At 40.3% G+C, this 69,769-nt stretch overlaps 1 protein-coding gene, 1 long non-coding RNA gene and 1 pseudogene across 4 annotated transcripts in view; all 3 read left to right on the top strand.

Annotated features, from left to right (window-relative positions):
- The window catches only part of LOC120544065, a 1,296-nt gene extending 16 nt beyond the window's left edge, over positions 1–1,280 (top strand). The window contains exons 1-3 of one of the 2 annotated variants that reach the window (XR_005636436.1): positions 1–16; positions 899–984; positions 1,262–1,280. The exon at positions 1–16 is cut by the window's left edge and continues 16 nt beyond it. This is a non-coding gene — a long non-coding RNA (uncharacterized LOC120544065). Of the gene's footprint in view, positions 17–898; positions 985–1,258 lie in introns of both variants that reach the window. The other variant, XR_005636435.1, reaches the window with a different exon arrangement.
- Positions 1,281–9,530: 8,250 nt separating this feature from the next.
- Positions 9,531–50,244, top strand: LOC120543635 (NACHT, LRR and PYD domains-containing protein 3-like). Of its 2 annotated transcripts, none has more exons than XM_039776786.1 (10): positions 9,531–10,443; positions 10,596–10,700; positions 10,860–11,027; positions 33,166–33,460; positions 34,300–36,109; positions 36,210–36,383; positions 36,469–36,642; positions 37,539–37,712; positions 37,830–37,876; positions 49,989–50,244. In XM_039776786.1, the coding sequence occupies exons 4-10, from the start codon at positions 33,175–33,177 to the stop codon at positions 50,060–50,062; spliced, it is 2,739 nt and encodes a 912-aa protein (XP_039632720.1). In that variant the 5' UTR covers positions 9,531–10,443; positions 10,596–10,700; positions 10,860–11,027; positions 33,166–33,174; the 3' UTR covers positions 50,063–50,244. The 2 variants fall into 2 exon arrangements, with proteins under 2 accessions (XP_039632720.1, XP_039632713.1); XM_039776779.1 differs by lacking the exon at positions 49,989–50,244 and adding an exon at positions 44,024–45,467 and having other exon boundaries at positions 9,534–10,443.
- Positions 50,245–63,099: 12,855 nt separating this feature from the next.
- Positions 63,100–69,769, top strand: part of LOC120543658 — a 20,687-nt pseudogene continuing 14,017 nt past the window's right edge.

The following is a 69,769-nucleotide window of genomic DNA, read 5'->3' as shown; positions in this document are numbered from 1 at the left end:
GCTCACTGGACTTACTGTAAGTTTTGAATGTTAATATTCATTCGCTTTTACTTCTTTTATACATTTTGTATGTGTTTGTCTCAGAGAGCGTGAGACCTTCTCCAAGCCCCCGCCCTTCACTGGCTTATCACGGAGTCTTGTAGGATTGGCAACTTGTCAGATATAGGTTAGCTGCTAAAGAGCTAGCTAGCCACTTAGCGCACCAATAACGTTACTCAGAGACTATTTAGAAGGACTTTGACGCTACGCACCTCCAGCAGCACAACTAGCGACCTAGCTACCACTAACCGAATTCTTCTGGAAGAATTTGACGACGGATGAATCTAGTAATCACACGTCATTCCCCGCTTAAAGGTGGTGTTAGAAAATTAGTTGTTAGTAGAAGCACTAACAGACACCTCGTATATAGTTAGTTTTTGTTGCTGGAAACTTTCAATAGTGCACAAAAGAGCATAAACGCCTCAAACTGAGTTCCTACACTGCAAGTCCGCCCTCTGTGTAGCTTCTAGGGACGCTAGTTTTAAATTCTGTGTGAGCAGACTGTCTGAGACACGGAGATTGCTGTTAACAGAACGAATTCAACTGCCCGGCCGCCTGCCTACTGTTGCCTCGGTTTTAAAACAAACGACCCTGCTGGAGGCAAGCTGCTTTTCATGACAAAGATGAATAAAGTAAAACCCTTAACAGTAAAGCTTTGGTTTGTAGAAATGGTATTATTGTTGATTAACCATGCACTAAGGTTCAAGTGTGGCTGCTTTTCTTTACAGTAATGTTAATTTTGCTTGATGGCTTTAGTAACTTGACACTTATGGGGATTAAATGAAAAGATCATTAACAGGGAACATTTATAAATGGAAGTATTTATAATTTGACACTCTTTGAATCTTTAATTGTTCAGTTTCAGATCAGTTTATGCCTTTGCATCTTGCTGTTCCAGTTTCAAGAAGTTAAGGAAGATAACTGGAGATGTGATAACGATACCAGGTAATCCAATGAATGTGAATTCCTCTTATCACCCCCGCCCTCTAAATACCAATAACTTGAATTGTTGTTTTTCTCAGACAAGGTTTTAGTGTGGTAACCCCAAATCATACGCACTCCCACATACACAACATCATTGTTTTTCTACTTGCCTGTTTGATCAAAATAAAAGTGTTTTGCTGTATTTAAGTCAACAAATAATGAATGTGTTCTGTTCTACTTAATACTACTAATCATATTTTACTTAACTTTGTATTTGCTTGCAAAATTGTTGAAGAAGACTGAGAAGAAACTGACCCCTCATTAGAAAGATGATGGAGACCAATTTTCCCCTTACAGACCATAGTGATGTCCTGCTCCACCAGTGAACGACCTCATGGATCTCTGGCTTGCTCTTAAAAATAGAGTCTGAGGTAATATGGATCAGCTCTCTCTTTTAAAGTGAAAATTGTGATTCTTACTCATTTGGCATTGATATTTTGCTTTATGAATGTGTGCAAGATTCTTCAAATTGAACTGTTTTTTAATAAGTGTTGTTGCTGTATTCTCCTCTGGCTGTTATTTCTATGTAGTTGTATGCAGAGTTCCAGCGGGATTACAAACAAACCTGCTCCAACACGTGCTATGTTGAGCTTTGACCGCTATCTTCCTCGACTGATGACCTTATTCAGACGGAAGCGCATCAAAAACTGGGAAGACAGCAGATGCTCTGGCTGAAATTTTTAAAAATCCATGATGAACAGGTAAATAGATTTTTACACATTTCATAGGTTGAATTCAAGTAGAACATTGAACAGGTTCAATGATTGAAATGAGCTTTTGACTCTTTGCAATTAGTCCACTTTGTTTGCCATTTGTCTGATTGACATTAAAGATGTTACCAGGTTATTTGTGGACATATGTTCTGTTTGGACTGTTTAAAATCAGCTTTATGTAAACTCTTCTAGTATATGCAATTCTGTTTTTATCTGAATAGGAAATCCATGACATACACACCAAGCGCACTACTGTTCTCCACGCTCTTCCTGTGTATTGCGTGAGGACGTCTCTCGGATGTTTAAGAACCTGCACAGTGAGTCTCCCTTAAGTCACTAACAGATTCCTGTGTATTATCTAACCCCGTAAATATTAACATTTTATTCAATGTTCAGTAAAACATTTTCTTGTAAATGTCCTTGGTTTCAGTCAGCACCTTAGATTCTCTGGTATTTGGCTGATTCATGTGTGCAGAACATGGATCTTAAGTTTTTCAACTCCTTACAATGAGACCCAGGTCCTTTTGTAAAAGTGGGTATTGGATTTCAATGGGACTTGGTTAAGGAAAAGACAAATTATGTCATCTGTTCTGTTCCATGTGTTAGTTTGTGATTAGTATCTCTTTTTCTTCATTTCAGGATGAGTCTGATGAGCCAGAGCTTGATGGTGTTGCAGTGGGCCTCATTACTTTCATCGGTGACCATGACGTAAGTCCAGTTCACTACCACCCTGTGAGAATCACTGTCGTCATTGAAAGTGATGCCGGTCAGCCTTCCCAGACTTGGCGGTAGCCTTCCTGGTAATCCTGTGGAGTGATCTATGCACTACACCCCAGCTATCCCAAAGCACTGACCAACACTTTTGAATTCACTCTAAAGATTTAACTTGGTCTAGAAAGTGGTAAACTATCCCCGAGGTTGCAGACCCTCAAGAATGAATTAATGATGTAGAAACTCATCTGGAAAAAAGGCTGCAGGGTAAAGCATTATAAAAGGCTAGTTCAAAGTTATCTCCTTTGTCTAAATAATGCCTCAAAAAGTTACTGCACTACTGCAGGTGTTCAGCCAATAGGCCCAAACTACTCAATATGCCTTTGTTCTTATTAATATAATGCAAAAGTAACGCTAATGTTTTCTATGTTTTAATGTTTTTCTTAACCATTGTGGTCCCCCGCAAGATGACTCACATTTCACTGTGCATTTTATTATGGGGAGAAACATTTACATTTTAGAGTTTTAAGTGAAAAATGTTCTTAAACTCTATAGAATATTTGAAATTTCATCCAAATTGGCGGCCCGTCGCCTTACTCTGGAATTAGCAAGGAAGCCAAAAGCAGTGTTTTTCTTTTATAGCTGTAACTAACGATAACTTCAATTTTTGGTATTATTGTTTTTGATTAACTCCGATTATTTTCCCTGACTATCTGATTAGTTGTCTGGTCAATATCAGAAATGTGTGATAAATATTTATTTCCTAGGGCCTTAAAGAAACATGCCTACCGTATTTTCCCGGACTATAAGTGCCTCCGGAGTATAAAGCCTGATCAGTCAAAATCAGCGTCATGAAGAGGAAAAAAACATATATAAATCGCACCGGACTATAAGTTGGATTTATTTAGAAATGTATTTCACAAAATCCAAAACTACACAATAGCACCCAGAACAACAGGCTGAATAATGTAGGTGTCCGGTATGTTAACGTAACACATTAACAGTTATTAAACTATACAATAGCACACAGAACAACTACCAGGGGTGGCGACGTAGCGAGCTAACTGCAACCGTTGACAAGCTCTCTCCCAGCAGCACGTTGTTCAAGCACCCATGTGTGACTTCGTTCTCCAGCTCTGGCCATCTTGCTTTCAGCCCGATACGGCCGATTAGCTTTCTTTGTTTCTTCATTCATTGCATAAGAGTCACCTTTCCGCCAGTCCCTCACAAGTTTCTCCCTTTGCTTCAAACTTTCTTTCTGCTGCACGCATTACGTTTCTCGGCTGCATATTTTACTACCTGCAGTTTATCTCTTTTCTCTTTCTCAGTTGTCTGTAGGAGCGCAGCATTCTAGTTGTCACAAGCATAGAGCCCTCTTGGCGGCTGTAGATGGTAATGTGTTCAGTATGAATTAACATTTAAAAACATGTTAAATTATATATATTTTGATATACAAGTCGCATGTCACAGGACCAGCCAAAGTAGGAAAAAAGTGCTACTTAATAGTCCGGAAAATACGGTACTTATTGGGATTTATTCACAGTATCCCCAGAGTTAGATAAGTCCATACACACGCCTTCTCATCTCTGTGCGTCGATCTCTGTGTCTCAACCTTCCATGCCTAGCTTAGCACAGATCCTGGAGGTATCTGGCTCCATCTATGCTCCTAATAAGTGACAAAATAACGCCAACATTTTCCTATTTACATGTTGTGATTTGTACAACATGTGCTAAGCTAGGCTAGCAGTGGGTGCTTCAGACAGAGTTACAACACACACTGAGATGAGAAGGTATTTATGGACTTCTCTTATTCTGGAGGATACGGTGAATAAGACAAAGTCCCATTAAGTCGGCGTGTTCGTTTAAGTGACCAGGAACACATTTGGAAGGATAGGATCAGAGAATTTTGAGTTTTTCTTCTTAAAATCTCTCAAATTTATTTATTTATTTAATATACAATTAAAGTATATAAGTATATTTTAAAATTATTTTTTATTTTAATTTATAAATGTTTTTCTATTTCATTTTAACATGTAACTGTTCAAAAGCAGACGTTCACGACTTTAAGATATATTAAGTTAGTTAAACTTAATGTAAGTGAGGCAATCCGGTTGCCTAAAAATTTTTAAGTTTTGAATCACATGTTTTAAGTAAACAAACTCAACATATTTGACTAATGTGTACTTAAAAACAATGACAAAACAAACTAATAAACATTGAGTTTTATTAACATAAAAATGGTGTGGTTGTGTAATTTATTTTTTAAGTTCTGTGAACTTATTCCTGTGGTTTGAAAACTCCAAACTGTAAGTCATAATAACTGAAAATAATTGAGTTCCCTTAACAGAAAACTAAGTCATATTAACTGCAAATATTTGAGTTGAGCTAAATGAGCACTTTTAATTTAACTGTTATCAAAAGGTACAAGTAGCAATTCAACCAACCTTTTAAGTTCGAAAAATTTTGACTTTTAAGTTTATCAACTTAAAAAAGTGAGGCAACTGATTGCCCTAACATTTTTGAGTTCTGGTAACTCTATTCGGGTTTACAGTGTGAGTAAAGTTATCATTGTGTTGGTGTTTAGTAATTGAAAATGTTGTCTGACATGCCGGCAGTTCTGTCAAACTCCCTTGTGTGGGAGGGGTTTAGGAGGCCGTTTGGACTTCAGCAGAAAGGGGGGAGGGACTGAGAAGTTGTCGATGTTCAAATTTGTTGGCAAAGTACTGGATCTTCACAATCTTACCTACAGCAACTTTAAGTCAACTTTAGCATGGGTGTGTAAACTTATGAGCACCACTGTATATTCCTGATGTAGTGTCTCCACCTGGTGGCCTCAGTCTGTAATTACAACTGATATATTCCTAATGTAGTGTCTCCACCTGGTGGCCTCAGTCTGTAGCTACAGCTGAAGCAACAACAACAGATGGAAACCTGACGTGTTGAAGGCCTTTAAAAAAGTTGCTCTCATGTCTTCCTGCACTGTAACAACTTTTTGTAGTTTTTGGAGCATTGCTAATACACAATCAGATACTGTGTAGCTACCACTTTAACTTGTGTGTGATGAAATTGGTGTAGTCATCATTTGACTATCTATATGTGCAAAACTGTGCACCCTTGTTTGAGTATGCTGCTTCATTCAGTTTATGCAAATACAAATTAGATAAATATCATAGATTAAATAATAGTTAGATAAAATATTAACTGCATGCCTACAGTATATTTCTCATATGTACAATGTACATTAAAGGTCTATGGTAAATAGTAAACAGTCTTAAACCTGGCTTTTCATGGGGAAGCAAAGTAAATGCCTCCTGCATCTGTGTGATTCAACTTCAATAAATATGTTTGTCATAAACAGGGTAGGGCAAATTACTCAGAAAGAAAACAAAACACAAAATAAGAACGCACAACCTTAAGGGCTGAAATATGTGCCACCAGAAACTGAATTAGTATAATTTGAAATTGAATTTATTCGTTCGGAACTGAAGTCCAATCAAATTTGATCCTCACTGAAAATTCAACTCTCTATATATCTTCACATTCAGTTCTCACAATTCAGATTCAAATTACTGTGAGCACTAAAGATGCCAGACTGTTGTGCTGTTTATGGATGTTCGAACGAAAGAAATGAAAAAAAAAAACAGCAAGGGCATATACAGTATGCCGTCTTGGACCTGCAATCTGAGCTCCGGCGGCAGCGGGAGGTGGAGAGTTCCGTAGCGGCAGTGTCTCTTCCCCCAGGCAGGAACACTGCTACGCCTCGCTGCTGCGCTGGTCCCCGCTGATCCAAATGGGACCGGCCAAAGACAGAGTGGTGATCGGCAGGATCTTCCACGTAGTCCAGGACGACCTGTACGTAGATTTCGGCTGGAAGTTCCACTGCGTTTTCTCGGCGGCTGGCGGACGGAGAGACGCTAAAGCGGGGCATTAGAGTCCATCTGCGGCTGCAGGATCTGGAGCTCACTGCCCGCTTCCTGGGAGCCAAAACCGACACCACACAGCTGGAGGACAAGGCCATAATGCTGAGCCCGCTGGAGGGAAGGGAAGCCAGGGAGAACTAGAACCAGGACTCAGCGGAGCAGACTGTCACAGCCTGCTGAAGTTTAAATCACAGGTTTCCTAAAGGGAGTCTGGCGGGACTCGGAATGTAGACGAAGAAACATGACTTTAAGTCTCGTTAAATAAATAACTACAGTGCCTTGCGAAAGTATTCGTCCCCTTGAACGTTTCGACCTTTTGCCACATTTCAGGCCGCAAACATAAAAGATATAAAACTGTAATTTTTTGTGAAGAATCAACAACAAGTGGGTCCCAATTATGAAGTGGAACAAAATTCATTGGCTATTTCAAACCTTTTTAACAAATAAAAAACTGAAAAGTGGGCGTGCAAAATTATTCAGCCCCTTTACTTTCAGTGCAGCAAACTCTCTCCAGAAGTTCAGTGAGGATCTCTGAATGATCCAATGTTGACCTAAATGACTAATGATGATAAATAGAATCCAGCTGTGTGTAATCAAGTCTCGTATAAATGCACCTGCTCTGTGATAGTCTCAGAGGTCCGTGTAAAGCGCAGAGAGCATCAGAAGAACAAGGAACACAACCAGGCCGGTCCGAGATACTGTTGTGGAGAAGTTTAAAGCCGATTTGGATACAAAAGATTTCCCAAGCTTTAAACATCCCAAGGAGCACTGTGCAAGCGATAATATTGAAATGGAAGGAGTATCAGACCACTACAAATCTACGGACACCCGGCCGTCCCTCTAAACTTTCAGCTCATACAATGAGAAGACTGATCAGAGATGCAGCCAAGAGGCCCATGATCACTCTGGATGAACTGCAGAGATCTACAGCTGAGGTGGGAGACTCTGTCCATAGGACAACAATCAGTCGTATACTGCACAAATCTGGCCTTTATGGAAGAGTGGCAAGAAGAAAGCCATTTCTTAAAGATATCCATAAAAAGTGTCGTTCAAAGTTTGCCAAAAGCCACCTGGGAGACACACCAAACGCTGGAAGAAGGTGCTGTGGTCAGATGAAACCAAAATCGAACTTTTTGGCAACAATGCAAAACGTTATGTTTGGCTATAAGCAACACAGCTCATCACCCTGAACACACCATCCCCACTGTCAAACATGGTGGTGGCAGCATCATGGTTTGGGCCTGCTTTTCTTCAGCAGGGACAGGGAAGATGGTTAAAATTGATGGGAAGATGGATGGAGCCAAATACAGGACCATTCTGGAAGAAAACCTGATGGAGTCTGCAAAAGACCTGAGACTGAGACGGAGATTTGTCTTCCAACAAGACAATGATCCAAAACATAAAGCAAAATCTACAATGGAATGGTTCACAAATAAACATATCCAGGTGTTAGAATGGCCAAGTCAAAGTCCAGACCTGAATCCAATCGAGAATCTGTGGAAAGAACGGAAAACTGCTGTTCACAAACGCTCTCCATCCAACCTCACTGAGCTCGAGCTGTTTTGCAAGGAGGAATGGGCAAAAATGTCAGTCTCTCGATGTGCAAAACTCATAGAGACATACCCCAAGCAACTTACAGCTGTAATCGCAGCAAAAGGTGGCGCTTACAAAGTATTAACTTAAGGGGGCTGAATAATTTTGTTGTACCCAATATTTCAGTTTTTATTTGTTTAAAAGGTTTGAAATATCCAATAAATTTCGTTCCACTTCATGATTGTGTCCCACTTGTTGTTGATTCTTCACAAAAATTACAGTTTTATATCTTTATGTTTGAGGCCTGAAATGTGGCAAAAGGTCGAAAAGTTCAAGGGGCGAATACTTCTCAAGGCACTGTACATACAGAAATAAATGAATAAATAGTGGAGGGGTGAGCATGGACATTTCAGTCTGTTTGAACCTCACTTTGAAGCAGAAGCTCTTAGTTCAGAAGGGTGAAGTTTCTGTTTGGACTCAGATCTGTGAACTGATTATAATAAATATTCTTTGACACATTAAATATTCTCTTTGTTTTGTTTGTTACTGCACATGATGATAAAGCTACACTTTTAAATCACAAACAAAACTAACTTTAATATTTATATAAACGATCTAAGGAAGGAGACAAACTATCAGATATTAATTGTTGATTAAAAAATAGAGTCAAATAATAATGTGCATTTTAATGTGGAAATATCTTGTATAAACTCAGGGGGCAGGCTCTTACATCACATTGTATTGCACTGTAAACCCGAACGTTCAAAGTACTTAAATAGATTAAGTAGTGTATACTCAAAGTTTTAACTTAATTTTTTAAAGTTGGTGTAACATGTTCTTCCTTAACTTAAAAAGATAACTTAAGTACAACTTAATAGAATTGAGTAATAACATACTAACAATGATAAAGTCCTGCACTGTTAATTTTAACAAGTTGACTTTACTTAAAAAATGTATGGAAACTCATTGCCTTGAAAAAAGTAAGTTCATTGAACTTAGTAATGGTAAATTAGTGCAACTTAATTGTTCTGAGTAAACAATACTTAATAAACTTACATTTTTTAAGTGAACACAGCTTGTTTATTCTGAGTAAGTAACACTCAATAAGCTTATACTTGTTAAGTGAAAACAACTTGTTTTTTTTAAGTAAATTACACTTAATTAGCTCATGGTTTTGAAGTTAATGCAGCTTGCTTTTTCTAAGTAAATACTTAATTAGCTCACATTTTTTAAGTGAGCTCTTCTTAATAGTACTGACTTGTTTTCTGGTTCAGTTTACAGACTGAAATGACTATACAAGTAGCATATACATCTATTTAAAAAAATCTATCTAAAAGAATGAAATGAGAATGTTGTTTTAGATGAATCACATCAGTTCTTTATTTTTAATTATCTGGCATTCGCCCTGCCATTTAACATATTTATAATATTTCTATTGTTTAAAATAGGGATAAATAAACTCACAAAAAAAATGTATATAGCACATGTTAAAATACAATAAAATCTCAAAGTGCTTCACCAAATTAGTAAAATCGATCATAATAAATAAATTGCAATCAGCAAATGGTCTGAAATGCATTAGACATTAGTGGAGGACAAAATGTATTTATTTTTATTATTTTTTGCTTTTTTATTGTCATCGGTTTAATGTAGCCTATATTTTTTATTTTTATTTAAGCAGCTGCAGGGATAATTTTGTATGGCAAGTTAATCTCTGATTCAACGTGAACAGAAGGTGGCGCTAATTTGCATACTACACTGATTCCTTACCGCTCTTTGGAAAAACACAGACGAAGAAAAGTTTGAACAACGCAGCAAGGCGGGATGCAACAGACTGTAGGCTTGTTGTAAGTTTTGAATGTTAACATTCATTCACTTTTAGTTTATACATGTTTTTATGTGTTTGTCTCAGAGAGAGTAGACCTTCTCCAAGCCCCCGCCCTTCACTGGCTTATCACGGGAGTCTTGTTGGGATTGGCAACTTGTCAGATATAGGTTAGCTGCTATAGAGCTAGCCACTTAGCGCGACCACTAACGCTACACACTCCAGCCATAGACAGTATAGACTCCAGCAGCACAACTAGCGACCTACCACTCCCAGACTCACTGAAGAATTGTACAACGGATGAACGAGTCAACTGCCCGTTCCCGCCCACTTGTGTTGCGTCGGTTTTAAAACAAATGACCCTGCTGGAGGCAAGCTGCTTTTTATGACAAAGATGAATAAAGTAAAAACCCTTAACAGTAAAGCTTTGGTTTGTAGAAATGGCATTATTGTTGATTAACAATGCAGTAAGGTTCAAGTGTGGCTGCTTTTCTTTACAGTAATGTTAATTTTGTTTAATGGCTTTAGTAACTTGACACTTTGGGGCTCAAATGAAAAGATCATTAACAGGGAACATTTATAAATGGAAGTATTTATGATTTGACACTCTTTGAATGCTTTTAATTGTTCAGTTTCATATCAGTTTATGCCTTTGCATCTTGCTGTTCCAGTTTCAAGAAGTTAAGGAAGATAACTGGAAATGTGATAACGATACCAGGTAATCCAATGAATGTGAAATCTTTTATCACCCCCCCTCCTCTAAATACCAATAACTTAAATTGTTTTTTTTTCTCAGACAATGTTTTAATGTGGTAACCCTAAATCATATGCACTCCCACATACACATATCATTGTTTTTTCTACTTGAAGATGATGGAGACCATATTTCCCCTACGCCGACAGACCATAGTGATGTCCTGCCCACCAGTGAACGACATCATGGACCTCTGGCCTGCTCTCAAAATAGAGTCTGAGGTAATATGGATCAGCTCTCTCTTTTAAAGTGAAAACTGTGATTCTTACTCATTTGGCCGATATTTTTGCTTTATAAATGTGTGCAAGATTCTTGAAATTGAACTGTTTTTTTAATAAGTGTTGTTGCTGTATTCTCCTTCGGCTGTTATTTCTATGTAGTTGTATGCAGAGTTCCAGCGGATTACAAATCAGAACCTGCCCAACACGTGCTATGCTGAGCTTGACCACCATCTTCCTCTAATGATGACCTTATTCAGACAGAAGGCACCAATAACTGGGAAGACAGCAGATGCTCTGGCTGAAATTTAAAAAATCCACGATGAACAGGTAAATAGATTTTTACACATTTCATAGGTTGAACCAGTGGAACATTGAACAGGTTCAATGATTCAAATGAGATTTGTGAATTTTGCAATTTGTCCACTTTGTGTTTGCCAAGATGTTAACAGGTTATTTGTGGACATATGTTCTGATTGGTCTGTTTAAAATCAGCTTTGTTCTGTAAACTCTTAAGTATATACATGTTGGGGACTAAGAGTCTGGTTAAACCCGATTTTAACCAAAAGGCCTCAGATTAAACTGACCTCTGGATACAAGACACACATGTGCTCAGAGACAAGGGGACATGTGGCCAAGACAAAGGAATCTTGGCCTGTATGTAAACCTCAAAGCCTGGTTAATTCACACCTCTATGTGAAAGTGCCAGCCAGAAGGGAAACGCATCACAACTGGCAGGAAGTCAAAGGACTACACGACTGTAGTTTTCACCCTTTCAAGAATTTCGAGTCATCCTATTGGTTCAGCGGGACCATAAACACAGCAGGGGGTCTTAACCTATAAATAACCTGACCCTAGGAAACCCCCTCGTCTTCACCTGCAACTCCCGTTGCTGACAGGAGACACGCAAGCGCTTGTGCTCAACTTCTATTTTCTGTAGAAAGTGGATTTAATTTCAGAGGATCCTATGAAAAACGCACCAGTGTTTTTCATAACTGCAGTGAGAAGGAAACAACGTTTTACTTCTCAAAGTCGACCAAACTCTTCCCCTTACTGCCTTTTTGGAGGGAGTTTCTCCGTGGCCCTGACGAGCGCCCGGGATTCGTTCCGTTTCATTTCTGTGGGAATCTATCGACAGGAACAAACGGACTGAACACACCGTAAAAAGGGCTGACGTCTGGGCAGAGATAAGTAGTGTGTTTACTAATGAGCAAAAGGGTTCACTACCATTGTTGCCATTAATGTGATCTGATTTAATCATGTACTGGTCCATATGTGATTATTAATCTGTGCTGTGAATGTATAAACGATCAATTATTCCGTTGATTCATGTTGTGTTTAAGTAGCTGGGTATAACTGTAATCGCTACCTGCTAATTCATTCCTTTCATGGAATTTACTGTCTGCGATAGAATCGCGAAAATCAGCTGCTAGCTACTGGAGTGGTTATAGTGACGTTTCCCTCAGCAAAACCAAAAGTCTCAGTCTGTAGGACACAGGGGCTGAGGGGAACTAGGTCATTATCGATAATTAAGATCAAAGTGCCTCTTTTCTTTACTCTTCTTCTCTTTAATAATAATAATAATAATAAATTGAATTTATATAGCGCTTTTCATGGACTCAAAGTTGCTTTGAGTCCATTTTGAGTCCTTTTCTTTCTCCTCTTACTAACACACAGACACACACACACACGACACAGGCTAGCCGCGTATCTCCCGAGCTAACGCGGTAGGCTAGCTTCACACGTGGAGTCGGCATCACCTTGTACAGAGCTAACACATGACCTAGCATACTAGGCTAAGCGTGCGCGTTGCCTAGCAACCCCCTCGGCTTCTTCAGCTCCTCCCCTTGCACGCAGCACCACTACCGCCCTCTTGAGGCTAAATAGTTTTGTGCAGCTCACAGGAGTAGCCAGTTTGGTTTTGTGTTAGGCCTACATTTTGACACCGCCCCTCCTCCTTCGCTCACACACACACACACACACCCACACACACACCCACAGACGTGTCCATGACACATGCTGCTTTGTTTTGGTTTTGTTTTGGTTGTGATATGGTAAAAGATATATGTTTATTATTGAAGGATTATTGATTAGCTACTGATAATTGTGACGTTAATAAATCTTATTATACTTAATTAGCAGTTGCTTGTGATTATTTGTGTACTTGTTGTAATAATTGCTGGTCAATCAGGTCCGTGCTTGGATTCACCCCTTCCTTTCTTTCCTTTTTAAAGGATTAACACAGAAATGAGACTGTTCCACAGTTTGATTATTGGTCCCTGACTAGCGTGGTGGTGCCCCGTTTTGATTGTTTGTCGATTTGATAAAGTTATTAATAACCATATTCATAACTTTATTAATATTGATAAAACATCTTTGATAATTTGCCAATGATCAAATCTGTCCCCTACGAGAATCCTACATACAATTCTGTTTTTATCTGAATAGGAAATCCATGACATCCACACCAAGCGCACTACTGTTCTCCAAACCCTTGTGTATCTGCGATTTTTAAGAACCTGCACGGTGAGTCTCCTTAAGTCACTAACAGATTCTACTGTGTATTATCTAAACTGTATTGGCATTTTATTCAATGTTAAGTAAAACATTTTCTTACAAATGTCCTTGGTTTCAGTCAACACTCTGTTCTCTGGTAATTTGGCTAATTCATGTGTGCAGAAAACGATCTTATGTTTTTCAACTCTTACAATGAGACCCAGGTCTCTTTTGTAAAAGATGTATTGGATTTCAATGGGACTGGAAAGACAAATTATGTCATCTGTTCTCTTCCATGTGTTAGTTTGTGATTAGTATCATTTTTTTCATTCATTCATTCAGGATGAGTCTGATGAGCCAGAGCTTGATGGTGTTGCAGTGGGCCTCATTACTTTCATCAGTGACCACGATGCAAGTCCAGTTCACTACCACCCTGTGAGAATCACTGTCGTCATTGAAAGTGATGCCGTGGTCAGCCTCCCCAGACTTGACGATGCCTTCCTGGTAATCTGTGGAGTGATCTATTCACTACACCTCAGCTATCCCAAAGCACTGACCAACACTTTTGAATTCACTTAAAAGATTTAACTTGGTCTAGAAAGTGGTAAACTATCCCCAAGGTTGCAGACCCTCAAGAATGAATTAATGATGTAGAAACTCATCTGAAAAAAGGCTGCAGGGTAAAGCATTATAAAAGGCTAGTTCAAAGTTATCTCCTTTTGTCTAAATAATGCCTCAAAAAGTTACTGCACTACTGCAGGTGTTCAGCCAATAGGCCCAAACTACACAATATTCCTTTGGTCTCATTAATATAATGCAAAAGTAACGCTAATGTTTTGTATGTTTTAATGTTTTTCTTAACCATTGTGGGCTGCGCAAAATGACCCACATTTCACTGTGCATTTGATACTGGTTATGTAAAACATTTACATTTTCGAGTTTTAAGTGAAAATGTTCTTAAACTCTATAGAATTTTTGAAATTTCATCCAAATTGCTACACTGTTGCCTTACTCAGGAATTAGCCGGGAAGCCAAAAGCAGTGTTTCTGATTAGTTGTCTGGTCAATATCAGAAATTTGTGATAAATATTTATTTCCTAGGGCCTTAAAGAAACATGCCTACTTATTGGGACTTATTCACCGTATCCCCCAGAGTTAGATAAGTCCATACATACCCTTCTCATCTCCGTGCGTGTCGTAACTCTGTGTGACGCACCCACCGCTAGCCTAGCTTAGCACAGATCCTGGAGGTAACTGGCTCCATCTATGCTCCTAATAAGTGACAAAATAATGCAAACATTTTCCCATTTACATGTTGTGATTTGTATAGTCACAGCGTGTACGAATAACAAGGTCACATGAGACACAGCCATCTTCTAACCGTATGCAAACTGGGAACTATATTCTCAGAAGGCGAAGCACTGCTACTTGGGCGGAGCGATTTGCTTGCAGAACTCTAGGTGAACTCTCTGCTCCTCACCACGGGGCTTCTCAGGTGCAAATCACTCTGCAGAAGTAGCAGTGTTTCGCCCGTTCTGAGAATATAGTTCCCAGTATGTATACGGTTAGAAAATGTCTGTGTCTTATGTGACCTTGTTATTTGTACACGCTGTGCCTATACAAATCACAACATGTGCTAAGCTAGGCTTGCGGTGGGTGCGTCTGACAGACTTAAGACCTGCACGGAGATGAGAAGGGTATGTATGGACTTATCTATCTCTGGGGGATATGGTGAATAAGACAAAGTCCCAATAAATCGGCGTGTTCCTTTTAAGTGACCAGGAACACATTTCGAAGGATAGAATCAGAGAATTTTGAGTTTTTCTTCTTAAAAATCTCTCAAATTTATTTATTTAATATACAATTTATTTAAGTATATTTTAAAATTATTTTTTTATTTTAATTTCTAAATGTTTTATTTATTTTTCTATTTCATTTTAACATTTAATTGTTCAAAAGCAGACATTCATGACTTTAAGATATATTAAGTTAGTTAAACTAAATGTCATTTTTTAAAGTTTTGAGTCACATGGTGTGGTTGTGTACTTATTTTTTAAAGTTCTGTGAACTTATTCCTGTGGTTTGAAAACTCAAAACTGTAAGTCTGGTAACTTATTCGGGTTTACAGTGTACTATAAATATGTTAAATGGCAGGGTGGTTTTCTATGTGAATGCCAGATAATTAAAAATAAAGAAATGATGTGATTCATCTAAAACAACCTTCTCATTTCATTCTTTTAGATAGATTTTTTTAAATAGATGTATATGCTACTTGTATAGTCATTTTCAGTCTGTAAACTGTACCAGAAAACAAGTCAGTAGTATTAAGTAGTGCTCACTTAAAAAATGTGAGCTAATTAATTATTTACTCAGAAAAAGCAAGCTGCATTAACTTAAAAACCATGAGCTAATTATGTGTAATTTATTTAAAATAAACAAATTGTCTTCACTTAACAAGTATAAGCTTATTGAGTGTTACTTACTCAGAAAAAGCAAGCTTAATTAACTTAAAAACCATGAGCTAATTAAGTGTCATTTACTTAAAATAAACAAGTTGTCTTCACTTAATAAGTATAAGCTTAATGAGTGTTACTTACTCAGAATAACAATTTACAAATTTACAAATAGTAAATAACGATAGTTCATTTTAAGTTTACTTAAGTGGAAGAATGTGACTTATAAACCTAGGCCTACTAACACCAGGCATTACATTTTGAACATTGTGAACAGGTAGATTATATTATCTATGAGTCTCTGGGTCAAGGCAGGGATGGACCGGGGCTAAAAACCAATCCTGGACTTTCTCCCAAATAGGCCCATCATCTGGCCATTCACCCCTAACCGTGTGCGACAGACAATAGCCAGGAAGTCCTGATACTATGTCACAATACACAGCAAGTAACATCTCAAAACCAATGATGATAATTGGGGTTGTGTTTATTAGCCATTTGCGGTTGGTACCATCTTTACAACTAAACACTCTCTGTAGAGACAGGTGTTTAGGCTTTTGCTGAGGGTGGTAAGCAAACAATTGTTCCAGGCTGTGACTATCTGACTTGGGCCGTGTGAAATATTGCGATGTAGAGCAACCTGGGACATACTGGCACTTCCCTGCACTTTTGTGCTGCAACTATCTTCAACCTGAATAAAAAAATCATTTTAAAGATAGGTTATTAGCTATTATTGATGATATAATGTGTTGCTTTGTGTTAAAGAATTAGCATTGAATAACCTATTTAATATTTTGTCAATGTCATATTACAGTTTTGATTCATATTAAGGCTGTGAAATGATGAAAATGACTAGGCCCTATCAATTCTGTCTGCGAATCTTTCACAAACAACCACCAGATCTTTGCCTTTTCCACAATAGTAAACACATATATGAAAGACTAGGAAAAACTGCACTCTGATGGAAGACAGACAGAAAGTGCAAGCTAGGATTTTTTGGTTAAGCTTTTGGTTAACTTTGGTGAATTATTTAGCCCCCTTCCCTGTTTGTTAGCATGTTTAGAGTGGTACCAATGCATGCCTGATGTTTTCCCGTTTAATTTAATACCATAGTCTTCATCCTAGCAGCAAAAGTGAGCTCACTACAACCTCTCAAATACAACCAAGTGAAATCGCGGTCAACCCGCGATTAATTTCTAACGCATTTAATGTTTCAAATTAACCTAACAGAAATTATTAAACACCTTAAGTTTTACAGCACTAAATGGCACGATAATTTTCATAATCATGATGCACACCTCCTGGCACTTACCAGTACATCTTGCTGATGTGAAATTAACTCTGCTGCCTGTCCCTCATCATGACCCGGCTGTGGATTGGTGATAGCCAGACTAGTAGGCCTACTCTTTTTCCTTAGTTTTTTTTACACACAGCATACAGTAAGTGATCGTATTAGCGCCCCCTGCTGTTGGCTGTTAATATCGCTTTATTAGACTTTTTTTGTGGTCTGCGCTATATTGCTCTTCCTTTATCCTCCAACTACCCGGATGTCTGTCACAGTAATTTGAATCTGAATTGTGAGAACTGAATCTGAATTGTGAGAACTGAATGTGAAGATATATAGAGAGGTACATTTTCAGTGAGGATCAAATTTGATTGGACTTCAGTTGCAAACGAATAAATTCAATTTCAAATTATACTATTCAGATTCAGTTTTTCAATGCAATGATTCAAATTAAACAATATAATTTCAAATTATGTGATTCAAATTCAGTTTTTTAATGCAATTATTCAAGTTTAGCAATTCAAATTCAAATATAAATGATTCAAATTCAGTTTCTGGTGGCACATATTTCAGCCCATACAACCTGTTTAGCAGCTTCTTGGAAACTGATTTCATTTTATTTGTACATAGTTAGCCCTACATGTGTCAACAACCAGCCAAACATTCTGCATTCAGGCTGTTATATTACAAAGACTATCGCACATTCACATATTAAGTTTTATCTTATACAGTATGTCCAAGATCCTGTAGGACTTCCAGATCCAGGCTGAACTCGCCACTGTCACGCCAAATGCCTGCTCTCGGGTGGGTATTGTTGGGTCTAGACTCTACCTGTAAATTGACCTGAGAGAACTTCTCTTATTATCCTTCTAACATTGTTCTATATATATATAAATATTCTATTAAAAATAATTTTAGCATTAGTAATTTTTATTGGCATTTATGTTAAAATAAGAGCAGTTAAAGCTCTCCGGTCAAATTTGACCACAAATAGTAAATTAAGGGGGGTAGCAACGGACAGTGTGAAAAGGATTTTGGGTGATGAGGGACGTAGTTCTTAATTTCCGGCAGCAACCTGTCAGAACACAAAAACCAGGCTTGTCAAGGTCGTTCAAAGATTTATTACACATTAAGTCTTCACACCCACAACACAGAACAGAGATGATCAGGTGAATCAAAGCTTGGGAGCTTGGGTGTGGTTCTGAAACTAACAAAAAGAAAGACAATTCCATGTCCTATGAAAATATGCAATTAGCATAGGTAACATTACATCCTGACCTGCTAAGCTAATACACCGCCTGAGGCTAAGCAGCATGACTAACAATAAAACAAATAAAGCTAGCATATTAGCAACTAGCATGTCCTAGCATTAGCATAGCAACATGGCTTAAAATAAGAAAGCCTAATGTCCACTAATGCCCCCTGCCCACTAATGTCCTCTACCCACCAATTCAAAATCCAGCAGTTTTCTCAAAAGTGTGCAAACTGGTGCGTTCAGCCCTCGTTTTTTCTCTGCCGCAAAAGGTTCTGAAAACAGTGGGGGAAAAACACCCTTATCAGGTAACATTTAAGACTGTTATGACATGGTAATAACCATGACATGAAACACTTAGGGATCTTTATGAATTAATGAGTGTGTGTATGTGTGTGAGACTGAGAGTCGGTGTAGGCTATGTGTATGTGTGTGTGTGTGTGTGTGTGTGTGTGTGTGTGGCTTGGCACGATGCAAGGGTCTGCGATGCGAGTGCACCGGTTGGAGTGGTGTGCATCTGATAGAAATTGTGCTGAAACCGTGATGCATCTCCTTTTAAAAGCGGTAAAATCTGATTTCCTATTTTATATAGGCCTGTATATTTTTAAATGACTATTTTCATTCAATTTACTTTAATAATTCTCTCAGCTATTTCCCAAACGAGCACACTATTAGATGCAGAGGGGTAGGTCTATTTTCATGTCTAAATTCATGAGCATTGTTTAAAGAAAGAAAGATCTCTTAACTGTGATTCTAACACCCGAGCAACACTGGGCCTCTACGCATGCGTAGTATGCATTAATTCTACGCGTGCGTAGGTTCAAGTGTTGTCAATAAATCCGGCTAAACCAGGAACGTGGACAGCGCGGACCTCGCGCACGTGTGCTTTAAAATAGGAATTTGTTCTATTTTTCCACACACTCGCACATCACGCATCTGCGAGACAGACAAAACTTTAATCTTGTTGGATAGCTGCACGTTGTTATAGCTAGCGAACACAAGTCCCGCGCTACTTTGCTTCTGATTGGCTAAACACGTTTTTTTTTGTTTTTTTTAAATGAGAGCTGCCATTGGTTTTGGGGAACTCAAAAATGATAAACCTTCCCAAATTTCTATCCTGATGAAAATTTCTTCACAACCGTGTCACGGTGGAGATCCGGCACGGTGCCGGAATACTTTAACCCCTGAGTGTGTGCCTGTGAGAGATTGAGTGAGTGTCTGTGTGTGCGGTAGTCATCCCTCTCTCCCCATCCCCGCTCCTCTCCTCGCTCATACCTTTCTTACTAAATTGGATAGCATAATTTGAGTTTTTTCTTATACCTAAAGTAATGTGTAAAATCTGATCACTCAAAATGCAAAGTAATATGTTTTTGTATTAAGTGGGCTAGGCCCAGTTACTGACATCCCTAACTCTAACAAAAATGTCAATTACAGAAAAGTCATAAACACTGATTTAGATTCATTCATATATCAAGTCATTGCTATGATCGTTTTCATGACAGTGCCAAACACACCTCTGGATGAACTCAAGTGTGCTTGCGGGTTCTGCCGGATATTGCAAGTTGAAGACATAGTAGGCAGCGAAGACTGCTGCCAATCCATGCAGGAGGTTGCTGTGGGGGCCCATCACACTTGCTCCTTCCATGGACATAATCCACGTGTCTGCGCGGCGCAGTATCTCTCCTGAAACCCATTACCAATATAACTAAAAGCTGCACAACACACTAGAGCCACCTAACATGAATTAATTAATGTTCAAGTGGAGAAAGACTCACACACCTCCTGTGGTGGAAGTTTTCCTTGAAGCAGCAGGGTTAGTGATATTCATGATAAAATCAAAACGAATAACGACTGTTTGAGAATTAAACCAAAGTTTGGTCTTTGAGTATTTATTTACATTTGCAAATGGAGAAAAACAGTTTCAAAGGTACACAACTGAAAATGTCTTTCTAACCTAAAGTTTAAACATCCAAACATCATATAGTGAAGAAACTTCGTTAAGCCACCCCTCTACATTTATCTCTTAGCATGGCCATAGTTGAAAAGAGGACATCATCAACAGTCACACCATTGTCTCACCTTCCCCTCTGCTCTCTGTTCCTAACATTAGCCTAAACAACAGTTTATCTCAGGAGGCAGAAGGAGACACGGTTCAGACAGTTTATGGCCTTCTTCACTTTATCTGCTAAAAGTTAAAACAAATGAGAAGTTCCTCAAAAAATAAAAACTCTACTAGGCTGAAAGTTCACGGTTGCCAGCTATTTCACTTGAAGCATTTTGAATCTACACATGAACAAAACTAATAAATCTTATGGAATTATTAAACACTCATTAAGACAATCATTAAATGAAATGGTTAAAATAAAATTCGCCACCACATTATTATCTCCTTTGACCACTGCACCCTCCATCAACAACTCAAAGAAAGACATTTTTAGGCCCAACAGTCCTCCCTCAACCACATGAATAAAACAAAAAACAAAAAAATAAGGGAAGATTATACCTGGTACAACTAATCGATGTGTGCTTGGCAGGGTGACAGCTCTCTCGATATTGGCAGCCCTGGCAGAGGGCTGGAGAATAAAAACCTTAAGTTAACCATGGGTAAGTTGAGTAAACAATGACAAAGAAAACAAAAGCTGTCATGTTCTACTCAACACCAAGGGGGAAATCAGCTTCAATTTATGGTGCCAAATGTAGAAACAGCTGCACATGGCAAATATTGTTTTTACATATGGATGCCATGGCCATAAAACAGTAAATTAAAATTATTTGATGAACTACATGACAGGAAGCAATGGCTAACCCATCAGAGTCTAGCCTGAATCAGACCACGGACTCCACCCACTTCACTGAGTAGGCTCCGTCTTGGGTATGGATTTCCCATTCAGAGCAACGAGTACAGCACGCTCTGGAAGAATGTTATCCCAATGAGTGCTGGGGGTGGATGGGACTAAACGTGATGAACCAATCAGCCGAGGGCCCCTTTTCAAGCAATATATCAGATGGTTTACTGGAATAACTGCTCTGAAACCAGAACAGTATTCTGCATGCAAAGCTTTTTTAGAAGGGGCGACGTTTTGGCTGTTCTCCGAAATGGTAAAAGTTTTCTTTTGAAAAGGTATCTAAAGCCCTCCACTTTTGTAAATGCTTTGAATGAGATGGGTGTCAGAATGAAGCGCTGGCTTCGGTCTGATACTCAGGCTAATCAGTCTATGGAGTATTAGAATAACTTGTGCAAAGTGTCCATAGCAAAGGATGGGGCTGGTGACTGATTTCTGGTAATTAACAATTACAAAATAGCAGGACATAGATGGGAGGGAGGGAGTGAGGGAATGGTTAATTTATGTATAAGCACTGCAAGTTATACTCACATCAGCCGTTGAGGTTCTTGAGGTGCCCATCGGACACATCCATACTGATCAACAGGACCGCTTCCATTGGTCCTCACGTGGGGATTGCTGTGCTTATTGTTTCTTAACCATGCCAATGTGTTGTTTCGGTTGACATGCTCGATTCTGGTTTTTACTTGCTTGACGAGCGATGCTCCAGCTGTATTTTCATTATCCACATCCCCAACACATGTGGGGTACTTCTGTATTATATCGTTTACAACTTTCAAACAGATCCCTCTATTTGGATTTGCACTGTGCACCATCATTTGATCGACAAGCTCTCTGACCATTGCTCTTCTGGCGGCAGGATTTGGTCTAGTAGAATTTGCGATTGCTGACTGGACCTTTAAGAATGCAAACAGAAAATGGTGAAAAAAAGAGAAGGATACAAGGATATAAGCTTTTAAGGGTGCATTTGTAGTCAATTTCAGCATCAGTCTCAAAGAAAGCAGTGCAAAATCTAATCAAAGACATCCAAGTGGCCTGTCTGTAGCCAGTTGTTGAGAGTTCCACTAAGTGGCCTGTCAAAATCGATTGTACGTAGCGAGTTAAAGTGATGGTTCGGAGTAGTTTACCCTAGGGTCCTTTGCACCATGACCTCGAGCCAAACACCCCCCCAGAAGCTTTTTTCACCTGGGTCTAACATTGGGCAAGTTAGCGTAGAGTAGCGTTACGCAGCTGAATAATAGCTAGCGGAGCTAATGGACCGTTTGTATCTCTTAAATGACCCCACTAATAATTGCCGAAGTGATTACCAAGGTCTACACTAGTATATATAGGTTATGCACTCATAAAACGATGGATTGGAAGAAGTTTGCTAAATGTACAAGAAGTTTATGTAAATAACACTTGCCTGCTGGCTTCTGCTCTCTGCTGTTGTTGTGCTGCTGTGAGGCGAGTGCTTAGGAGTCTACGAATTACAACACCGAAAGAGATGCAACAAAAATATTTTTAATTTAACTTTTTTTAAAGTAAGTGCTGTAATATAACTAGCAGGAGACAAAGTAATAATTGAGGTAAGTTTGGAGACATTACCTTATTTTAATCATAAAATTAATACATATTTTTGTTGTATCTCTTTTCGGTGTAGTAATTTGTAGACGCCCTAAGCACTCGTCTAACTGCAGGTAGCAGCAGCAGCAGCAACAGAGAGCAGAAGAGAGCAGGCGAAGTGTTCATAAACTTCTGGTGTACTAAAACTTTCCAATCCATCGTTTTGTAGGTGCATAACCTATTTGTACTAGTGTAGACCTTTGGTATCATTGGGTGGTAGGGTCATTTTACGAGATACAAACGTGGGTCCATTGCCCCTAAGCTATTCAGCTGACTAGCTACTCTATGCTCTTCAATGTTAGAAGGGTGAAAAAGCTGGGGTGTTTCCGAGTCATGGTGCAAAGGACCCTAGGGTGAATTACTCCGAACCATCACTTTAAGTCCCTTTGGTTGCTGGGGATTGGCTAATGAGGACTGATTGACACCAGCTTCACCTGATTGCTCGCCTGTCTACAAGTAGTAGTGTTTGGGAAGTCATTCGCTCTCCGTCCTCAAGGCATTTTGATTTGGATTTTGGGTTTAGTTATATTTGTGTTCTAGCTTTGATACATTTACAGACATCCATACATTTCAACTCACCCAATGTTAGACCCAGGTGAAAAAAGCTTCTGGGGGGGTGTTTGGCTCGAGGTCATGGTGCAAAGGACCCTAGGGTAAATTACTCCGAACCATCACTTTAAGTGGCTCCAACGATGTTTTTTTCCAGGGTTTTCCAAAGAGAATTGAAAAGCCTGAACACGATTAGAATAGTAGGCTATATGAATTTTTTATCTAATCCCCCTCACTCCCAACAACAGTATAAAGCAAGAAATTAACTCACAGGGAAATGGGGTACCTTAGGCTGACCTTAGTTCTGCGTTATGTTTGTGATCCAAAATATAGCCTGCAATAGATGCTTTCACAGAACCCTGTCGCTAAGTATTTTAATATGTATGCTGCTTGCTTTCTTTCTCGATATTTGATGTAGGCTAGGCATACGTCACCAACTTTACACCTCGCTGTGTAAGCAGGTTGAGTTGCAGTCCATCTGGAATAAATGTAATATTTAATATTTTGTGATATGGGGGAAATGGGCCTACGTGAAGCATTAAATATGCCAAAAAGCATACCTAGGAGAGCTGTTCATATGTTCCTTACGGCCCCGGCGTCCTACACAAACGCACCTAGGAATTCCAGATCATAGACACGCTTCTCGCTGTGTCACTTTGAAAACGAAAATGAGGCTGAGGTTAACATGGCCGCGGCGTGAATAAGGCGAATCGGCCCAACAAAGTGGCATTCACCGAAGACCGTGGCTGATGTTTATGTCATACCAATAATGTACAAAACATAGCCTACCCAGCCCATTCTATTCCATTTATTATTGTTTTAATTTTAATTTTTTACATGTCCAATCTTATACCAAAATCTGAGCAAAACAAACATTGGCCATTGCCATCAGCCACTGGCCACATTGCTATTTTGAACATTGGCCCAGAAATATATTTTAGGAATCGCCAACACCCCTGCCCCACCTTAAAATGTACAGGCCATGGTCTGCGTGGTGAGGGCCGAGCTATTGGGTTGCACGTTCGGGGTGTCTCAGGTGGAGGAGGAGAGTTGTGGACTTCCCGTGGGGGACAGGGTTGAGGAGAGTTGTGGAGAGCCAGGAGGAGACAGGGCTGAGAAGTAACCTGAACAAATATTTACCATTAGACCCCTATAATCCAGACATACTATGGTGTATATAAACACCCATCATATTTTCTATAAAACAAAACCATTAATTTTTCATTTATTTCAAACTTTTTGTCGTGGTAGAAAAAAAACTGTAGAAAGCCACCTGACAGCCAAGGTCACATCATGTGACGCTTTAAAAAAAAAAAAAAGGTGATTGGTGCCCATGGTGGGAATTCCAAGATGTTGCAACTTTTAGGACACAAAACAAAAGTGGATTTAACAATCAGCCAAACACATCAGTTAATAAATCACGCCACAATCATACCATATAAAAAAAAAATCACACCATCACCACAATCATATTGGAATACTTACACAATCCTAAAATCAGAGAACACATTAAGCTACATAACACAAAGCACACTCAGGGCATAGTTCATGAAATAGGCTAGTAAGGCTACATAATAACAATTCATTTTTACTGGTTATGATGGGGTGGCTATGGCAGAGAGGCTATGATGGTGGAGCAATGATGGGAGTGGCACCATAAAAGTAGTCTACAGATCACATAGTTAAGAGTTTAGGGGTGCGTTCATAAATTAAATGAGCGCAGTTTCCGAACCGTCAAGAGTGTAGCAGAGCGTGCTCGGAGTGAATTTACAGTGCCTTGCGAAAGTATTCGGCCCCCTTGAACTTTTCGACCTTTTGCCACATTTCAGGCTACAAACATAAAGATATAAAACTGTAATTTTTTGTGAAGAATCAACAACAAGTGGGACACAATCATGAAGTGTAACGAAATTTATTGGATATTTCAAACCTTTTTAACAAATAAAAAACTGAAAAATGCGGTATGCAAATTATTCAGCCCCCTTAAGTTAATACTTTGTGTAGCCACCTTTTTGCTGCGATTACAGCTGTAAGACTTCGCGGGTATGTCTCTATCAGTTTTGCACATTGAGAGACTGACATTTTTGCCCATTCCTCCTTACCGAAACACCTCGAGCTCAGTGAGGTTGGATGGAGAGCGTTTGTGAACAGCAGTTTTCAGTTCTTGCCACAGATTCTCAATTGGATTCAGGTCTGGACTTTTGACTTGGCCATTCTAACACCTGGAGTGTTTATTTGTGAACCATTCCATTGTGAGATTTTGCTTTATGTTTTGGATCATTGTCTTGTTGGAGGACAAATCCGTCCCAGTCTCAGGTCTTTTTGCAGACTCCATCAGGTTTTCTTCCAGAATGGTCCTGTATTTGGCTCCATCCATCTTCCCATCAATTTTTAACCATCTTCCCTGTCCCTGCTCGAAGAAAAGCAGACCCAAACCATGATGCTGCCACCACCATGTTTGACAAGTGGGGATGGTGTGTTCAGAGTGATGAGCTGTGTGTGCTTTTACGCCAATCATAGCGTTTTGCATTGTTGCCAAAAAGTTCGATTTTGGTTTCATCTGACCAGAGCACCTTCTTCCACATGTTTGGTGGGTCTCCCAGGTGGCTTGTGGCAAACTTTAAACAACACTTTTTGGATATCTTTAAGAAATGGCTTTCTTCTGGCCATTCTTCCATAAAGGCCGGATTTGTGCAGTATCCGACTGATTGTTGTCCTATGGACCGAGTCTCCCACCTCAGCTGTAGATCTCTGCAGTTCATCCAGAGTGATCATGGGCCTCTTGGCTGCATCTCTGATCAGTCTTCTCCTTGTATGAGCTGAAAGTTTAGAGGGACGGCCGGTCTATTAGATTTGCAGTGGTCTGATACTCCTTCCATTTCAATATTATCGCTTGCACAGTGCTCCTTGGGATGTTTAAAGCTTGGGAAATCTTTTTGTATCCAAATCTGGCTTTAAACTTCTCCACAACAGTATCTCGGACCTGCCTGGTGTGTTCCTTGTTCTTCATGATGCTCTCTGCGCTTTAAACGGACCTCTGAGACTATCACAGAGCAGGTGCATTTAATAGGAGACTTGATTACACACAGGTGGATTCTATTTATCATCATTAGTCATTTAGGTCAACATTGGATCATTCAGAGATCCTCACTGAAGGTCTGGAGAGAGTTTGCTGCACTGAAAGTAAAGGGGCTGAATAATTTTACCGCCCAATTTTTTTTTTTTATTTGTTATAAAGGTTTGAAATATCCAATAAATTTCGTTCCACTTCATGATTGTGTCCCACTTGTTGTTGATTCTTCGCAAAAAATTACAGTTTTATATCTTTATATTTAAAGCCTGAAATGTGGCAAAAGGTCGTAAAGTTCAAGGGGGCCGAATACTTTCGCAAGGCACTGTATGAACGCACCCTAGGTTTACGAGTTCAACTGTGAACATTTCAATGTGTAGCCTAAAATACATAGAATTAAAGATCATTAAAGATGATGAAGGATAAAAGTGCTCTGTGTCCTGATAGACACACCATGCAGACGACCACCTCCATCCTGGAAGCGCCCATAGAACCCAAACCACCCAACCTACGGTTACCCTGAGATGAAAAGTCACGGAGAAGCTTTCTAGACTGGACCACACAGACAAAGGGCAGAAGATTCTCTTCACTTAGAAGGCTTATATCCTTCTTGTTCTCCACACCAAGTTCCTCCAGGCTTGCCATCAAGGTAGTTAGTGTGTCTGCGGGGAGGTCCGGAAATACTGCCAAGACAGCCCTCCTGAGCTCCTCCTGTGCTGCAGCCATGTCTCTGCAAAGGAGTGATGGAGACAGATCATTGTAATGTCACACATTGTGTAGGATGGCAAAGGATAATAATCCAGTAGATCATCATGCCTCATGCTAACAAACTGCTCTTGGGGTGTCCCCAAAACACTGTAGACCCCAATGTCCCTCAACTTAAAACAATATTTTTCTGAGACAAAGGACACAGAGCCATGGTGCACAATGACCAGCTCTATCTTGCCAACCTCAACTCTTCTTCAGTTTTCCACAGCAAAATAAACATGATCTTTTTGTATGATGTGCCCTTCACCGTCACTGTGTGAGATGCTACTGTATCTTTAGATTCAAAATGCAAACCAACAACAGCCTCTCGGATTTTGTCGCTTTAGTCATTTACATAGAATGTCATCTCTTTATCCAGTAACACACTCGGCTGAAACATTTCACCTGCACTCAAGTATGCCTGGAAGAGCTGGTGTCTCTCTGCGACTGTCTTCCAGATGTTCTTGAAATTATGTAACTTCCTAGCATATCTTTTGAAGAATGTGTGCTTACTCTCAAACCTGAGAGTCCAAAGGCAAATTAGGGGACCAAAGTAGGTAACGAGCTCTGGATAATGAAGTACATAGTGGTGTTTGAGCTTCAGGGGCTCATTGGGAAAGAGCTGCCTTCGAAAGTAGATATACTCCTCGATAAGTATTTTAAGATAAGCAAACTGATCTGTAGTGATTGCTGGTGGACAAATGAGCTCTACAATTTCTCTGAGCTGTAGCACAAGTTGCCAGGCAGCATTCTCACATGGATTCCTTATCCTATCTCCTATCAGGAGAGGGAGCAAACGCAGGAAGCACCAGTTCTGGACTGCATGTTCACTAAGTCTTCTGCTACCTGGTGAAACATCGGCTGGTTTGTCCTGGGCATCATTTCCCTGATAGCTGAACTGATTTTTGCACTTCTTGAGTTATGTATAGCTGAAATGTTTCTCCTCAACTAGATTACCAATCAACAAACTGAGGTCACAGGAAACAATGCCTTCAAACAAGTCATGGCCAAGACATGGGGGTAATCCAGGCTGGCAAACATGAAAGAAGGACAGTTGGTTAAAAGGAGAGTCTGACTTGATACCACATTCAGAATTTGTACCACTGTTTTCTAATTTTTGTAGATGATTCAGAAAAGACTCTTCTGTACGCTTGTTGCCACATAATAATGGAGAACTCTCAAATCTTGATCTTTTTATATCACAATACCTGCAGAAGTAATGGCTCACACTAAAGTTCTCAACAAATCCGCCAATACTGTGAGACCCTAAATTGTCACCCGAAATAGCACACAGACCTCTGACAATTTGGCCATTATTTATCTCGATGCCAGTCTCCTCAAGAGCTTTCATGTCTTTAATAAGGGGCTCAAATACCTTGTCCATCCCAAAATATTTGAAGTCTGGCTCCTTACACAAGAGAACAAGCTGCATTTGATCTATGGATGATCTGTTATGAGGCAAAATATCTGTTAGAGTGTGATAAACTGCTAGAATCTTGTTTTTCTTTTTAGAAGAACCAAGTGGATTAACCACTTCAAATGCATCCTGATAAAGTATAAGACCAAGAGAAGATGGCTCTGCTTTAAATAAAGGGCTGCACTGAGCTCCGTTCCCATCATTTACATCCTGGAAAATACATTCTGATGATGGTTGGGAACGTGTTGCTGCATACTGTTCCTGCATGGACGTTTTTTTAAAAGGCACATGCTCGGCAAACGATTCCTTACCTTTCTCATTGATACCTAATAACTAAGACGCTGGCTCAACATAATTAAAATGTTTTTTAAAAGCCGTCTTTCTTTTCTGGTCTGTGCTCAAAGGCCCACTGTTACAAGCTGTGAGGAGATTGTCTTTTCTCATTTAATCCATAATGTTACTAATTGCGGCATCTGGGATTCCAAGGACAGTTTCTCACTCAAGGTATTAAGCAGATTTGTCAGACTGACATCATGGACATCTTGATATCCCTCAATAATCGTTTGTATTGTAGTAGCCGGCAATAGTAGTTTAGCCTGAAGTTTTAGATAGAAAAGTGTGATATTCTGAAGAAAGAGGGATTCATCAACTGCAACAGGCACTTCTTGCTCATCATCAGAATAATTAACGTTAGATGGTTCACACTGACTCACTGATTCACTGGCAACAGGTCCTACCTACATTTTCTACATGTTCAACACTGTCATTGCGGTGCTTCTTAGAAAGATGGAATGCAAAACTCAACAAAACGGAGAACCTTCTATCACATTCTCTAAATGGGCATTCAATGTGTAATCCTTCATGCAAATGTGACCTCAAGTGAAAAACTAGTGAAGATGATGTTTCACACCTTACTGCACAAAAGTCACATTGTATAGGAGTACATGGTCGCTGACTATTCCTCAAAGTCACATCTGCTTTGTGGTCTCTGTACATGTGAGCTTTAAGAACAGGAATTTTAACATACTGTCTGGAGCATTCAGGCACACCACACTGATATCTGTAATTAGCACTATTACTATGCAACTTAATGTGCTGAGTAAACTCACAAACTCTATTAAATTCCTTTCCACACATGCTAAACTTGCAAAGAAACATTTTGGACTGTTGCTGTGTGAAGCTCACTAGCCGCTAGCTAGTTGGCTGCTGGATGAGCTCACCCTCACAACACGTGGTGGTTGTCTGAAAATGTTTGGCAAAGCGGTCAAAAAAAAAGATAGAAATATATAAGATAATGTTATAAAATCTATTCTTGATATAGGCTTTAAAAGTTATAAGAAGATAGCAAACATAGAAGCTAGCTACCTTTTTAAACTAACAGCTAACTATCCAACTAGCTAGCACTGAAAGGAGGCAGACGTGGCATTCTTCTCAGAAGTCGCAATGAAAATCTTTCCACAGAACACCGGACTTTCAGTAAGCGAAGAAAGTTGAGAAGAGACCTTTTTACGACAAGCACTTGGAACCAATTTTTCTAAAATGCACGTGTGCAGTTCAGTTTAAGATTTGACACATTAGCTAGATTACAAACAGAATGACAGTCGAGCTAGCTAGCCAATCCATCCAACCAGTGAAAGAACCGTGTTGACGTTACTTCAGGCAGATTAAAAATAGCCTAAATTTGTGATGAACAAGCTAGCTAACGTTAGCAAATACCGGTACAAACCTGATTTCAATGGACTGATGGAGGAAGAGACATGTTTGCTAGCAAACTTTTTCTAGCTACGTTATTGTAAAAGCACCTATTATCGCCTATGCCCTATTTCCAATTTAGCTAAACCACAAGGGGACAGCTAACTTTATGTTCGCTAATTAAAGCAGACAAAACCGTCACCACCCACTCAAATAAGCAGAACTAATAATGTTATATTCTATGATATAAAAATACATATGTTAGGCTAACAGTAAGTTACATAACGTTAAGTTACCTTCGTTCCGTTGCTCCTTCTTCTTTTTTCTTCTTCTTGAAGGTTTGCTTCATCCCAGAATGTTCGTTTAGAACTAACCGCCTAAAAATTCAAAATTCAGACCGCAGCGATCCCATGATGCCACGTGGTGGCTGTAAAACCAGTGTAAAAACTCTACTTACAGTGTAGCTACAGTAATAATACAGGACTGTAAATTTTCCATGATGCATTGCCACTTACAGTAAAAACACAAATACAATACATTGTTTTAAGATTTACTTTAGAAATTACATCAATTGCTAACTTTGAACTCACCATTAGATGCACGCACACCTAATAACTATACTGCAATCTGAGGATTCAATCTGCTGCTGCACAATCTTGCCCTGCACATGTGTGATTAGGCTCGTTTGAGATGAACTGCGCCTCGCCTGTAAAGCGGACGAGAGCAGGCACCAGCAGCCGGGGGGGCGGTGACAAAAATCCACTCTCAAGTCGGACAGTTTCCAGCTGATTCCAGCAGCCTTCAGGTTGAACAGGAAGTGACAGAAACACTGTGATCCAATTCCGATTCAATAAAATGTTATCAGACCCATATATCAGCTTGTACACAGTCTCCAGTTGTTTTTATTATGACAGAGTAGCCGTCAAAATGCTTTACATGCAATCTGTTGTTGATTTTAATTATTTAATGATCCATAATCTGAACAGATTTAGTCTCTTGGACTTATAAACATGACTATCGGCCACACAACCTGTGTTATGTACAGAATAAGCTTTTAAATCAGACAAATCACAGTTAAAATCCCTCCAATTCAAAATCAATAAAAGGTTTATATAAAACGTCATCATGTTGAGATCAGCTGAGAGGCCGGCGTTTCCCAGCATGCCCTGGGTCCACCTGGGTCTTGCAGTCGTTGGAGAGCAACTGCGGCGCCTGGCTCTAAAAACTGCGGCCGCCTTGATCTCGTGAGGTTATCATTGCCCACGTGTGCATGACGTCAGAGCAAGTCGGGATCGGATACAAATCTAACCGGCATGCATTGGGCGGCGATCGCCGGTGATCGATTCTGCGCAGATCTGGCTCATCTCAAACAAACCTAATGACTCTGAAAAGGAGGGTCCTTCTTCTACTCTTATTTAATGGTGGATTGCAAACAACTTTTAGGTGCATACCGCCACCTACTGTGCTGGAGTGTGTATCATCATCCTAGTTATGACAGTGTCATGTCATGATTATGTCGGTACTGTCAAGTAAAGTGTTACCCCACAAAGTTTACCTTCTTCACTAGCAATGTATCATCACCAACTTCACACTTGTGATCACAAGTAACCTGTGTATGGACTGGCTCGATTAACTGATACTGTGTTTCTTTGGACCATTCTACTGGTGTTGTAGTTATTCTATCCCGTTTCTCATCTTTAGAGCTTCTGCATACGATACTTTACTTAGAATGTTAACGCTCTGGGCTTCGCTGGCTTCTCTCTGCACTTCACATCCTCCAAACGCAGCACTATGCTCTCCTCCACAGTTACAGCATTTAATCTTTGCATCCTTGTCACATTTACCATACTCATGCTGACCACCACATCTAGCGCACTTTAGTTTTCCTTTGCACTGCTGTACTATGTGTCCCAATCTTTGACATTTATAACACCGAACAGGTTTGGGGATGTACTCTCTCACACTGTAATTTATGTATCCCATTTGCACTGACTTAGGGAGAGTTCTGTCAAATTGCACTACCACTGATAGTGTTTCCTTTAATGCTCCATCTCATTTACTTTTTAGCCGTGTGGCTTCAATCACTTTACCTGCCTGAATCTCATTTTTGACATCTTCCAACGACATACTCAGTGGGACTCCTGAAATCACTCCTCTCACTTTTGCCATTGCTCCTGGGATGTGTGCCTTCATCCTTTCCCCTTGAAGTGAAGACATTTTGAGAATCTTTTCTTGTTGTTGTTTACTGGTTGCATGTATCAGTACTCTTTTATTGCTCATAAACCGAGCAAATTAAATTTTACCAATCTCTTTCTCAATTGCTTTGGTAAGTGTCCACCATCCTGATCAAACTCAATAAAACTTTCCAAATGTTTTCTTGATCATTCTCCAGAATACCAGTTTTCTGTTTCTCAAACTGATTAGATCTCGATTTCTTGTTTGTATTTTCCTTGCCAGTCTCGCTATATTCCGACAAACTTTTCCGTCTATTTCTTTCTTTTAAAGGCCTTTTTAATCTTGATGATCTGGGCATCTTCCAATCCATGTAATCCTCATCTGAACTAGTTCACATGATGTACAGTTAGAGCACAGTTTATGCAAATCCGCCAAACAAATTTCTCAAAACAACGATCCTACCGCGTTTCCAAGCTCTGCCTAGCTGTCTGACTCACATCCCCCACTCCGCCGGTTTGCTAATGCGCCTGGGTTGCCTCAAACAAGAGTCCTGACTGTTACTTCAGGCATTATACCGCTAGGTGGCCAACTAAGAATGGATTAACGGGAACAGGAATGGATTAACGTTGCCTGATGAAAATACAAGAACAAGAAAACCAAAACAAACTGAGTTGACTAAAAACTCAGCAAAGCTGATGGGCTTTTGTACACAGAGTATAATGGTTATTTGACACTATAAAAACAATTTGAATGAAATTGAAGAATGAATTTGAGAAGCTTGGAAAATACCAACATCTTAGGGGGGAGTTAAAAAAAAAGACATAGAAAGTGAAGGTAACAGGTATATAAGGTGACAATGTTTTTTTGGTTTCTTTTGGATCTTTGTAGGAACCAAAAATGGCAACGCCTAAAGAAGTCGTCTTAAGAACTTTACAAGACTTGGGAGCTGAGGATTTTGAAACATTCCACTGGTACCTACAGCTGAATGGCGGCCTTGAAGATTTCCCAGCAATCCCAAAGAGCAAACTGGAGAATGTAAACAGGGTGAAGACAGTGGACCTGATGTTCTCAACCCACAGTGTGAACACCATTAATGTGACCAGAATAGTTTTAGTGAAGATGAATCAGAATGAGTTAGGGAAGAATTTATCAAATTTATCAAACACCATCTCAGAACCTACAAGTAAGTAATACTGTTATTAATTAGAAAATGGATGTAACAAAAAATCAAACATATCACAATATCTTCAACAAACATTAGCTTTGTTGCTTATGTATCCCTCCTATCTACAAAGATAGAGGTTTATATTGTGCTTACAACAACAGAATAAGCTACCAAACACACATCTACCACAGACACAAAAAATAAAGTGTCTCCAAGAATAAAAGTTGATGAAACAAAGTCAGACAATCCAGTTTTTGTTGGCTCTTCTGGTTAAAGGAATACACCACCGTTTGTTGAAATAGGGCTTATCACGGTCTACCCTGGCTGTAGATTGGTGGGTCAACGCATTTTTTGTCTCAGTGAAAGTAATTAATTTGTTTTTTTGTCTTTTGTTGGCTCACTTTTACTCACAACACACTAACCAGCAACATAGGATTCCATTCACTATGCTAAGCTAACTAGCGGTGGCGCTGCCGTCGTTGCACCAGACTAAAACGATGCATGCACAAAAAATGTGTTGGCCCACCTATCTACAGCTAGGGGACAACGTGATAAGCCCTATTTCAACAAACGGTGGTATATCGCTTTAACAATTGCATACACTGATGCCACTGTGAGAAACACCTTGGATAATATTAATTCCCATCCCTCTGTAATTAAGTTATACACCTTCTGGTTTCTTTGGAGAGCATAGTCCATGGATGCATGACTTGGACACACAACATATCAGTTGTTGTTGGGGAATAATTAGTCATTTTAAATAAGTTAATCTCTTAAATAAATTTCAGGAAAACAGAAATGTGCACAGACATTAATTGCAACAACTCCTCATTGATTTCATTGTTATATGTTTACAGATATTCTTGCTTCATGCCAGCAAAAAGTCAAATCCAACTCACAAAAGAAGTTCCAGTGTGTGTTTGAGGGGATTGCTAAAGCTGGAAACCCATCCCTTCTGAATCAGATGTTCACAGAGATCTACATCACAGACGGTGGGGCTAAAGAGGTCAATGATGAACATGAGGTCAGACAGATTGAAACAGCATCCTGGAGACCAGACAGACCAGAAACAACAATCAGATATGAAGACATCTTTAAAACTCCACCTGGAAGAGATGAACCGATCAGAACAGTGATGACTAAGGGAGTCGCTGGCATCGGGAAAACAGTCTTAACACAGAAGTTCACTCTGGACTGGGCTGAAGACAAAGCCAACCAGGACATCCAGTTCACATTTACATTCGCTTTCAGAGAGCTGAATGTGCTGAAAGAGAAAAAGTACAGCTTGGTGGAACTTGTTCATTACTTCTTCAGTGAAACCAAAGAAGCAGGAATCTACAGCTTTGAAGAGTTCCCGGTTGTGTTCATCTTTGACGGTCTGGATGAGTGTCGACTTCCTCTGGACTTCCTCAACACTAAAATCCTGACTGATGTTACAGAGTCCACCTCAGTGGGTGTGCTGTTGACAAACCTCATCAGGGGGAAACTGCTTCCCTCTGCTCGCCTCTGGATAACCACACGACCTGCAGCAGCCAATCAGATTCCTCCTGAGTGTGTTGACATGGTGACAGAGGTCAGAGGGTTCACTGACCCTCAGAAGGAGGAGTACTTCAGGAAGAGATTCAGAGATGAGGAGCAGGCCAACAGAATCATCTCCCACATCAAGACATCACAAAGCCTCCACATCATGTGCCACCTCCCAATCTTCTGCTGGATCACTGCTACAGTTCTGGAGGACATGTTGAAGAGCAGAGAGGGAGGAGAGCTGCCCAAGACCCTGACTGAGATGTACATCCACTTCCTGGTGGTTCAGTCCAAACGGAAGAATGTCAAGTATGATGGAAAATTTGAGACTGATCCACACTGGAGTGAAGAGAACAGGAAGATAATCGAGTCCCTGGGAAAACTGGCCTTTGAGCAGCTTCAGAAAGGCAACCTTATCTTCTATGAATCAGACCTGACAGAGTGTGGCATCAACATCACAGCAGCCTCAGTGTACTCAGGAGTGTTCACGCAGATCTTTAAAGAGGAGAGAGGACTGTACCAGGACAAGGTGTTCTGCTTCGTCCATCTGAGTGTTCAGGAGTTTCTGGCTGCTGTTCATGTCCACCTGACATTCACCAACTCTGGAGTCAACCTGCTATTGGAGAATTGGAAAACAACCTGGTTGTCTAAAGTCTTCAGAGACAAATCGGAACAAACAACATCAGCACAGTTCTACCAAAGTGCTGTGGACAAGGCCTTACAGAGTCCAAATGGACACCTGGACTTGTTCCTCCGCCTTCTCCTGGGTCTTTCACTGGAGACCAATCAGACTCTCCTACGAGGTCTGCTGACACAGACAGGAAGTACGTTTGAGGCAAACAAGAAAACAGTTGAGCACATAAAGAAGAAGATTAATCAGAATCTGTCTGCAGAGAGAAGCATCAATCTGTTCCACTGTCTGAATGAACTGAATGATCATTCTCTAGTGGAGGAGATCCAACAGTCCCTGACATCAGGAAGTCTCTCCACAGGTAAACTGTCTCCTGCTCAGTGGTCAGCTCTGGTCTTCATCATACTGTCTTCAGAGAAAGATCTGGACATGTTTGACCTGAAGAAATATTGTGCTTCAGAGAAGGCTCTTCTGATACTGCTGCCAGTGGTCAAAGCCTCCAACAAAGCTCTGTACGTACACACAGAACTATTCAGATTAAATATAGTTTTTCTTTTTCCTAACAACGTTTTCTTATTATTGTTTTCTTATGTGTTGCTGATTCCTCTTCAGGTTAAGTGGCTGTGAACTCTCTGAGACAAGTTGTGAAGCCCTGTCGTCAGTTCTCAGCTCCCAGTCCTCCAGTCTGAGAGAGCTGGACCTGAGTAACAACGGCCTGAAGGATTCAGGAGCGAAGCTGGTGTCTCCTGGACTGAAGAGTCTAAACTGCAGACTGGAAACTCTCAGGTTGGTGTTCAGCTGTCTGGAAAATTATGTCTTTCAGCTCTTATTTTCTTCATATGTTAATTATTGGATGGACTTTTTATTTCAGACTGAGTGGCTGCAACCTGTCAGAGAGAAGCTGTGAAGATCTATCCTCAGTTCTCAGCTCCAGGTCCTCCAGTCTGAGAGAGATGGACCTGAGTAACAACGACCTGAAGGATTCAGGAGTGGAGCTGGTGTCTGCTGGACTGAGCAGTTCACACTGCAGACTGGAAACTCTCAGGTTGGTGTTCAGCTGTTTCATGAGCCGGCTGCATGCTCCACCGTCTGTCAATACCCACCAGGTCCGGATTTGTTGCGGAACGGCTGCGGCCATGACTGACAGCTGTAGTCACGAGGACCCACAAGTTTTCGCGAATTCAGGTAGAATAGAACCACAAAACCAACAACAGTTTGTTTATATCCAGAGGAGTAGAGGGGAAACAGCTCTGTGCGATGTTTTCAAGGTGTAGTGCAGGGAAATATGATCCGCACGGTGTATTTTATTTTGAAAATGAACCGGATATTTATTTTGTTTCTGTGCTCGACTTCCTGTCCCGCACTATCTGCTGTGTGCTGAATTGCTGCGGAGCTCTCCGTCGTCCGTCAAAAATAGAAGCTCTGCGTATCTGCTCCGGAGGGCTGCGGACTGACGGAACTGGGACGGAGTAGGGATGCAGACGTTCCGCAGTCTGTGGAAATGCACACACTGACTTTAATGGAAACCTAATGACTCCGTCGACGTCCCGGAGACGTTCCGCAGACGTTCCGCATCCAGTGGAAATTGCCGGTTATTGTCTTCATAGAATAATTATTGGATGGACACAGTGGTTCAGTTCTCAGCTCCCAGTCCTCTAGTCTGTGAGGGCTGGCCCTGAGTAACAACCAAAAGTCAAGTCTCTTTAGTCCTTTTTATGATTCTGTATTAGATGTGGCAGCAATATTGTACTCAAGGGGTTCACTGACTCTGGAGCTTATCACCAGGATAAGGTTCCTGTTCATGAAAAATAAATTTTACTTGGATATATGAAGAGCAGGTTTATTACAGGACTTTAGAACACTATTCTAACACTATTATGAGAATCTAATGTGTGTAATGTGTGTGTGTGTGTGTGTGTGTGTGTGCATGTGTGTTTGCAGTCTGTCAGGCTGTATGATCTCAGAGAAAGGCTGGATTACTCTGGCCTCAGCTTTGAGCTCCAACCCCTCCCATCTGAAGGAGCTGGACCTGAGCTATAATCACCCAGGAGACTCAGGAGTGAAGCTGCTGTCAGCAGGACTTAAGGACCCTAACTGGAGACTGGAAACTCTCAGGTATGGACAGATGGACAAAACAGTTCTTCTGCCACTAACCGAGGAACTCTGGTTCATGTTTAATGGAGGATCTGAGTGAAGGTGTATGAAGTTGATTGTGACTATTTCTTCCTGCAGGATGGACCATGGTGGACCGCAGAGGTTGAAACCTGGTCTGAGGAAGTGTGAGTGTGTTTTAAGTTTGATTTCTTTTTTTCACTTGTTAGGGTAAATGTACATTGATCAACATCCCTGTAAATGTGCCAAAAAGCTTATTTTCACCTGTTGTGCTTCTGCCTGATTTTAAATGTTAAAAAAACATGTCAGATGAGAATGAGAGAAAGTAAAACATCTGAATGGAAGAGCTTAGAGGAGTCAGGCAGCATCATGCAGTAATGGATAATGCAGGCAATGAATACAGACCAATGTTAAGCAGACAATCAGCACCAGCATTTAAAGCAAGACAACATCATATCTCATTACTGAAAATAGGTAAAACCAGAAGAGACACAATCTGACAGACAATCAGCACATGCAAATGAAAGCAGACTGCTGGTTGAGGTTGGATTTTGTTTACGAACATCTTGCCTGACGTGTTTTTTGAAGAGAGTTGAGTCCAAAGGCAGATTAATGTCTAGGTCAACTTCATGTTAATGAGCTATGACGCAGTTTAGCGGCAAGCAGCAGCAAATGACCAGCAACCAATCAGAATATAGACTTCCTTTCATGCTGGCTGATCCCAGAGAAACATACGATGTAAACTTTCCTTCCTACCAAAACATTAGTTCTGAGAAAATAGAGGAAAAGCTCATAATGGCCATTGCTGGGTTCCCTATCATTTATGATATGACGTTGTTTGCGTATAGGGACCAGTTAATGTTACCTGCTGGTTACATCGTCTCTAAACAGTCTGCTCACAGTGAACGGTCACATGATCTCTAAACAGTCCGCTCACAGTGAAGTCCTGCACGGATCAACAGCTGGCGACAGCTTGCTCTGCCTGCATTCTGCTGTGGTTCAGCGGCTAACGTGCAAGCTAACTGCTAACGGAAACCGCTGCGATCAACAAACAATACAAATTCTGTCATTATATATGTAATTTATAAAAGATTTCTAGTGTCAATGTATTGGCTCGTGCAGTGGCTGCTTGTGCTTTTTCTTCAATTGTGTGTGGAACATAGAATGCCGCCACGTCAGAGTGACAACGCGTCAAAAAGCTTCCTCGTACTTTTTGACAAGTGTCCTTGACAGGGCGGCCAGAACTTCTTTGCAGTTCAAGTCGGCCGCAGTGTGTACGTACAAAAGTGTCTCCCCTGTTCTTTTTGACCACAGTGGGAAATCTTTAGCAGGAAACGTTAACCCTCTCCTTAATTTCATGTTGTTTATGGAGGAGAAACCTGTAAAGAGTGGGAGAAATGCGATGCTACCAAGCCACGACCGAGCGAACCAATCACAGTTGCTGTGGTCTGAGCCGCCTTGACGTGTATTACATGTTTGTTAGATGTATGAATCTGCAATCAACTTTGTGATGACGTCCATTATCTGTGTCAGTTTAAGACCAGATTTCTTTACATTTTCGTAACTGATTACGAAAATGTTTCTCCAGAGTTTCTGTTTTAGTGGCTGGAAAGATGTTAGAACTCAATCGATTGATTTAAAATCCATAAACACAACAAACTGAACACAATGATCCAACAGAACTAAACTAATCAATACATTTCATTAACAGTGGAGCCAGAGCTACTGACCGTCACTGATATTATTGAAGAGCTTTGTTGCCTTCAGGTGCTGCTGGTAAACTTGTACTTCACAAGTTTGACAGATATAAGATGTTCTATTCAAGTAGCCTTTAGTTTTCTTTGGATGTTTTTAAATAAATCAGCATTAAATAACCTACGAGTCAAGATATTGGAAAGATGAATAAAGTGAGCTGAGGTGGATTTACCTTCTGCTTTGTGCTGCTACACACACCGAAGTGCAGCAAGCCGTTGATGCCGCTCTCGCTTCTACATCACCTGGATCGTTGCTCTGATTGGTTGAAGGACTATCCAATTGTGTACAGAGTCATTTGAACTATGCCCGTTGATCACGCCTCTTGTGCAGTAGAAACTACAGAGCAGACTCCCCAGACTAATGTTCAATGTTAAAAGATGGAGCTTGGTCTGGTGATAGCCAGACTACCGGCAGGTCACATCAGGGATTCTTTCTTTGTCCGACTGTGTCAGGGTTTGCTGAGGGATTGACGTAACTAGGACCCAAATGGAGGTAAAAGGGAGTTTATTAAAGCAAAAACTTACAACTGAAAGTGTCCAGAGGTTGGCAGGCAGGTAAGCATAAAATAATCCAAAAGACAGGAAGACCAGGAGGCAAAAAACACCAGCGACAACACGACATAAATCACAACGCAGAACAGAACTAATGCTCCCACACCACACAAAAGAAAACACAGAGACTAAATACAGGTAAATGAGGAAACAAGCAACAGGTGACACTAGGGCTGGTAAACAGGTGAAACACATAAGGACTGGGCAGAACAATCAAAAAAGGCGGGAAACAAACAAAGACAGGAAGAAAAACCAGACAAGACAAAAAACCAGACTATCAAAATAAAACAGGAAACTGAGCAAATCAGCAAGACTACCACAATAAAACAGAACACGGAACAAAATACCAAAACCATGACAGTACCCCCCCCCCAAGATCAGATCACAGATGTCCCTAAAACCAACAAAACAAAAGCCAACCCAGGGAGGGCAGAGGGGGACCGGAGGAGGGACAAACAAAAAAGTCAAACAGGGCTAGGGAACGGAGCGGCCACACGGGACAGGGAACAGAGAGGGGCCATAGGGAACAGAGAGGCCTCGGCAACAGGGGACAGAGAGGCCTCTAAGAACAGGGGGCCACAGACGGAGGCAGAATCTTTCAGACGACCGGAGGCAAAAGCAGAAGCCTTGTGGCGGCTGGCGACGTAGGCAGAACCCTTCAGGCGGCTTGATAACACGCCAAAATGGCATATGTATATATGAATTGGCGTGTCGTACATACGCCACTTCATGAGATCAGTCTGACATGCATCACAAAAAACACACACTGCTAAAACTCAAACTAAATAACCAAAACATGCAACATTGAGAACAAAATGAAACACACACACACACACACAGACACATAGACACAAACACACACACACAGACAGACAGACACACACACACACACACACACAAAGAAACACACAGACAGATACACACACACAGTCAGAGACAACATTGAGGACACAGTCAAAGACAGAAGCTGTTTCTCAATGTCAAGGAAGGATCCTTCGAAGCCAGAATTTCGAGGATGCTACGTTATCGACGTCCGTCGAAGGACCGTTCCATTGTCGAGGATCCTCCAAATCCCACCAAGGACTGAGTCCTTCGTTCGGAGAAATTCCCATAGACGGCAAAGGATGCATATGTGTATCCTTCGCGCTCCCATATCACCCACAATCCTTTGCGCACGGCTTTGCCGGTTTGTTTAAAAGAATTAAATGGCGGACCTAAGCGGGAGTTGGAGCAGTATCGCTGACGGCAAAATAATCATTTAAATGTAAGTATCTTTAGTATTTGCCGTACATGTGTTATCACCGTTAATGTTTTAAATCAGTGTAAAGCTTAACGCTTTAATGCTGGTACGGATTGCTATAGTAATTAGGTAGATACACCCGAGCTAACGTTAAGCTAACTGAACCTATCATTAACATTAGGCTGTTAGCTAGCGGTCTTTTTTTGCCATTTGTGTTTTTAAAGTTTAATGTCCGGTGGCATTTTCTTCTCTTTTATATGCTGTTACTCTATATGCGTAACGTTAGCAGAGATTTAGAAATGTGTGTATTTACCAGTTGTAGCTGCAGGGTGGTAGGTAACGCTGCACCTTATTTACTTCACTATCAACGTTACATGAAGGCTAAAATGTATGAGTAGTTTCCCATGTAAAAAGTATAACGTTCAATATAACGTTACGTTATAGCATTCATAATGGTAAACTTATTTTTCTTGTTTTTGCTGTCTTTTAACAGGGACACATGGAGGCGGTCACTGAGGATGGGAAAGCAAAAGACAAGCAGGGAGACAAGAGGCCAAAGAGAGATGAATAGCTAGATTATTTGCTAAAGCCTATTAGAGATTGGCATTCTGAAAATAAATGCATTAAATTAACTGGTTTGTCTGTGTCATTACGTTTTTGGGTGTGTATATAATATAAACAGTTTTTCAATGTCTATTTCTAACTGAATAATTATATTCAGATGGTACCTGTTTCAATAACTTGTAAGGTATAGAAGCTCTAAAAAGACATTAACGAAACGTGTATCTTTTATTATAACATTTATTCAAACATTACTATATACTGTACACAATATTCAACATGAAGGGCGACCAGACTCAGCTGCTGATGATGGTGGTTCCAGACAGAAGGAGAAAGCTTTAAGTTAGTCCAGTAGTTATCCAACCTGTCCTGGTAAGATTATAATTGTATCACAAATATATGTAAGCATACTGTAACATTAAGGTACTTAATGTAACTGTGTAGTGGTCTTCATGGTCTTAACTGACAACTGTTGACCATTTAACACACTTACACTAGCTACCTTTACTGTGTTAGTGGGTGTTTATCAATGGTGTTATTATGACTCTTCATATGTTGGTTGTAGCCTTGTAGCTTGTGTGTCTATAGTACTATTTAACCTTTCTTACTTGCAGTTTACTGCATATCATACTGCCTGTGGTAGGTCATTAGCTGGTAGTGTTTACCTTGTAGTTGCTGATCATATTTTGCACTGCATTTGTTTGAAAGCTATAAGCTACTGGACAATGAGCTAATGTTACATGCAGTAAACTACAAGCTATTGTAAACAACTACTGTAAGCTTAATGTAATTAAGATTAATTAATACAATTCTCCTTACCAGTTAAGTGTTATGACAACTACAAACATGAACTCCCACGAATTTTTAATTTTATTGACATGGGATAAATAAGAGAAAACGAGCATTGCTTACATTAAAGCCTATCAGTGTCGGTAACGTTACCTACTTTAGCACGCTAGGCAAATTGTTGCCGACAGAATATTCTCCTCCTGCAAGCAGACTGACGCTGATTCACCTTCTCTCAACAAAAAATTGAACTTCACAGTTCCACATCCATTTCGCCTTTGGACATTTCGTCGAGTTTTTGAAATGCAGCGCAGAACTGAAGGCGGCGAAACATTTTCAATGACGCTAGGCAGCGAACGTGCACTTGCTAGCCTGTTCCAATGTACATGCTCTCCGATCGCTCAGGAGGAGTCTGGCCTAGTTTTCTGAAGGATCCTTCCTTGGAAGGACTAGTCCTACCAAGGAAGGATCCTTGACATTGAGAAACGGCTAGAGACACACACACAGACAGAGCCACACACACACACACACACACACACAAAAAAACACACACCCCCCCCCCCCCCCACCCACACACACACACACACACACACACACACACACACACACACACACACACAAACACAAAAAAAACACCCACAACACCCACACAAAAACAAAACCAACACAAAACAACAAACCCCCCCCCACACCCACACCCCCCCCCACCCCCCCACCCACCCCCCCCCCCCCCCCCCCCCCCCCCCCCCCCCCCCCCACACAGAGACACACACACATACAGAGACACAAACGCGCACACACACGCACACACACACACACACACAGGGACACACACACCCACAGACAGACACACACACACATTCAGACTCACACACACAGACACACACATACACACAGACAAACACACATACACCCAGACACAAACAGACATACAAACACACACACACAGACACTCATGCAAACACACAGTCAGAGACAGAGACACACACACACATAGATACAGAGACACACTCGCGCACACACACAAACACACACACACACAAAGACAGAGACACACACAGACACACAGACACACACACACACACATACACACAGACACACAGAAGGACGCCAAACAGGTGCAGAAGAGGACAAAGAAAGAAAAATAATTCATATTTCTGCTTATTTGACTCAAAACTTGTTTATAATTTCATGTAAATGAGGTTTATTGACCATAAAGAATAAGTGTTAAACTATCAAACTCTGGTAATGAGTTGTAATGAGTTGACTAGAAGGTGTAAAATAGAATTGGGTGATATTTTATACTTCATGCTTTATAAACAGGAAAAAGACCGGGTCAGTTTGACGGGAAGACAACACAAGAGTTACTAAATCAACAGATGATAATCTGCTGCTGTGTTGTGTCTGTTTCTCTCCATCAGATGGCTGTCAACTGGAACTGGACACAAACACAGTGAGCAGAAAACTCAAACTGTCTGACAACAACAGGAAGGTGAAATATGTGGAGGAGGATCAGCCATATCCTGATCATCCAGAGAGGTTTGACTCCTGGCCTCAGCTGCTGTGTAGAGATGGTCTGACTGGTCGCTGTTACTGGGAGGTTGAGAGGAGAGGAGATGTTTATATATCAGTGAGTTACAGAGGAATCAGGAGGAGAGGAGACAGAGATGACTGTTTGTTTGGATATAATGATCAGTCATGGAGTCTGAACAGCTCTGATGATGGTTACTATGTCTGTCACAATAACAGAGTAACATCCACCTCCTCCTCCTCTGTCTCTAACAGAGTAGCAGTGTATGTGGACTGTCCTGCTGGCTATCTGTCCTTCTACACAGTCTCCTCTGACTCACTGATCCACCTCCACACCTTCAACACCACATTCAATCAGCCTCTCTATCCTGGATTCAGGTTCTGGTCTCCTGGTTCCTCAGTGTCTCTGAGTCCTCTGCAGGACTAAGAGTGTCTCCTGTGGACAGAAACACAGACTGAACATCAGCTGCTGAAATCAGAGTTCAGTCTGTTCACCATCACACACACTCTGCACTGAGAAGCACATCTCAGACTCAAACACAAAAACATTAATTTCTCTGACTATTTCTTTGCCGTTTAAATGTTCATTTATACTTCTGTGTAAACTCCTGTGTATTTATACTTCTTCAGGGATGAGACAGTGAGAAACAACATTATGAGTTATGGTTTTATGTTTTGTTATAGTGAATATAAGACAGTTACTGTGGGGAATCTGATTAATCAACTTCTAAACTGAAAGGTTTCTACATACTGTAAATGAATCACAAACTGGTCATGTTATTCATAACATAAGACTAAATAAGAGTTTACTGAACTTAATGAGCAAATCATGGTTTTTCTTGATAACACTGTTTTTGTGATCGTATAAATAATTAAACATACTTAAGGTAGGGTGACCGATGGTTTCGGTGACCTGTCCCCGGGTGGAGCTGTCCCTGGAGCTGTCCCAGGTTTTCACTGTGACTGACAGACCCCAAATTGTAATGACAGAAAGAAAACATTGACCAGACGTATAGACACACACCCTACACACGCACGCTCCAGACAGCCAGAGCAAGCGCTGCTCAGAGCTCAACTTCAGTAAAGTTAGAAAGATATTCACAGATTCTAACTTCTGGGATCAATAACTCTACAGCGAAATGTTATTAAATCACAAACAACGCATCTTTCCTACCTAAGTAAGGTAAACAACGAGCTACAAACTCATTTTCATCAAAATGAGCCGTCCTCCAACCTGGAGAAATAACACCGGCGGTGAGAGGGCGGTAGGACGAGTGCTTAGGGACCATTGTCCATCCATCTTCGTCCGCTTATCCGGTGTCGGGTCGCGGGGGGAGCAACTCCAGCAGGGGACCCCAAACTTCCCTTTCCCGAGCAACATTAACCAGCTCCGACTGGGGGATCCCGAGGCGTTCCCAGGCCAGGTTGGAGATATAATCCCTCCACCTAGTCCTTGGTTTTCCCCGAGGCCTCCTCCCAGCTGGACGTGCCTGGAACACCTCCCTAGGGAGGCGCCCAGGGGGCATCCTTACCAGATGCCCGAACCACCTCAACTGGCTCCTTTCGACGCGAAGGAGTAGCGGCTCTACTCCGAGCTCCTCACGGATGACTGAGCTTCTCACCCTATCTCTAAGGGAGACGCCAGCCACCCTCCTGAGGAAACCCATTTCGGCCGCTTGTACCCTGGATCTCGTTCTTTCGGTCATGATCCAGCCTTCATGACCATAGGTGAGGTTAGGAACGAAAACTGACCGGTAGACCGAGAGCTTTGCCTTCTGGCTCAGCTCTCTTTTCGTCACAACGGTGCGATAAATTTAATGTAATACCGCACCCGCTGCGCCGATTCTCCGACCACTCTCCCGCTCCATTGTCCCCTTACTCGCGAACAAAACCCCAAGGTACTTGAACTCCTTCACTTGGGGTAAGGACTCATTCCCTACCTGGAGTAGGCACTCCATCGGTTTCCTGCTGAGAACCATGGCCTCAGATTTAGAGGTGCTGATCCTCATCCCAACCGCTTCACACTCGGCTGCGAACCGATCCAGTGAGTGCTGAAGGTCGCAGGCCGATGATGCCATCAGGACCACATCATCTGCAAAAAGCAGCGATGAGATCCCCAGCCCACCGAACTGCAACTCCTCCCCACCCCGACTACGCCTTGATATCCTGTCCATAAACATTACAAACCGGATTGGTGACAGAGCGCAGCCCTGGCGGAGGCCAACCCTCACCTGAAACGAGTCCGACTTACTGTCGAGAACCCGGACACAGCTCTCACTTTGGTCGTACAGAGATTGGATGGCCCTGAGAAGAGACCCCATATTCCCGCAGCACCTCCCACAGTATCTCCCAGGGGACCCGGTCATAAGCCTTTTCCAGATCCACAAAACACATGTAGACCGGTTGGGCATATTCCCAGGCTCCCTCCAGGATCCTTGCGAGAGTGAAGAGTTGGTCCGTTGTTCCACGACCAGGACGGAATCCGCATTGTTCCTCTTCAACCTGAGGTTCGACTATCGACCGAACCCTCCTTTCCAGCACCTTCGAGTAGACTTTACCAGGGAGGCTGAGAAGTGTGATACCCCTGTAATTGGCACACACCCTCTGGTCCCCCTTTTTAAAAAGGGGAACCACCACCCCGGTCTGCCACTCCTTTGGCACTGTTCCAGACTTCCACGCAATGTTGAAGAGGCATGTCAACCAGGACAGCCCCTCCACACCCAGAGCCCTGAGCATTTCTGGATGGTCTCATCAATCCCAGGGGCTTTGCCACTGTGGAGTTGTTTGACTACATCAGTGACTTCCGCTTGGGAAATTGACAATGATCCCCCATCATCCTCCAGCTCTGCCTCTAACATAGAGGGCGTATTAGTCGGATTCAGGAGTTCCTCAAAGTGCTTTTCCTATACCTTTTACCTCCTTTTTGAAGGTCAACAGTGTCTTTTCCATCCTTATTTAAAAAACTTTTTTTTTCCCCCCCCCCCCAAAGGGTATAATTTTTTCCAAAAAACCCTCGCCCAAAAAAAAACCCCCTCCCCCTCCCCCTCAAAACCCAACAAAAAAAAACATCATTTATTAAAAAATTTCTAAAAAATTAAAAAAAAAAAAAAAAAAAAAAAAAAAAAATAAAAAATTTTAAAAATTCCCCTTCCTTGTAATGTCAAAATTACATTTAAGCATGATTCTTTATATTCATGTCTTATTTCTGTTTTAGTTTCTCTCAAAATGCTGAAAGTGAGTTTATCTCATTCTCCAACCCATTCTCATTCCGAACTCGTAAAATAAGGACGTTTGGACAGTGGCTATCAACCTCTGATGCAACAAAAAAGGCGTCTTTCAGTGTGTTTGTATAACGCACCGGGTAGAGCAGCAGTTAGATAGGATTTAGCGAGTAGTATGTAACGGCAAATTTCCACGTAAGGAGGTTCACGTCCCGCTTGTCACGCTTGCAATTGTCGTTTTTGTCTTTCCTCTCGCGTCTCACAGAACCGTACGTCCAACCACGACCTTTTCCTTAACAAAACTGCGTCAACAGTCCCGACCATGTTTACAGCTTTGATTAGTTTAATTTCTATGTTTTTATCTTACACACTCAGCCCACTTTTTAAATTACATTTTATTACATTTTATGTATTTATTTGGTAATACTATATCCCTTTATCTTAATCATTTTTATTATATATATATATATATATATATATATATTATTTTAATTAATTATTTTAAAAACGTAATCGGTAACACTTTATAATAACTATCAATAATTCATCATTTATTAAGCATTAGTTAACTATTAGTTAATGGTTTGTTCATTATTACTTATTAATTGTTCATACATAGTTCATCATGAGTAAAGTATTTGTTCACACAGTTATAAATGTTTTTTTCATAGTAAACAAGCCTATTAGTTAATGATTTGTTCATCATTATTAATTAATTGTTCTTACATAACTCATCATCAGTAAAGCATTTGTTCACATAGTCATGAATGGTTTGTTCATAGTAAATAAGCCAATCTTGAAAAATATGTTTGTAAGTACATGATTTATACTTAGCAAATAATGAAACAACCATTTGTAAATGAAATAATTTTCCCATTATAAACCAGTTACTATCTATTGCTAAATGCTTTGTTCATCATTTGTAAAGCACTGTTCCTATGTTAATTCTCATGAATAAAGCATTTGTATACACACTCATAAATGGTTTGTTCATAGTAAATAAGGCTCTCGAAAATTATGTTTATAAATAGAAGTTTGACACTTTCTAAATATTGCAAAAACCATTAGTAAATTAAATCATTTTCCCTTTATAAACTATCTACAAACTAGTAGTAATTTATTTGTTTATCATTTCTAAAGCATAGTTCCTACATTCATTCTAATCAGTAAAGCATTTGTAAATACAGTTAGTAAATGGTTGGTCCATAGTAAGTAAGCCCATGTAAAAGGTTTATCAGTATATTTTTTAATAATTCCTACATGATGCATTAACCATTTGTAAATTAAGTAATTTTACCATTATCAACTAGGTACTCAGGAACGTAAAAGGTTGTTTAAAACTAGGAAGTTAATGATTAACAGACTATCTAGACCTACATTTGTTCATGTCTTATATAAAATGTTATGATTTAGAAAAAGGCCTAAACTAATAGCTGGGGTGTTAACACATCTGTTACAAATACTTACCAATAATGTAATCCATGATTAACTCATGAGTTACTACTGGTTAGTTAAGTATACTGTGTGAGCCCATCTAAAGTGAGTACTTTCTATGCTTTAGAAAGCATTTCTAAATGACTTCCAAAGGCTAACAGAACCTGGACACACACATGTATTGTTCTATTTGGACATGCCTTCAGAAATATGCGTACGGATAGTTAGTGTTAATACATCTTTAACAAGCACTTACCAACCCATCAATCCATGATTAACTCATGAGTTACTACTGATTAGTTGACTACATGATGTGAGCCCATCTAAAGTGAGGACTTTCTATGCTTTACAAAGCATTTATAAATGAGTTGCAAAGGCTAGCAGATACACAAGTAAAAACAAAAGTATTTGTAACCCTTATTACGATGTAGTAAGAACGTACATTTATAAAATAGCTCGTAGTAGTGTTATGTAGTTGATATCAGTGTGAATGTGGACCAGAACCAGAAGAAAACCAGATTGTTAAGAGCCAGAGAATTGAACATCAATAAAGAGACTAGGAAACCAAGATAAAGTTTGAGAAGTGTATTAATATACACAGAAACATGGCATACACATATACAGATAAAACACAGGTATGAAAAATAATTGCTTTTCAACACTACTGCTAGCTGTGGGTATTTGTTGAATGAATGTTAGTACAAGTTGTGTGTTTAATTGTTTAACTGGAGTTTATGGAGAAGTAACTCAAAGAGGCTAATTTTTAGTGCATTCTTTCTACTGTTACCTGGGCAGGGAGGGATAAATAAGCACGCATGTCTTAATTTCTCTAAATTACAACACTGTAGCTTAAATTATGGTAAAATAATACAATTTGAGAGATTTTTACATGCAATTTATGCAATTATATTAAGAATAGTGTTAATGTTACTAAGGTAGGTTCCTTAAAACTTGAATTAGAAATGTATTTTTTGTATAAAGTTTACCTATTAATATAAATGTACTTTTGATACCTGAAAGGGATTTATGTACTTTTGATACTTAAGAGAAGACATTTGAGAACGGTTGTACAACTGAAGAGATTTATATATTTCAATATGGGTTAACTGAAATATCACTTCATTTTATTTTCATTGTAGCCTAAGCAATTGATTTTATTACTGAATAGTAATTGAGAGAACTGATTTGGCCTTATCTACAGGTGGAGGAGGTGGAGATTTGAGAAGCGCTATGCACGGGAGGTCCGGTCCAGAGACGGATATTGGATCACATTGATTCTTCAGATCCCAGAGTCTTCCAGGGGTTACTGATTCCCAGTTCAGTTTGCTGGGTGGCAGCTACAGGATCAAGACTCAGAACTTATACGGATTGCCCTGGATTCCTTCTTCATGGTGGTAGGACAAACAGAAACCAAACTCATATGGGCCCCAACGTTGAACATCTCTCAACTCTTGTCATCAAAGAACAATTGAGCTCATAGAACTGAAAAGGGTTTCTTTTATGAGCGCACTTTATTATTTTAGTTGTTATTTTTCATACCTGTGTTTTATCTGTATATGTGTATGCCATGTTTCTGTGTATATTAATACACTTCTTGAACTTTATCTTGGTTTCCTAGTCTCTTTATTGATGTTCAATTCTCTGGCTCTTAACAATCTAGTTTTCTTCTGGTTCTGGTCCAAATTCACACTGATATCAACTACATAACACTACTACGAGCTATTTTATAAATGTACATTCTTACTACATCGTAATAAAGGTTACAAATACTTTTGTTTTTACTTGTGTTTCTGTTGTATCTGCTAGCCTTTGCAACTCATTTATAAATGCTTTGTAAAGCATAGCAAGTCCTCACTTTAGATGGGCTTACATCATGAAGTCAACTAATCACTAGTAACTCATGAGTTAATCATGGATTGATGTGTTGGTAAGTGCTTGTTAAAGATGCATTAACACACTAACTATCCGTATGCATATTTCTGAAGGCATGTCCAAATAGAACAATACATGTGTGTGTCCAGGTTCTGGTATCCTTTGGAACTTATTTATAAATGCTTTGTAAAGCATAGAAAGTCCTCTGTAATGAAAACTGCACTTCGTTCACCAGACTCCACCAGACTCCATGTAAATAATCAGGACTTTTAGCGTGTATAGAGCCGGCATATCTCCACCAGACTCCATGTAAATAATCAGGACTTTTAGCGTGTATGGAGCCGGCATATCTCCACCAGACTCCATGTAATAATCAGGACTTTTAGCGTGTATGGAGCCGGCATATCTCCACCAGACTCCATGTAAATAATCAGGACTTTTAGCGTGTATGGAGCCGGCATATCTCCACCAGACTCCATGTAAATAATCAGGACTTTTATCATCGTAAAACACACTTCATTCAAAGTGGACAGAAACTAAATAAAACTACCAAGACCCGTCTTGGTTCATCTTTCCACTGTTCCAACAATCACCACTCTGGTTTAGTTAAATAAACCCTTAATGCACCCATTTACATGTGGAGATATGCTGGCTCTATACACGCTAAAAGTCCTGATTATTTACATGGAGTCTGGTGGAGATATGCTGGCTCTATACACGCTAAAAGTCCTGATTATTTACATGGAGTCTGGTGGAGATATGCTGGCGCTATACACGCTTAAAAGTCCTGATTATTTACATGGAGTCTGGTGGAGATATGCTGGCTCTATACACGCTAAAAGTCCTGATTATTTACATGGAGTCTGGTGGAGATATGCTGGCTCTATACACGCTAAAAGTCCTGATTATTTACATGGAGTCTGGTGGAGATATGCTGGCGCTATACATGCTAAAAGTCCTGATTATTTACATGGAGTCTGGTGGAGATATGCTGGCGCTATACATGCTAAAAGTCCTGATTATTTACATGGAGTCTGGTGGAGATATGCTTCTCTATACACCAGTGTTTCTCAACGGGGGCGGTACCGCCCCCCAGGGGGCGTTCAGAAGATGATGGGGGGCGTTGGAAGCAATATTTTGGAAAGGGGGGCGTTGAGGTGCCGTTGGGGGGCGTTTGTTTGAAAGCTAGTTTAAACCAAAGATTCACAATAACAATACATGTTTACACTTAAAAACTACTAAAGAATAAGTAGTCTGCAACATTAAAAGCTGCCAGTTTACAGCACTGCGACTGGACCAGACGGGTATCTTCTCTGTGCTTCTGTCAGCTTTGTTTGGTGCAGCTCCGTGCTGCCTTCATGGAAACGGGCCGTCAGAGTATCGTCTTAAATGAGCTCTGTAGCTACTACGTGAAGCTGCGTTCAGATAAAGAAAAAAAAAGCAATCGCTGCGACGTCCTGTTGTATTCTTTAACCCCCCCCCCCACCCCCCCAATGTAGCACACCACAGTAACAGTTTTTCGTCAGATGGTTTACACAACGTTTCCTACTGTACCTGAATGCAGCTTCATTTCACGGAGAAAGAGAGAAAGAAAAGAGACGTGCGAGAGATATCGACTGTGCTTTGTTGTTTGGCAAACAGTCAGCTGTTCCATAAACTCGCGGGCAGTTCAGGGCTTATATTTGGTGTTTTAAAACTTTCTTATGGAAGCGATAGAGGAAGTGATGTCACTGTTTACTGTACGGGACTCTCACACCTCCACAAAACAGAGCGCGATGGTGGGGGCGTTTTCTCCAAACGTTTTTTTCTGCTATTTACTCCCAAGACAGGCGATAGCAAACATAGCTAGACTCTTCTAAGCATTAAAAACGCCTCTCACAAACTTTCAAAGGTTGTAAACTTATTTCCATTCGGCAGTAGGTGTCGTTCTTCAAGTCGTTTGTCATCACCAAAATACGTGTGTGTGTGTGTGTGTGTGTGTGTGTGTGTGTGTGTGTGTGTGTGTGTGTGTGTGTGTGTGTGTGTGTGTGTGTGTGTGTGTGATCCTTCTGCTTTTACCCCTTGATAAGTGCCAGCTTGTTTTCCGTTGGCACAATTCGATTTTAGATTTGAATGAAAAATAGATTTGAATGTTAAATTGCTAGCTGTTTCTGATTGGCTACTGTTAGTGTTTGTAATAATAATAACAATAATAATAATAAGCATAATACATTTTATTTAAAGCTAATTTCATGACACCCAAGGTCACTTCAAATTATAGTCCTCTTCTAAAGGTGCTGAGGTTCACACCATGCAGCAGGTCTTTTGATAATACCTATTTATAGTTTGAATGTTACATATCTAGTCGTTCTGATTGGCTGCTGTTATTTAATTTGAATGTCAAATGGTTGCATTTGACATTTAAAAAAACCTGTAAATATATATAATTTCTATTCATGTGTTGATTGTCATTCAATGATTTGATTTTTTTATTATTTTTGATAACAATAGTAACAACAATAATAGGCCTATATTAGGGCGTAATCATTAATATTCGGGGCATTTAGCCTACATAATATTTGATGGGGGGCGTTAGGGACCTGGATAATGGATAGGGGGGCGCTGGCACAAAAAAGGTTGAGAACCACTGCTATACACGCTAAAAGTCCTGATTATTTACATGGAGTCTGGTGGAAATATGCTGGCTCTATACACACTAAAAGTCCTGATTATTTACATGGAGTCTGGTGGAGATATGCTGGCTCTATACACACTAAAAGTCCTGATTATTTACATGGAGTCTGGTGGAGATATGCTGGCTCTATACACGCTAAAAGTCCTGATTATTTACATGGAGTCTGGTGGAGATATGCTGGCTCTATACACGCTAAAAGTCCTGATTATTTACATGGAGTCTGGTGGAGATATGCTGGCTCTATACACGCTAAAAGTCCTGATTATTTACATGGAGTCTGGTGGAGATATGCTGGCTCTATACACGCTTAAAAGTCCTGATTATTTACATGGAGTCTGGTGGAGATATGCTGGCTCTATACACGCTAAAAGTCCTGATTATTTACATGGAGTCTGGTGGAGATATGCTGGCTCTATACACACTAAAAGTCCTGATTATTTACATGGAGTCTGGTGGAGATATGCTGGCTCTATACACGCTAAAAGTCCTGATTATTTACATGGAGTCTGGTGGAGATATGCTGGCTCTATACACGCTAAAAGTCCTGATTATTTACATGGAGTCTGGTGGAGATATGCTGGCTCTAGACACGCTAAAAGTCTCCTAAGTGGAATGCAGCCATCATTAATAGGTTTGAATACACCTGGGGCCTCATGTATAAACATGTGTTTCGACACTTTGTGATATATAAAAAATTGCCGAAAATCACGGAACATTACAAAATAAAGTTTCCACTACAGTTACTGGCATACGTCTGTGACGTTGTCCATGAAAAAACATAATTATATACGCTGATACTCCATAAAAGTTTGATCATATTATGTGGAAAATGTTTCACATCTTTCACACTATCAACTGTTTAATTTGCAGGCTACTTAATCTCTGTTAAACATGAGGACGGGAAATAAATGATGAATCCACTTAGAAAATACTTTCAGTCATCCTCTGTATTTCCCATAGATGAAATATCTTACTGACATCAAAAAGATCGGCACGCAAAATGCAGTAGTGTCTGTGAGTCTGTAGTTGCTGAGGCTCAGACATCCATGGTGCACAGGAGGCAGGACGCACGGATCCATCTCCCCAGGAACAAACACTGTGTTGGGGGGGCTAACTCATGTGATGTGTAGTTGATCCTTTGGATGATTTGTAGACTATTAAGTGAACAAGGTGTACCCGGTCCACCAAACACTGGGCCGTCTTGACTGTCTTGATTCTGCACATATTTCTGTTACTGTATTACTATTTACTATTTACTATTTCATCCATGCGTGGCGCAGCCGTCACCGTGGAGACGCTGGTCTCACTAACCTCTCCTCCTCCTCCTCTGGTCTCACTAACCTCTCCTCCTCTGAGTCAGGTCTCACTAACCTCTCCTCCTCTGAGTCAGGTCTCACTAACCTCTCCTCCTCTGAGTCTGGTCTCACTAACCTCTCCTCCTCTGAGTCTGGACAAACCCTCCCCCCCCCCCCCCCCTCTCCCAACCACCTCCCCCCCCTCCTCCCCCCCCCCTCCCCCCACCCCCTCCCCCCCCCCCCCCCCCCTCTCCTCCCCCCCCCCTCCTCTCCCTCCCCTCTCCTCCCCCCCCCCTCTCACTAAACTTCTCTCCTCTTACTATGCTTTTCTAAAAAAATCCTTCTCTCTAAAAATTAATTATAAAAAACCCCTCCTCTCCTTCACAGATAACTAAAATAAACCCCCCCCCCTTACCCTCTCTAAACACAAATTAAACTCCCCCCTCTTACTTTAATCTTATCTACTCCTCCCTCTGGTCTCACTAACCTCTCCTCCTCCTCCTCTGAGCTCCTCTTCACTAACCTCTCTCCTCCTCTGAGTCTGGTCTCACTAACCTCTCCTCCTCTGAGTCATGGTCTCACTAACCTCTCCTCCTCTGAGTCTGGTCTCACTAACCTCTCCTCCTCCTCCTCTGGTCTCACTAACCTCTCCTCCTCCTCCTCTGGTCTCACTAACCTCTCCTCCTCCTCCTCTGGTCTCACTAACCTCTCCTCCTCCTCCTCTGGTCTCACTAACCTCTCCTCCTCCTCCTCTGGTCTCACTAACATCTCCTCCTCTGAGTCTGGTCTCACTAACCTCTCCTCCTCTGACTCTGGTCTCACTAACCTCTCCTCCTCCTCCTCTGGGCTCACTAACCTCTCCTCCTCCTCCTCTGGGCTCACTAACCTCTCCTCCTCTGAGTCGGGTCTCCCTCGCACTGGACTCAGTTTCACTGAGCCTACTAACACGTAGAAAATAAATACTTTGGATTACATCAGCGAGTTCAAACTGCTTATTTTGTATAATTTGGACTGACACTGAGAAGCATGTTGTTCTGTAAGTGGTGTGGTGCTGCTGCTACTCTCTTCATTCCCACTTCGACATTAAACATTTTTTATTATTATTCTGCCATGGTTTGGTGCATTCACCGCCCGGTCACCATTTGCCATTCTGGGCATGTTCTTTTATTGCTTATCCGAGATGATAATTCTCCAAACAGAAAAACAATTTCTCACGTCCACCTCGGCGATCAGCACCTCAACCTCAGTCGGTGAAGTTTTTTTTTTTTCATCTGCAGCGGGATGACCCGTTTTGATTGGACAAAGAATGACGTTGGGGGCTCATTTATAATAATTTCCATATTCATTTATGTGAGGAGGCAAGGTGGGGTCAGTCACTCATTCATGTGCGCTCAATATTGTATATAATACACGTTGATTGTCATGTATAAAGGAAAGGTGCGCAGGACCTGGCGTACGACCATTTTTATACATGTGAATATTTCTGTGCGTAGGAACTTTTCAAGTTTTGGCCGTACAACATCTTCTGGTATGAAAGCTGTGCAGTCTTTTATACATGAGGCCCCTGGTCACCTTAACTTAAGGGCCGTCCACACCAAGAACGTTAACTATAAATATATAGTCTTAAAAAGATGTCAATCAGAATCCATCTATGTTTACAACATGACACAGCGGAGAGAGACACTGACAGCCAATCAGAATCCATCTTAGTTTGAGCTCTGCACAGATCTGACCCCGCCCGCTCTGTTTTCGTTTCCAGGGACCACCGGGGGACTTTATTGGTTCCTAAAATGTACCTGAATTCACAAATCTGTAGGACATTACTACAGACATTCCTGTAATCGTACGTTGCAGAGTCTGCTGTATATTATTATTATCAGCTGCAGCGTGAAGCGCGTGCTTGACGTTGCTGTTTGCAGAACGTTATCGTTCAGCAATGTGAATGCTCACATCGTTATAGTTATCACTCTGTGGACGGCCCTTTACAGTCGGTGTCTTTTTGTCGTCTTTTTTCAGACTTATTGTCTCTTTTTTTTCTCCATGTTTTTGTTGTCTTTTTTCCAACATTTTGGTTGCCTTGTTTTGTGATCGTATAAATAATTAAACAGACTTAAAACTGATTTATGTTCTGAAGAAGAACATAAAGAAGCTCAGCCTCTGTCTATAACTGTATATATCCTGTACCTCATCTGATATTTCTCTGTCTTTGCCTTTCTCTGGCTCTTCCTCTCACCCTCATCATAGCACTAAGCCTATAAGTTGAACGGTCAATCCATGATAGTTTGGGCTGAAAGTGAACAAGGGCAGGTGCGTTTTCAATCCCCTGCTCCTGGCCCTTCCTTTTTTATTTTTTTTTATAAAGAGCTTTATTAAATTTTTACAAATTACAATTTATAGGCCTACATTTAAACATACATTAGGCTACATGACATCAATATAAACAATACAAGAATTACAAAAATGTAACTAATAAAACAAAATGTGCAAACCAAGTTTAAATGCATAGTGCCTAGAGCCTCTCATAAAGCGAGATTTTTATAAAGTGCATGGAGTCTTTTATAAAGTGCATATAGAGTCTTTTATAAAGTGCATATAGAGTCTTTTATAAAGTGCACATAGAGTCTTTTATAAAGTGCACATATAGTCTTTTATAAAGTGCATATAGAGTATTTTATAAAGTGCACATATAGTCTTTTATAAAGTGCACATAGAGTCTTTTATAAAGTGCACATATAGTCTTTTATAAAGTGCATATAGAGTATTTTATAAAGTGCACATAGATTCTTTTATAAAGTGCACATATAGTCTTTTATAAAGTGCACATAGAGTCTTTTATAAAGTGCACATATAGTCTTTTATAAAGTGCACATAGTCTTTTATAAAGTGCATATAGATTCTTTTATAAAGTGCACATATAGTCTTTTATAAAGTGCACATAGAGTCTTTTATAAAGTGCACATAGTCTTTTATAAAGTGCATATAGATTCTTTTATAAAGTGCACATATAGTCTTTTAAAAAATATAAATAAATTTTTTTATAAAAAAACATAATTTTTTTTTTTTAATAAAAATTAATTTTAAATAAATAAAAGTCTTTTATAAAGTGCATATAGAGTCCTTTATAAAGTGTATATAGAGTCTTTTCTAAAGTGCATATAGAGTCTTTTATAAAGTGCATATAGAGTCTTTTATAAAGTGTATATAGAGTCTTTTATAAAGTGTATATAGAGTCTTTTATAAAGTGTATATAGAGTCTTTTATAAAGTGTATATAGAGTCTTTTATAAAGTGCATATAGAGTCTTTTATAAAGTGTATATAGAGTCTTTTATAAAGTGCATATAGAGTCTTTTATAAAGTGCACATAGAGTCTTTTATAAAGTGCACATAGAGTCTTTTATAAAGTGCACATAGAGGGCTAGATTTATCAAGCCGTTTGCGCCTGTTTCCAGGCGGTAATTGGTCGCAAAGACGGACGTAACCGATGCGGGCTATTTACAAACAGGGCGCACTTGGGTAAAATGGCAGATTGTCTGCCACATGAGCGAGAAAAGACAAGTTGCGCTTTCAATATGCGTTCGTGGGAGGGTCGTGGGGAAAGTGGGAGTTCCAACCAAAAAGGTGGGAGGATAAGCGCAAAGTGCACCTAATTATATATTCCGTGGTATTTACAAAGACTGTCATTAAGAGCGCGCCTCTATTCTGCGGCGGAAATTCTCCGCCTCTTAAAAGCAGGTCTGAACCAGAGAGCGCATTTCCTGTGTGTTCAAATTTACCTCAATGGCAGCAGTGATCCGAGCAAGGCGAAGACATAGGCCAAGACGGCGAGCAGACATGATTTATGCCACGAGAATCACTCTTTTCCAATTAAGCGAACAACAAATCATCCGACGTTACAGATTAAGCAGCGATGCAATAATTCAATTACTGGACGAAATCAAAGATGACCTGGAACCTCTCACTCAGCATTCACATTCCATCCCAGCACACGTTAAACTCCTGGCAACATTACAAATATTGGCATCAGGATCATTTCAAATGGTCATTGCATCAGCTGTGGGAATATCGCAGCCTTCACTCAGCCACATACTCACCCAGGTACTCAAGGTATTACTACTGCACACTGGTCAATACATACATTTCCCTACTACTGATGCCAAAATAAGACGCATCAAAGAAGATTTCTTTCACATTGCAAACTTTCCAAACATTATAGGAGCCATTGATTGCACTCATATCCCTATACTCCCACCTTCAATCAACGAGCACATTTACAGAAATAGGAAGCGTACATACTTAATGAATGTTCACGTCATATGTGATGCCAACATGTCAATCACCAACGTCGTCGCCAAATTCCCTGGGACGGTCCATGACAGCTTCATTTTCCGTCATAGTGCTATCCACCAAAGATTGAGCAACCGGGCTTTTGGAGAGGCGTGGCTACTTGGTAAGCATTGTTTGGAGATGTTTTACAGTGAACCTTAATTTCCCTTGTGAAAATTATTTGTCCAGCCATATATAGGCCTACCAGTATTATCCAACTGCTCATGCATTAATACCAGATCATTACTTTCGTAGAATGTGCTATATCTGTAATGTTCTATATTTTGCTGTAGGTGATGGTGGGTATTCCCAACAGCCATGGTTAATGACTCCAATTAACCCCACAACTGCAGCACAACAAAACTACAACAACGCACACATACAGATGAGGGGGGTGATTGAGCGCACTTTTGGCGTTCTGAAAAGCCGGATGCGCTGCTTAGACAGAACAGATGGAGCGCTGGCATACACACCGGAGAAGGTGTGCAAAATTGTGGTGGCTTGCTGCATAGTGCACAACATAGCCATCCACCATGGTATACCCCTGGAGGACATGGAGCCACCGGAGGACATCGCGCCGGCAGAGGACATCGCATTCCCCCCCCAACAATATGACATGGCCGAAGGCAGACGTCTACGACAAGAAATTATTGGCAGATACTTCAGTTAATCTTTGTTAGGTAGAAATTGAAAATACAAAAATGGAGTAAATAAATCAAGCCAGACTGGAATAATTGCTTTTTGTGTTCTTTTTTTATTTGTTTGACAATGTTTTAACTGGGACTTTTTGCTTAGTTAGGCCTTTTTCTTTTTCTTAGAACACGTGTGGGCGTAGATTTGGCTGGAAGAGGCTCATGTGTCACTGGGGTGCATGGCGCGGATTGTGCCATGCTGGATGGCACAGGTGTAGGTGGCGCAGACGTGGATGCTGCAGGTGTGGATGCTGCAGGTGTGGATAAGACGCCAGAGGTCCCCTGCAGACCACCAACCATGCCTGCAGCAATGGTCCTTAGGCAGTCGTTGGTCTGTTGCTGGTGACGACATAATGTGGTTACTGCCCTGGCCAATCCATTCATTGCACTAACCAGTTCCTTTACCTGCCCGTTATTCCGTCTCATTTCACGGTTCATCTGCTGCACGTTACCAGATATATGTTGAAGGGCCTTTGTCTGGGCGCATTGCTCACAGCATTTCATCAATATCATCTATCCTGCGTGCAGGACGCTGAGACGAGGCAGGTTGCACAGGAGGCTGAGACAGGCCAGGTGGTTCAAGTAGTTCCCCAAACGCTCTGAAAGGACAAGTTACAAACATAGCATCAAATACACTTGGCACAAAAGAAAAACGCCTCCATGTCTGTTCCATTTTTGATAAGCAATTTTGCGATTATTTAACTATATAACACTCTTTGATTACTTAACCCCATCGATTGGGTTGACATATTAATGATATAGGCTAAACATATGCATATATACCCAACGCCAACACAACCGTATCATAACAAACCACACATACCTTCATTCTCTACAGAGACTTCAGCAGTATCTATGCCGTCAACACCTTCCACCTGTTCAGCAACGAGTGTTTGCTGCACCACCTCTTCTGTAGTAGTTAGCGTGTCTATTTCTGGTGGACCTGAACCGGTTCTCCTCGATTGTGCCCGGTTGTACGCAACCTTCTCTTTTGTTCTGCGCTTTATGTCTTGCCACCGTTTTTTTACCTCCTCCACTTCTCTCCGTGTAAATGATAACGAGTTGATTTTATTTGTTATGGTAATCCAAATTGCATTTTTTTCCGAGGGTGTGGATTTTCTGCCCTGTAATATGTTCAGGTTTGCGGTTACTTCATGCACTAAGATGTTAATTTCTTCTTCACTAAATTTAAGCTTGAGCTTTCTTTTTCCCGTAGGAAAAAGAAAGCTCTTTTAGAGGCGCGCTAATGGAGGGCGGAGTATGCGCTGATTGCCTGATGGGTGTCAGGGTTGATAAATACTACGCAAAATGTGGAAGCCTAGCGTGCGCTATTACCGAACTCGCATAAACGGACGCAGCGCAAACTGCGCTAGTGTTAGTAAATCTAGCCCAGAGTCTTTTATAAATTGTATATAGAGTCTTTTATAAAGTGCATATAGAGTCTTTTATAAAGTGCATATAGAGTCTTTTATAAAGTGCATATAGAGTCTTTTATAAAGTGCATATAGAGTATTTTATAAAGTGCATATAGTCTTTTATAAAGTGTATATAGAGTCTTTTATAAAGTGTATATAGAGTCTTTTATAAAGTGCATATAGAGTCTTTTATAAAGTGTATATAGAGTCTTTTATAAAGTGTATATAGAGTCTTTTATAAAGTGCATATAGAGTCTTTTATAAAGTGCATATAGAGTCTTTTATAAAGTGCATGGAGTCTTTTATAAAGTGCATATAGAGTCTTTTATAAAGTGCATATAGAGTCTTTTATAAAGTGCATATAGAGTCTTTTATAAAGTGCATATAGAGTCTTTTATAAAGTGCATATAGAGTCTTTTATAAAGTGCATATAGAGTCTTTTATAAAGTGCATGGGGCTTTATAAAGTGCATATAGAGTCTTTTATAAAGTGCATATAGAGTCTTTTATAAAGTGCATATAGAGTCTTTTATAAAGTGCATATAGTCTTTTATAAAGTGTATATAGAGTCTTTTATAAAGTGCATATAGAGTCTTTTATAAAGTGCATATAGCGTCTTTTATAAAGTGTATATAGAGTCTTTTATAAAGTGCATGGAGTCTTTTATAAAGTGCATATAGAGTCTTTTATAAAGTGCATAGAGTCTTTTATAAAGTGCACATAGAGTCTTTTATAAAGTGCATAGAGTCTTTTATAAAGTGCACATAGAGTCTTTTATAAAGTGTATATAGAGTCTTTTATAAAGTGCATATAGAGTCTTTTATAAAGTGTATATAGAGTCTTTTATAAAGTGCACATAGAGTCTTTTATAAAGTGCTGTAGTTCACAGGTTCAAAGTGTCCCAAGGAAGGAGCTGTTTTCTGTCCAGAGTTCTTCTTCTCCTGATCTCAGCGAGCACTTGTTTGCACATGTCTGCACTGTTTGTGAGCATCTTGTTTTCCACAACTTCATGCATACAATACATATGATTATTTTTAACAGTTCCTTTTGTTTCTCTGGTAGAGGTTCGTCAACAATACAGTACTACATCACAGACTTACATGAAAGCATTTAGACCATACACTCCTAATTTGTCCCAGACCTCTTTAGCTCTGTAACAGTCCATCAGTAGATGCTGCTGTGTCTCATCCGGCATGCATTGGGCGGCGATCGCCGGTGATCGATTCTGCGCAGATCTGGCTCATCTCGAACGAGCCTAATGCTGAAAGACTTCCGTTTCAGCTGTGAGGAAGTTTCATTTTGATGACACACAAGGCTCGTTCGAGATGAGCCAGATCTGCGCAGAATCGATCGCCGCCCAATGCATGCTGGGTAGATTTGTGTCCGACTTGATCCCGACTTGCTCTGACGTCATACACACGTGGGCAACAATAATCTCACGAGACCAAGGCGGCCGCAGTTCTGAGACGCAGGTAGCTCAGTTGCTTTTCACCAACTGCAAGAGCCAGGCGGACGCAGGCGGACCCAGGGCATGCTGGGAAACGCCAGCCTCTCAGCTGATCTAACAGCTTATTGGTTCAGAATCGACTCAACATGATGACGTTTTATATAAACTTTTTATTGATTTTGAACCGGAGGGATTTTAACTGTTATTTGTCTGATTTAAAAGCTTATTGTGTACAGAACACATGTTGTGAGGCTGATACTGATGTTTAGAAGTCAGAGAGACTAAATCTGTTCAGATTACAGATCATCTACAGTCTGTTGGTGATTAAAATCAGCAACAGATCACATGTAGAGCATTCTGACAGCTACTCTCTCATAATAAAAACAACTGGAGACTGTGTAGGAGCAGATATATGGGTCTGATAACATTTTATTAAATCGGAATCGGACCCGAACGGACCACAGTGTTTGTGTCACTTCCTGTTCAGCCTGAAGGCTGCTGGAATCAGCTGGAAAACTGTCCGACTTGAGAGCGGATATTTTGTCCCCGCCCCCCGGCTGCTGCCCCCCCGCTCTCGTCTACTTTACAGGCGAGGAGCAGCTCATCTCCAACGAGCCTACACTCTCTGACTGAGGGATAAGGAGCGCCGCTTCACTTCGTCTGATGAAGTTGAAGCTCCAGTAAGTGGAGCTATGATTGGTTGAGATGATGTCATTGATTGTTGTTCTTGGAGAAACGGTTGAGTTGACAGTGAAAGTGTGACTGTTTAAAGCTGTTAATCGAGATGGTTGCCTGTGTGAGCAGCCAGCAGAGAGAAGTCCAGATAAAGAGTTGCTCTGAATGAGAAAGATGAGTCAGTGTGATTTAAGGCCGTTTTACTGTTGTGCGGAGGCTCCACCCAGAGCTCTCGCCGTAGCCTTAAAAAGTGGCCTGATGTTTATAATTGCTTGTACTTTTTTTGTGTGTGTGTGTGTGTGTGTGTGTGTGTGTGTGTGTGTGTGTGTGTGTGTGTGTGTGTGTGTGTGTGTGTGTGTGTGGGTGGTAGAGGGAGTGCCGGCGATTATCTTCGGAGCAAGTAGCGACTCTAGAGTCCTAGTGAGAGAAACAAAGTGTCTCCCCTGTTCTTTCTGACCACGGTGGGAGATCTGGAGCAGGAGAAGTTAACCCTCTCCTTGATCTCATGTTGTAGATGGAGAAGGAGAACCAGGAAATGAGTCAGGGGAAAATGCAACACTACTAAGCCACGGCCGAGCTACGTGCGTCGCTGCGACGTGTAGTTACATTTTTCGAGAGGTGCACGTCAGGCTACAGCGTAGGGTCGATCGATTCGACGCACGACTATAAAAAGGCCTTTAGGGTGTGTCAGGGCTCTTAGAGATGTGGAGGGGAAGGTCACAGACGGGCGAGGATTAGGACTAGGAAACTGCTGCGGTGAAAACAAGGTGTGGGCAACTGATCAACATCTCCAACCACAGTTAAGCTTAGACACCAAAACGACTAGTTAAGATTGCTTATGCACATGTTGATAAATACACAAAATGATTCAGTGTAGCCATCACTTTAACTTAACTTTAACTTGTGTGTGTTAAAATAGGTGTAGTGATGATGTAAAAATCTTTAGAATATTGCTATACTCTGCATCTTTGTTTGAGTATGCTGCTTCCTTTAGTGCAGTTTTTGTACAAATTATATACAAATTAGATATAAGATATGTACTGCATGCCTAAAGTATATTCCTCATATATAAAGTGTACATTAACAGTCAATGGAAAATAGTTAACATTCTTCAACATGTCATCAAACTAAAGCCACTTTCAACCAATTTTATGTCACCATAATGGTGAAGGGTATGTGATGATGTGGGGGTATGGTGAAGGGTATGTGGTGAGGTATGTGGGGCTATTTACATTTTTTATTTTAATTCCAAAGACCAAGGGAACTTTATCAGGATGCATAGTATCCTGGATCCATGAAATAACTGGCCTTTAACAGGGCTTGACATTAACTTTTTGAGGCACTTGTCCTTCGGACAAGTACATTTACGTTTCACTTGTCCGGGTAAAGAGTCATCATTTTATAAAAGAAAATTGTTTTGCTAATGCAGAATTTTAACAAACCGTTGAAAGTATGGAGTTATATTCCTATCTTTAATCAAGAGCGCATTCTTTCAATTTGAGAGCATTTCTCACTGATATTACGTTCAGATTTTGTAATAATTTCCCTCAAAACCTTGCTCTCACACTCAAATAGTCACTGCTCGCGCTTGGATTTGCTCTGCTTGTGCTCAAAGTTTGTGCTCGCGCTTGGATTTGCTCTGCTTGCACTCAAACTTTCTGCTTGGACTCAGATATGTTGTTGTTTGGACAGATTTCCTGCTCTCAGCTTTGAACCTTCTCCTCGCACTCAGGCTGATTCTGCTCACTTGCAAAGTTTCTGCTCTCGGATTTCTCCTGCGCGCTTGGATTTTTTGTGTGTTATAACCCTATCAAAAGTCAACAACCAATAGAATGCCAGCTGTAGTGTTGACCAATGAAATGATCCCAACCCCGTTGAGGGTGCGTTCACTTTACTTTAGAACGTCTGTTGAGGGCGGCTGTAACCTGACTGTAACCAAGTTTATATATCCCCGCGCCGTTTATAGCTTTATTATAAGTATATGTCAACAATGTGCACAGAATGGTCGACGCACTTTCACCTGCACCCGTCAGGAAACGGAGAAAGCTTTGAAGTGGGACGTATGAAGTTACGTCCACAACTACGAGGGTGAGTAACATAACTTAAGCACCTAGCTAGCTAGCTAGCATATGGCCCTAGCTTGATGTCCAGAAACAAATAGAGGTGGTTTAATGTACCTAAACAATGATCAATGATTACCAAATTTCTCTCTCATATTGCTCCTCATAACCACTGAAAACTGTCAAAAAATCTAACCCAAAGTCCAATTATTATGGACGTTATGTGACTGATAACTGATTGATATCTGATTGATCATTGTTTAGGTACATTAAGTTACCACGTTAAGCTTTTCACGTTAAGCCGTTAGAATGTCCCGCCTGCTGTGAGGGAAACTGTAGTCTATAACTTCCTGAGCGACTGATCGTCCATTTTTGCCCCTTTACATAATAAATATGGATATGAAATGGAACATGAAATACATAAATGAGGCAATACATATATAGGCATTAGTCATTATAGTTCAATAGCCTAAATACATATGTTTTACTTATATTTATTTCGGGGACTTTTATTTATTCCGTCTATTTATATGCACGTTATATTCAAAGGAAGTTTAGTTATCTCACAGGCTCAGACTAAAAGCAGCAGTGCAAGCCTGCCTGACATCAGTGCATAGCATATCACTGCAAAGTAAATAAAATATGAATAAATCACGAAGCGGTAGATTCCCAGGTCAGCTAGAGCGGGTAACGCAGCTCTGCAGACGGACCAGAGTCAGTCAGCACCGGGAGCGAACCGCGGGGACCAAGCTCACAGGGCTGGTAGCTAACTGCTAGCTAGCTGCAGCAGCTAATATTAGAATATTAGACCCAGCACCGGAGGTCTGATCCCCATGATTTAAAACGAAAATCAAATAACCATTTGTTTTTAATACCTGTTTATGAAATGAAAATCAAATGAACGAAAAAGTACACGGACCCAGTCTGGTAAGTACAATTTCACCACTAATAAAACAGATCTAGAGATGATATGCTTTATTTGCAACTTAAATGTAATTTTTTAATTAATACAAAGCAAACTGAGCAGAAAGAACAAGTATTTTGTTGGTTTGTTTCTCTTCTTCCAGGTGTGACTGAAGTACCCCTGTTGAGCTGCATCACAGCTGCACTATGTGCATGGACCTGTGCCAGTCAGCACATCACTCACCTGTGTGCAGAGGACCGGCAGCAGTAGCACAAACCAAGAAGGTTGGCAAGTCTGATAATAATGCAATTGTAAAAATAATAATAATATAATAGTAAAATCATGTTACATACACTTATGTTTCTTGCTTAAATTCACAGGGTGCACAACCAGGCCTGGGAGAGAAAATTACTGATGTCCACAAAACCAAATCAGAGAAGGTAAGGTAAGATAGTAATGATGTTAAAGCAAGCTATGTACACCTAATATATTACGTGTTGATGTCTATGAATCTGTCTTTAATAGGAGCATACTATACAAAGACAACAGTGGAGAGTTCCTGGATCGGGTCTGTCCTCAAAGTGCCAGAGATCTACAAGGACTTCACCCTTTTTTGCACCATCAGCGTATAATCAAAGTGATAAAAGAGAGAACAAATTATTGTTTTCTCTGTTGACATGAATAGGTGCCTGTAATGTCTGTCCATATATTCAATCAATTCAATAAATGTTGATAAGTATCACTGCTATTTCTTAAATCATTGTAGTTTTTCAGAGCAATAAGATACAGATTATTAAAACCATGTTCACATTTGCAACAAATTAAAACCCTGATCAAGGCAAATTGTTTTTCATGTTCCATAAATATTTATAAAAAAAAAAAACAGTACAATTAAATTTACCAGAGCTGACACTTGGTAAATAGCTTTAATTTACCTTGTCAAAACAATGAGTAATTCATAACAAATTGCACAATATTTGACACAAAACCTTAAAAGTATATGGTTCATACTACGGTGAAGCAGTACAATGTGCCTATAGGATTTACTGTAGCAGGAACATTGATATTGGCAAACAGATGACCCAGGTTCAGGTGAGTTTGTGAGCAGGGTTATGAATAAAGATAAGATAGGCCTAGTGTTCACAAGAGGGATGATTCAGGTATGGCAACACAAATTAAGAATAATTCAATTAAATAGGAGGTATGTACAACTAGTAGAAGATAAATTAACTATACAAGAGCAATTAAGGTAAAGTTATGAGGTGGCAAGCTAAAGTATAGTCAATAGCATGGAGTCAAGTCAACAGTGTACACCAGAATAATATATACTGTGATTAAGTAATGATACTTACTGTTGTCTGTACTAATATAACACAAAATAATAATAGTGTTTGATGCAGTATGGAGAACAACCAAGTCCCATATGAACCCAAGAGACTTTAAGTGCAGCTGTTGATGATGTTCACTACAAACAAAACTTGCAGATGGTTGTAGTCTGTAGCCAGTCATACAGTAGGTAGATCTGGAGCAGATGGTTGTAGTCTGTAGCCAGTCATACAGTAGGTAGATCTGGAGCAGATGGTTGTAGTCTGTAGCAAGCCGTACAGCAGGTAGATCAGGAGCAGATGGTTGTAGTCTGTAGCCAGCCGTACAGTAGGTAGATCTGGAGCAGATGGTTGTAGTCTGTAGTCAGCCATACAGTAGGTAGATCTGGAGTAGCAGGGTGAATTCTAGCTATCATGGGTTGGTGATATGACACACACAGATCAACAGGGGTCAAACCCCTCAGCCCCACCTGGATGAAAAGAAAGTAAAACAAAATACTTGTTTTTTCAGTTCAGTTTGCTTTGTATCAATTAAACAAATAACTGCTATTTAAGGAGCAAATAAGAAACCATATCATTTCTAGATCTGTTTTATTATAGTGATAAATTGAACTTAACATTACGTTTTATACAGATTGCTATGAATCTATTTTCAAACTAATGTTATATGAAGGAATGAAGACTAAATTCTGATGAACAACAAACAACAGTGATGCAAAACTGACACAAACAATCCAGTTTCTTGTGTTCTTTCAGTTATATTACAGTTTATGTTTTACTACTGGCTCTAACATGAAATTAGCCAAATCCCAGGAACATGGTTAACCAAACGAGGAAAAAATACAAAGTAGGGTCATCACATATAACACACACTGTCCACATATGTCGTTCAATCTAGCTAGCTATACAATAAAGAACATATATTTGTTTCTGGACATCAAGCTAGGCTATATGCTAGCGCCATATGCTAGCTAGCTAGCTAGGTGCTTAAGTTATGTTACTCACCCTCAGTAGTTGTGGACATAACCTTATACGTCCCACTTCAAGCTTTCTCCCGCTTTCCTGACGGGTGCAGGTGAAAGTGTCGACCATTCTGTGCACATTGTTGACATATACTTATAATAAAGCTATAAACGGCGCGGGATATATAAACTTGGTTACAGTCAGGTTACAGTGCAGCCGCCCTCAACAGACGTTCTAAAGTAAAGTGAACGCACCCTCAACAGGGTTGGGATCATTTCATTGGTCAACACTACAGCTGGCATTCTATTGGTTGTTGACTTTTGATAGGGGTTATAACACAAAAAAAATCCAAGCCGCAGGAGAAATTCGCGAGCAGAAACTTTGCAAGTGAGCAGAATCAGCCTGAGTGCGAGGAGAAGGTTCAAAGCTGAGAGCAGGAAATCTGTCCAAACAACAACATATCTGAGTCCAAGCAGAAAGTTTGAGTGCAAGCAGAGCAAATCCAAACGCGAGCACAAACTTTGAGCACAAGCAGAGAAAATCCAAGCGCGAGCACAAACTTTGAGCACAAGCAGACCAAATCCAAGCGCGAGCAGTGACTATTTGAGTGTGAGAGCAAGGTTTTGAGGGAAATTATTACAAAATCTGAACGTAATATCAGTGAGAAATGCTCTCAAATTGAAAGAATGCGCTCTTGATTAAAGATAGGAATATAACTCCATATGAAAGCATCCAAACACTATTAGCATTAATAAAATTCAGTTGAAACGGTAGAAACAAACGTGTCCCAACAATAGATTTCCCCTTCAACAAGAAAAAAGGATCTCCAGACTCATAATACAAAGTAATATGTTGCACGCCAGTGTGCAGAAGGTAATATATTGAGATTGTAAGTCAATATTTTAAAGTTTGTCATTACTTTCAGATTCCTAGTCAATATTCTAAGTTACTAAGTCAATATATTGAGATACTAAGTCGATACTTTGAGATGTTGAGTCAATTTATTGAGATTGTAAGTCAATATTTTAAATGTTCTCATTGGTTTGAGATTCTTAGTCAATATTCTGAGTTACTAAGTCAGTATATTGAGATACTAAGTCAATATTTTGGGATAAGTCAATATATTGAGATACTAAGTCAATATATTGAGATTTTAAAGCAATATTTTACATTTTATCATTACTTTGAGATTCTTAGTATATATTCTGAGATACTCAGTCAATATTTTGACCAGACGTAGTGGTGACTTAAACTTGAACTTATACTATATCTAAAATAATTTTGTAGACATAACAGTGGAAATATTTACTAAAATGTGAGGGGTGTACTCACTTTTG

The sequence above is a fragment of the Perca fluviatilis genome, chromosome 2 (genome assembly GCF_010015445.1).
Source record: "Perca fluviatilis chromosome 2, GENO_Pfluv_1.0, whole genome shotgun sequence".
Lineage (NCBI taxonomy): Eukaryota > Metazoa > Chordata > Actinopteri > Perciformes > Percidae > Perca > Perca fluviatilis.
Note: the sequence above shows the minus strand (reverse complement) of the source record. Positions and strands in the feature narration are given on the sequence as shown.

Excerpts from the sequence above, each read along its gene's own strand:
- LOC120543635 (XM_039776779.1), top strand. The coding sequence starts at position 33,175 with ATGGCAACGCCTAAAGAAGTCGTCTTAAGAACTTTACAAGACTTGGGA. Across the intron at positions 33,461-34,299 it reads CACCATCTCAGAACCTACAA|ATATTCTTGCTTCATGCCAG; the intron begins GTAAGTAATACT and ends ATATGTTTACAG. Across the intron at positions 36,384-36,468 it reads TGCAGACTGGAAACTCTCAG|ACTGAGTGGCTGCAACCTGT; the intron begins GTTGGTGTTCAG and ends TTTTTATTTCAG.